The sequence below is a fragment of the Cajanus cajan genome, chromosome 11 (genome assembly GCF_000230855.2).
Source record: "Cajanus cajan strain Asha chromosome 11, NIPB_CcT2T_4, whole genome shotgun sequence".
In the NCBI taxonomy this organism is placed as follows: Eukaryota; Viridiplantae; Streptophyta; class Magnoliopsida; order Fabales; family Fabaceae; genus Cajanus; species Cajanus cajan.
Window position 1 is genome coordinate 38,466,864 of NC_138527.1, and position 72,089 is coordinate 38,538,952.

At 32.0% G+C, this 72,089-nt stretch overlaps 6 protein-coding genes across 7 annotated transcripts; 1 reads left to right on the forward strand and 5 right to left on the reverse strand.

Annotated features, from left to right (window-relative positions):
* Positions 1 to 983: 983 nt before the first annotated feature.
* LOC109801401 (late embryogenesis abundant protein) lies at positions 984 to 1,896 on the forward strand. The gene is made up of 3 exons (XM_020362457.3): positions 984 to 1,291; positions 1,374 to 1,507; positions 1,615 to 1,896. Exons 1-3 carry the CDS (start codon positions 1,134 to 1,136, stop codon positions 1,689 to 1,691), a joined length of 369 nt encoding a protein of 122 aa, XP_020218046.1. The 5' UTR covers positions 984 to 1,133; the 3' UTR covers positions 1,692 to 1,896.
* A 2,354-nt stretch (positions 1,897 to 4,250) lies between these two features.
* LOC109800821 (succinate dehydrogenase [ubiquinone] flavoprotein subunit, mitochondrial) lies at positions 4,251 to 10,774 on the reverse strand. Of its 2 annotated transcripts, none has more exons than XM_020361712.3 (16): positions 10,492 to 10,769; positions 10,215 to 10,382; positions 9,484 to 9,571; positions 9,042 to 9,188; positions 8,817 to 8,957; positions 8,485 to 8,570; positions 8,300 to 8,392; positions 8,146 to 8,209; positions 7,883 to 8,026; positions 7,367 to 7,554; positions 6,546 to 6,720; positions 6,291 to 6,461; positions 6,098 to 6,167; positions 5,887 to 6,007; positions 5,771 to 5,808; positions 4,251 to 4,611 (listed from the first exon to the last, which is right to left on the reverse strand). In XM_020361712.3, exons 1-16 carry the CDS (start codon positions 10,585 to 10,587, stop codon positions 4,509 to 4,511), a joined length of 1,893 nt encoding a protein of 630 aa, XP_020217301.1. In that variant the 5' UTR covers positions 10,588 to 10,769; the 3' UTR covers positions 4,251 to 4,508. The 2 variants fall into 2 exon arrangements, with proteins under 2 accessions (XP_020217301.1, XP_082922329.1); XM_083066203.1 differs by having other exon boundaries at positions 4,544 to 5,676; positions 10,492 to 10,774.
* Positions 10,775 to 19,818: 9,044 nt separating this feature from the next.
* Positions 19,819 to 20,827, reverse strand: LOC145953024 (uncharacterized). The gene is made up of 2 exons (XM_083066372.1): positions 20,386 to 20,827; positions 19,819 to 20,092 (listed from the first exon to the last, which is right to left on the reverse strand). The coding sequence occupies exons 1-2, from the start codon at positions 20,825 to 20,827 to the stop codon at positions 20,055 to 20,057; spliced, it is 480 nt and encodes a 159-aa protein (XP_082922498.1). The 3' UTR covers positions 19,819 to 20,054.
* Positions 20,828 to 21,360: 533 nt separating this feature from the next.
* On the reverse strand, positions 21,361 to 26,092 carry DWF4 (Cytochrome P450 superfamily protein). Its single transcript, XM_020362748.3, has 8 exons — positions 25,508 to 26,092; positions 24,886 to 25,210; positions 24,646 to 24,798; positions 24,312 to 24,563; positions 23,972 to 24,064; positions 23,615 to 23,693; positions 23,394 to 23,500; positions 21,361 to 21,879 (listed from the first exon to the last, which is right to left on the reverse strand). The coding sequence occupies exons 1-8, from the start codon at positions 25,720 to 25,722 to the stop codon at positions 21,601 to 21,603; spliced, it is 1,503 nt and encodes a 500-aa protein (XP_020218337.1). The 5' UTR covers positions 25,723 to 26,092; the 3' UTR covers positions 21,361 to 21,600.
* A 21,563-nt stretch (positions 26,093 to 47,655) lies between these two features.
* LOC109800850 (uncharacterized) lies at positions 47,656 to 53,288 on the reverse strand. Its single transcript, XM_020361752.3, has 3 exons — positions 52,996 to 53,288; positions 49,145 to 49,379; positions 47,656 to 48,063 (listed from the first exon to the last, which is right to left on the reverse strand). The coding sequence occupies exons 1-2, from the start codon at positions 53,103 to 53,105 to the stop codon at positions 49,181 to 49,183; spliced, it is 309 nt and encodes a 102-aa protein (XP_020217341.1). The 5' UTR covers positions 53,106 to 53,288; the 3' UTR covers positions 47,656 to 48,063; positions 49,145 to 49,180.
* Positions 53,289 to 55,117: 1,829 nt separating this feature from the next.
* CHR1 (chromatin remodeling 1) lies at positions 55,118 to 61,389 on the reverse strand. The gene is made up of 16 exons (XM_020360484.3): positions 61,237 to 61,389; positions 61,078 to 61,157; positions 60,465 to 60,725; positions 60,242 to 60,343; positions 59,559 to 59,905; positions 59,264 to 59,453; positions 58,975 to 59,150; positions 58,362 to 58,431; positions 58,087 to 58,276; positions 57,872 to 57,964; positions 57,697 to 57,791; positions 57,493 to 57,612; positions 56,468 to 56,587; positions 56,278 to 56,376; positions 56,051 to 56,161; positions 55,118 to 55,605 (listed from the first exon to the last, which is right to left on the reverse strand). The coding sequence occupies exons 2-16, from the start codon at positions 61,147 to 61,149 to the stop codon at positions 55,369 to 55,371; spliced, it is 2,283 nt and encodes a 760-aa protein (XP_020216073.1). The 5' UTR covers positions 61,150 to 61,157; positions 61,237 to 61,389; the 3' UTR covers positions 55,118 to 55,368.
* Between the last annotated feature and the right edge of the window lie 10,700 nt (positions 61,390 to 72,089).

A 72,089-nucleotide genomic window follows, 5' to 3' on the forward strand; every position in this document is an offset into this window, starting at 1 on the left:
GGTATGAGATAACAATTCGTTTTATAAATTTAAATTATCGTACATTCATTAAAAAATATTATACTTTAATTTTAAATTTAGATAACAAAATATTATGTGATTTTAAAATTTTATAAAAATTCGTAACTTAATTTATTTGACAAGAATCTTTGATTTAATAATTAAATTATTAAAATTTAATATAAATAATAAATTATTAAATGATGTAACTCTATCGAAAATTATTTTTTTTTTTAAAAATTTTTGCTGGTGGCTGTTTCGATCTTAGTGTTGCCTTTATTTTACAAAGTTATATTTTACTCTATATATTTCAGCATAAAACTTATTTTAACATAAATAAATATTTCAGTTTATCACAGTTTTAATTAACCACAACCACTTTCCATATTTTGTTCGAGAACAAAGACTACCTCGGATATACTCTCGTGCATGTCTTCCTGCAGTCACTATCCTACATGCAAAATTGTGCAGAAGAGAATTTGAGCTCTCTACATATACTTTATCTATACTAACAATAGAGAAATTATCTCACTCAGTATGCACTTTTATTTTTCTATTCTTAATAACAAAATATAATTTTAATAACTGCATAAACTATCGAAAAAGATTTATTATCATTTTTGCACTACTGAAGGTAAAAATTGCGCAGTTCAAGACTTCAAATTAATTAGACAACTCACGAATTCTTGATTACCTCACGTCACGGGTGATATAATATAGCCGATTTATTTCATACATACACGTACCTTGCGTACTTCTCTAATAATGCACTAACATATAAAAAATTATCCTGCAGAATATAACAGGTGCTACCTAAGGGGCACGTGGCGTTTACTCAGTTGTTCCACAATGAAAAGTCTTCAAATTAGAGTTGAATTGAAATATATTTTTCCGCATGCAAAAAGATGAACATCCTCGACGTGACACGCAAGGGGTTTATAAGCGTCCAATTCACACCAGATGTCGTGTCTCGAAAACACTTTATTATCATTTTCCCGAACCATGTATTGTATAGAAAGTACACAAGAGAATTAATAGGAATTGCATTGTTGTGGATTCATCACTCGTCGAAATTATAGGACTACCATTCTGGCCTCTGCTATAAGATCTCATAACATAGAAAAGAAAAAAAAATGATTCACTCAATCAAAGCTGTTTTAACCTATCCACCACTTTCATTCCCTCGCTCTCTCTCTTCCAACCTTGGTCGTGAAACTTCCGTGATTAGATTCTGCTCTCAACCTGATAACACTGCTCCTAACATGGACAAGAATGAGAAGCCTAGTGAGGGGTACGTACGTGGCTTCAAATATATCTTATTTTGATTTAATATTAATTACCATGTTTTTAATCGATTATTTGATGCTGTGAAGGGATTTGATGTCTCATTCGTTTGGAGAAGGGTACGCTACGAGGTCTGATGAAGAAGGGTTTGGTGGAATTTATGGTGGAAACCAATCCATTCACAAGACTCAGACGGAGAATTCTGTACATGAAAATCACCCAGGTTTAATTTGCTTATCAAACATGTATATATTTATATATACTTGGTTCTTGTGTTTTCTTTTTCTTTTTCTTTTTTGCTGACTCCTTTTGCGATATATGTGCATGAAGCTTATGACAAGACGCAGGGAAGCGAAGTGAAGGAGAAGGAAAAAGCGAGGCACCAGAAAAGCGCCAACACTAATTAGCTAGGTTATTTATGTGATTAGTGGTTGATATGCATGTAATCCTTGTGGATTATTGTTTTCTACTCTTTTTTTTTGTTTTTAACTTACAAGCGAAAAGAGATTATCTTCTTTATTTCATAACATAATAGCAAATGGACATCTAGTGAGTTTACATATTATGGACAAACATCATCATTTTATAATATATAGTTTTCAATTTGTGATCGACCTTGATTCATATGTGACTGTCATGAGCATAAACGTTGAATAAGATAATTATTGAAGTCTTTAAATCTTGCGTGACATTTAGGAATCATCAAAAGTGACATTTAGGAAGAATTGCCAAATATAGTTTTGACCGCTGTAAAAGCTCCCTCCAAAAGAGAAGACACACCAAAAACCCTCTTCTCCGACAAACAAACTAATGTAAAACAAATCATATTCATAATATTATTAGGCAGTTTACCCGAAAATAACAAAGATAGTAAGATACCTCTCAGCGTTATTAGAAGAGTTAGACAAAACCTTGAAATGGGTGTAATTTTTTTTTAAGGAAGCTAGTTTAAATTCAACTGTAAATTTGAATAATTCGAGAGTGCCCATACGGTATTGATGGAAAAACTTTGTATACCAAAGTTATAAACACTAAACCTGAATTTATTTTATTGAAGCCAAATGAAATTATTTGATTGAAGAAAACAGAAAAGAGGAAAAGTTAATTTTATGGAATGATTATTTTACTTAAAAAATAATAAGTAAAATTATTATTATTAGGACAAAGATTTATTTAATTTTATTATTGAAACGGATAATACATGAAAATATTATCAGTGAGAGTTCGTGTCTCTATTTAACTACCCATATTAATAGAATAATATGACCTTTATTATATATAGCGATTTTCGTAATCTTTCTAATTTCTATTTAACGGTTTTTTATTTTTATTTAAAAATTAAAATTATCTCAAATAAAACATACACTAAAACAGGAAATCCTCTTTCTCTTTATCTATAAGAATATATAATAATTATTTTACTTATTATAAAAAGGGACAGATGATTTATTAATTTTTAACTATATCTGTTTGTATGTGCTGTTGTGGGTTAAAAAAACTATTATGGCCCTATCATCTAGGAGGGATCTCCAATGGTTAGAGTACAATAGCCATCAGTAACAAACAGTTATTCACTTATTTGTGCATGGTGAAACTTAGGTTCTAAATGTCCATGGTTAGTCTTAACAGATGCGCATTCGAATTTATGCAGTCATCATAAGATATTTTGTGCCTATCTTGAACCACTGCAATATGATCTTTGACTAGTGTTGTATATGTGATTGAGCATTTCAGAAGGTTAAAGTTTCACATTGTCTGGTTTGGTTTTATATGTTTTCAAGCTTTTATAAATTATTCTGTTTTAAGTTTTGCAATAGTGTTGGCACGGATACAGTTTAAATCCATCATTTTGTCTCTCGTGTCTCTAACTGTGGCCCTTTCAGATTTGATTTCTACATCGTCTTACATATAAAGGGGGTTTTGAACATGAGTTATTTTCAAATTTATTTAAGTGTTTTTATAAAAAATCGTAATTAACACATCTAGCTATTCAAACGCTCTTCTCTCTTCATTCGAGTTCTTCAATTCGTGGGTTTAATAACTTGCTAAGTTATGTTACTTTAATATAGCCTCAGAATCTCAGATGCTGAAGCTCGAAGTAAAGAACCTCGTGTGATTACATTGCCCAAAAAGACTTGTACGAGTGTAATGCTAGTCTCCCAAATCTTGGAAAGGCACAGAACTAATAAAAGAAAACAACGCAAACCAGGAAAATGAGAAGGATTGTTGCAGATAAAGAAAAAAAACATATTCCTGAAAATACAAAACGTTTTTAAAAACGATTTAAAAGATTTAGGTAATCTACAAGACCAGAAAACAGTCACTTTTAATACGCACGTCCAAACATTGTTAACTAACGATACAATAAGAAACGTTCTTAAACAAACCAAGTCAATTAAACAGTCATGAAAAAATAGGTTTTTCGTATAAACTCATTTCAGAATGTTTTTTTAGATCCTGTACTTTTTTAATTAAAATCTAAAATATTAAATCACATAATCGATGGGAAGACAAATCTATAAATTTGCACTGCAACGTAGCCATGAAAATCAATCTCGTGCATGAGTCCACACCTCGTCACTTTGAAAGCCCTTAGGTGGGACGTCTCAGGCCTTTGAATCATAATTGTGGTTCGGAATCAATTCGTAATTCATGATTTTGGCCTACACTGACGACACGACCAAGTAACCAGGCATATATGATTTAAATATAAAAGATGGCCCTCAAAAACAATATTTCATACTTCATAATTTTCTCATCGTCAAACATCTTGCAGAGAAGCACTTTCTTTAGTTCAAACAGTTGTGCATGACAGCTGCAACAAGTAGGAGACTTCGAAGTCACGTTTGAACAGAGCATCTTATGTTTGGCAAGCCATTTTTGATTTTCCCATCCGGTGCTTTTTTAAGATGAACAAAATTAGAATAACCCATAATTTTAGAAAATAAAAAAACTACAATCGTGCAGATGCACAACTTAGCTTTATAGCAAATACGAAAAGACTTGTCAAATACAGACAGTTATCAGAACTGTGTTGCTATTATTCTCTGCTGCAAATACAGAGTGTTATTTGAGAATGCCAGGAATATCAATCAACATTGATGATGAATGCAACAATTATCATCAAAAATCAAAATTGCGTATCTAGGACGTTTTATTGCATTTTTTTTTTCCTGTCATTTAACATTGAGACGACAAATCAAAGCCATCCATAAGCAAGTATATTAATACACGCGAGCCTTGGGAGGAAATGATTCAACCTCATCATCCAATGTATTCATATGCACTGGCCTGTAATCCAACCTGACCTTCTCGTTCTCCCAGAATCTGCAAATCAATGCACAAAAGCTTAGCTAACTTAAGCAACTTATTGACACAAGTGTTTTGTTCTCAATTGAGTAATTGTAAATAATTCAACTCAATCATAATCATCTTCAACCTATACGTTGATTAATACAACCTACGTAATCTTCTAGAATAGTTGGTTTCTTGATTTTATATGTTGATTAATCAAACCATATACGATCTGTTGTGCACTAGGGGGGTTACCACACATATACACATGTCTCCACATTGGTGAGATATTATTCGTTTTAGGCCTAAGCCCTCACAGTTTTGCTTTTGGACACTACCCAACAGACCTCTTAACCAATGGAGACAATTGTGTGTATATAAACCATGTTCATCCTCTTGTTTGAACGATGTGGGACTTTGCTTGCATCCCAACAATCCTCCCCTCAAACAAAGGACCACAGTTTACCCATCTCCTGCAGCGAAAACTACGAGTATTATCCGATGGTGGTCCCACAGAGCTCACTCACGCTTAGAGTGCTTGTACCGCCGCTAGGAATGGCAAAAATACCCGCATCCGCGAGTATCTGCGGGTAAAATTCACTACGAATAATAAATGTATAGGCTAATTGGGTACCCGCGGATAATGAGAACGGATAATTTTTTACCCGTTTATAAACGGGGCAGGGGCGGATATGATGATATTCATACCCGTGGGTACCTGTTTAATAATATTTCTTAAATATCCTAATTATCCTTGTACCACATAACCCTAAAATTACACTTTCTCATCTTTGTGATATGAGACTTTCACTTACTTGTGAGATTGATGTATTTTAAGTTAATGATTATCTTGCATTTTTATTATTATTTCAACAAAATTAACGTTAAATACAAGTTCAAAATTAACATTGAATTTTTATTTTTAATATTTCAATGACATTAAATATAAAATTATTTGTAATACAACTTTTTTAATTTCTTAAAAATTATAAATATCCATGGATATCTGTGAGTATTCAAGAAATTCATGAATACCCGCACGGATATGGGGTGAGTATGGGGCCAATTTTCATCCAGCGGAGCGGACCAAGGTTCCAACTAGAAATAAGAAACCCAACTTCAATTCTAATACTCAACAGTCTGCTTTTGAAAATAGCAAACTAAATAACTGTAACATTAAAATATGACTTACCCCACAGTGTGTTTCATCCAGTTCTCATCATCTCTAGTCTGCAAAATTCACAACATAATATAGTCAGGTACACTATTCATGTTAATGGTTTCAAGTTTGCATGAGAGAAAACTAACCTTAAAGTCTTCACGGGCATGAGCTCCTCTACTCTCTTTCCTAGCTTCAGCAGAGTGCATTGTGATGCATGCATTTATCAAAAGATTTTCCAACTCAATAGTCTCAATCAAGTCGGAGTTCCTGTGAATACATTGCCAATATACTTTAAAAAGGAACAAGCAGAACCCATGAAATATTAGTAATATTTATCATTCGCTAAAAAATATTTACCATATCAAACTTCGGTCCTCCAACTTGACATCATGGAAGCTCTCCCACGTTTTATCGATTAATTGACAACCTGTAATGCAGCAGATAAGTTCCGATTAAGAAATATATATTTACAGAATCAACATGAATAAAACACACCTTGTTGGAAAAAAAAGGAATTGGTAGGAGGATAAAAAACAAAAAAATGGATTACCTTCTTCTAAGGTCTCTTGTGTACGGAATACAGCAGCATTGCTTTGCATCACTCGCTGCATATTCAACCGAATTTTTGAGGTTGGCAACGAACCATTTGAATTTCTCAATTTGTCCAGCCACGCAATTGTTTTCTGACCAGCATCCTTCTCTAAAGGCTTTTGTTTCTCTCCTGCAAAATGAATGACAGATACAGTTCTGTAAAACTAATTTCAGGCACACAAACCTATTTCAACAACCGGAAAAAAATTCTTGCCTGGTCTACGGACTTCTGCAACTCTATTTGCACAAGCTCTACCAAAAACAACAATATCCAGAAGTGAATTTGCACCAAGCCTATTGGCGCCATGGACTGATGCACAGGCTGTTTCCCCAGCAGCCATCAATCCAGGAACCACTGCATCTGGATTGTCACCTTTAATGGTAACCACCTGCATAACAAAATGACATTAAATCAGTGTTTTATTTTTTCATATAAGTAGTAGAATAATATTAGATAACCACTTTGGGTTACAACTAATATTAATATTTTTGTTGTCAAAACAAACCCAAACAATTATCATTACTAGTGTCACACGTGCTTTTACTCAAATATCGAGTATGAACAAAGCTGAAAAGAAGCAAAAGAATGGAGATTGGAGAAAAGTAAGCATAGAACACTAATTCATCAAGTAATCAATAGAAGTAAACAATGTTGGAATAATGTGTGGTTCATGTATTGCATGTTAAATGAGTATGAGTTCATACAACACATTTTAAATTTAAATGCATTTAGTTTCCATAGGAATTAGTTCTTACAAAGTAGCATGTTGTACTATCAATCTAGGAAAAAGTTTGCCGTTCCTACTTAGTTTATTAAGAGTCTATATAAGATGTTCTTCATAACCAAAGTGCTATAAAATCAATCAATTTTACTTGAGCAATTGCATCCTATCTCCCTCTATTTATCTCTGCCTCCAAATTCAACAATTTTAGTGTGATTAATTATCCCATGTATTTTTTCTCTTCTCATTACTTTTTTATATGTTTGAATCATTCAATTCGAGGTCTCATTTCAAACTACATGTTTAACTATACCTCTCCATGATGGTTTGTGGGAATACCACCCATGTTATAATGTACAGTTGGCAAAACAGGAATAGGTTCCTTTGTAACGTCCACACCAGCAAAAATAGCAGCAGTTTCAGAGATACCAGGAAGTCTCTCCTTGAGCACATCTGGGGGTAAGTGATTCAAGTGGAGGTAGATGTGATCTTTCAGGGGCCCTGCAAATACTTTCCAAAGTTAATAAAATCTAACTTAAAAAATGAAAAACATCAAATTGTCCAACTTAACTGACAAATGAATATGATCCAGTTTCCAATATAGTGAATAAAGAGGACATGAATTTCATCCAAATCAGATGATTCATCCAGTTGTAGATTAAAAAAATATCTCTAGAATTTAACATACAAGTTATACAGCTTTAACATTGATTTTTTTCCTTTAAGTAATGCTGCAACAATTACTTACAATCTAATAGCATTCAAACTTCATATATGTTAATATAAACTTTTTAAAAAGACCTGGCCAAATCAGTATAAGCCAGCTTACCTACACCACGACCTTCCCGAATCTCCATAGTCATTGATCTTGAAACTACATCCCTTGATGCAAGATCCTTTGCAGTAGGGGCATATCGTTCCATAAATCGCTCACCCTCACTATTTCTAAGAATTCCACCTTCACCACGAGAACCTAAAAGGTCCAAAAATCAATATAAGAAAATGAAAAACACTACATTCCAATTTAATTGGACAAGGTGGCTGGTAAAGTGAAACCAAAGGCAAGCACAAGATGTAAATAGAATTACAAACCTTCCGTGATGAGGCAACCTGCTCCATATATACCGGTTGGGTGAAATTGCACAAACTCCAAATCCTACAAAATTTATGACAATCATGTGAATGATGAAAGACTTTGCTAAAGGATGTTTTAATATCAAAAAGCAACCAAAAATGAAAAACAGACCTCGAGAGGAATGCCAGCACGTGCAACCATGGCATTGCCATCTCCAGTACATGTATGTGCTGAGGTTGCAGAAAAGTATGCTCTACCATAACCCTGAAGCAGGATAGAAGATCTTACCCATCCATAATAGGTCAAATACAATAAAAAAAATTCAATGTCAAACATCCACAAGAAAGTTATGTTACCCCTGTGGCCAAAATCGTTGAAGCAGCTTGGAAACGATGGAGCGTTCCATCCTCCATATTCAAGGCAATTACTCCTTGGCAACTTCCTATTTATCCAATATAGAAAGAAATTAGTTAACTTTATCATTAACCAAGTCACAAAATCTTTTCCTACCATTGTATGCTTGTTTGATAAAGCAATTACCATTGAGAATATATAACATAACTACTATATGTAGGCAACGAGTAATGTGAAGCACATGGGAAATTTGCCATGGCCATGAATGCTAAAGACATTGTTAATTAATTGGTTGCAATTAAGTGAAAGCAAGCTGTTTTCTGCAACAACTTACCATCACTATTCATTAAAAGATCCAAAGCAAAATATTCCACAAAAAACTGGGTATTGTGTCTCATAGCTTGGCCATAGAGAGTGTGCAATAAAGCATGCCCAGTTCGATCAGCAGCACATGCACAGCGGTAAGCTTGACCACCTGTATCATAGCAATAAAAGGATGCCAAAATTAAATTTCATCTCAAAAGAAAAGGCCAACAACCTACACAAATTCTTTTTATACCTTTTCCATAGTTTAAGCTTTGACCACCAAATGCACGCTGATATATTTTTCCATCCTCTGTTCGAGAAAATGGTAATCCATAATTCTCTAGCTCAATGACCGCCTTTGGTGCTTCCCTACACATATATTGGATGGCATCCTGATCTCCTGTAGGCCATAGTTCTTACATTAATTCAGAAACAAGAAAGAAAAAAAAAACATACCAGCACAAGCACCTAAAGAGGCCATAGATTTGCAGGAAAATCCCTAAAGCTTCTTTAGATAGAAAATTGCTAAATTTCATCTTCCATTTTAGGTAAACAAAAACAAGGAATTTAAATTTAAGACATTTAAATCTCTACAAGCAAGAAAATCTATAACAACAAACTCTTATAATTTATCAATTTCTTTTGGGATATAAATATACTAGATGTAAAACTTCAAAGATTGGGTGAGTTTATACCTAGCCAATCACTTCCCTTGACAGTATCATACATGTGCCACCTCCAGTCATCTTCCGTCATATTTCCCAAAGCAGCATTTATACCACCCTATACAGAATTTCATTCCATGAATTAGTGTTCCCAGCATATTCAAGACGGAGCAGTGGAATGCTTGACATGATAGTGTCAACTTAATATACTTGGGTGAATCATCCAATACTTTTTACATCATAACCAACAGTAACAAGCAGAAAAGAAGAAGATACTATGGGATAATCTCAAAATGATTTTTTAAAAGCACAGTTGACAGAGGGCTGATTAAATCACCGTTCATTGTGATACACAATATATTATTTTGCCAATTCCAAAGTGTAATGTATCCAAAATAATAACAAAGCGCCAAACAAGAATGAATCACGAAGAGAAGCAGCGATGGTGTCAAAGTCAAAGCGACCCAAAACTGCAGTTAGGGGTTAAATACATAAAAAAAACAACATACTATGAGTTGCATAAAATTTATATCACAACTGAAAGAGGCTACTGTCGCTTTCATCTAGTTGAACTCATCATCCAACGGCCCACATGCAGTCAATCACAAATTCTTTTTCTTGATCTAAAATTACACTTGAATGGAACAGCTTTTACACATGGATACTGCTTACACCAAATACAACAACCAAAAGACCGAATAGAACAAATAGTCATAATAGCAATGCGAGACAAAAAGGTGTCAGCGAAACCTGATTCATACCTGAGCTGCAACAGTGTGCGAACGAGTTGGGAAGAGCTTGGTGATACAAGCAGTATTGAAGCCATGTTCCGAAAGCCCAATAGCAGCCCTCAATCCGGCGCCACCAGCACCCACGACGACGGCGTCGTAAGTATGGTCGACCACGGTGTAGGAAGAGTTCACCCCACTCTGCAGAAGAGAGAAAAAGCGATTCAGTAACAAAGGATACAACAGACAGAAAAGGATGAAATAAAATTGGACATTGAAGCGATTAAAAGGAGAGGGAGAGGGTTTATACAGAGAAGAATCTAGAAAGGTGAGATCGGAGTGGGTGGTTGGGGGTGGATCTGGTGGAGGCAGGTCCACGAAGTCCGCGAGCGATGCAGCGCCACATTTCCGTACGAGGCTCACTCTAGTTGTCTGTGGCGAAGTCGATTTGTCTCCGATTAGAGATTGGAGATTCCGAGTGAGTGCGTCGTGCGTGTGCCTCCCACTCTTCTTGGATTCGCTTTCGCTTCTCACGGCGAACGATGCTTTGATTGCAAACACGTGCTGCACACACACAACACCGGACCTATTTACTATTTAATTTCACCTTCCTCAACTCTTAATTAACTGCTAATTAGATTTACACTGCCACACAACCTACGACAAATGCGAGGAAGACACTTCATTAATTAGGTTCAAATTTATTAAAATGAACTCAAAACTATTTAATCACTTTTTAATTTTCAATAAATAAAAGAGACTTTATTTCCTCTTATTTCATGATAAATGTAAATACTAAAGTGTCCTGGTGAAAAAATAGAAAAATAGTCATTATTATTACTATTTTCACTTTATATGTCTATTTTCTTTGTTAAGTCGTTACATGGTTATCTTTCATAACTGTGGTTAACTTTTTTGACATGGTGTGCTTAATTTGTTATGTTATTTGGGTCAAACCCTCACGTGGTTATTGGGCCCTGATTGGGCTAAATCTTGGTCTATAATAGTTGCCTCCATGAAATAAAATCGGTTCATGATATATGCACCTCCTTTTTTTTATAAGTACACTTCTTTTTAAAAAAAAATTTAAAATTTTAAAATATTCTTAATTTTTTATTTTTTATTTTTAATTTTACATCCACAATATTTAATTTAGTACTTTTTTTTCACATATCTTTCTTCTTTTTTTCAATTTTTACATGCACCCCTTTACCTTTCTTTCACTACACCTATTTTGGTAACATGTGAAAACTAAAAGAGAAAAAAAAAAGTATGTGAAAAAGAAGAAAAAAGTAACAAATTAAAAGTTGGAGGTGTAAAATTAAAAAAATTAAAAAAAGTTTACAATATTTAATAATTTTTTTAAAAAAAATAAAGGAGATGTACTTATAAAAAAAAAAGGAAGTGTATATCATGAGCCAATAAACCGTACAACAAAACATTTTGGGCTGATGATATATACACCTCTAATTTCTTATCATCAGCCAACATTTTGTTTGAACAAGTAATTTGTTTTCTAAAATGTCAGAAGGGGTTTACGAAATTGAATGGGCTGGGCTAGAATTTAATTCGTGATATGAGTTTGGCAGATGATAAACACACCTCCACTCTCGTATAAACATACCCCCTTTTAAAAAAATATATATATATAATGTCTAAATTACCCTTAAAAAAAATAAAATTCCTAAACTTACACCTCCCTTCCCCGTACCCCCGTTCCCCACACCCCTCTTCCCCGCACCCCACACCCCCCTTCCCCGCACCCCCACACCCCACACCCCCTTCCACTTGTGATTTGTGGCAGTTTCTGGCGGTTAAAAACTGCCACAAATTGCATTACCCGCATTTAACCACCGGATCTACGACCGCCAAAAACCATTTGGGATGGACATTTTGTAAATGAAAACCATAGAGTAAATTTCCATTTGGGTGGATCCCCATTTGGGATTGCTTCTTAAGAATTGTTAATGAAAATCATAGAGTAAATTTTCATGTTTATTTAATGAGCGCTACCTGTCATAAGTAAGTCATATTATAGAGTTCTCATGTTCAGGAATTAAAAGTTATCCATGAACCAAATAGGTCATTAAAGGTTGGGATGAAGGCATTTTAGGAGGTGATGGAGTTCCCCCCATGCTTGCAGGTACTTTTTTTATCAGTGGAATTCATTTTTTATGACATGCCCAGGTGAAATTGTTTACTTTTTCCTAACATAGGAGGGAAACGTACACTGAAGATTCCTCCAGAACTTGGATATGGCTCAAGAGGTGCTGGTTGTAGAGGAGGCAAGTACACTTTTCCTTTTGATCTGTGTTGCTAAACAATACTTTTTGTTTGACATTATATTTGTGTGGATCGTAGATCTGGCGGTTAAACGCGGGTAATGCAATTTGTGGCGGTTTTTAACCGCCAGAAACTGCCAAAATAACCGCCACAAATCACAAGTGGAAGGGGGTGTGGGGTGTGGGGGTGCGGGGAAGGGGGCGGGGAACGGGGGGTACGGGGAAGGGAGGTGTAAGTTTAGGAATTTTATTTTTTTAAGGGTAATTTAGACATTTTATATATTTTTTTTAAAAAGAGGGTGTGTTTATACGAGAGTGGAGGTGTGTTTATCATCTACCTATGAGTTTTAAGGGGGTCCAGCCAATAAGTCCAGGTATTTTAACAAAGGCCTGGCCTAGGCCGAGTAGAGAACGGCCTCCCAAGACCCAATTTTCAATGTTTTACTTATTTCCATAAGTTAAGACAAAAAAAAGTGTAAATTGTTATTGAATGATTTAGAAAAACTAGTATTTTACTATGTGTAATGTACATGTTAAATATTTATTATATGTAATTAAAATTTATAATAAATTATATAAATAAATATTATGTTTGAATGTATATATATATATATATATATATTATATTTAAAATTTATATATTTAGATACTTCTAAATATTTAAATTATTTTAAATTTATAATAAATAATTTATATTGAAGTACAAAATATTTTTATTTTTTGATAATTTATTTTTAAATATTAAAATTTAATTTATAAATAATTATAATAAATAAAAATTGAATGAATAAAAAATTAAAAAAATCTTTAAAAATCTTCTCATTGAAAACAATTCTTAAAATTATTTTCACACAAGATAATAATTCGTGTTTAATAAATAAGGAGTTTACATCCAAGTACACCCCATTGGGATGGAGGGAGGGGAGAGATAGGGAGAAAAATTAATAATAAAAAAAGAGATACATGTGTAATGTAATACGTGATATAATAAAAAAATATAGAAAGAAAAAAATGAGATGGAAGTGAATTGTAGAGTAAAATCTGATAAAAATTTAAGGGAGTATATTTAATTGAAATATCATAAGTTTGTTTTAGCACAAAAATGTCTGATAAATTTTTAAAAAACTTTGAAAAATTTAATAACTTTATAAGGATATAATTTTTTTTAAAAGACTTTTCTAATCAAGATTTTGTAATATGAATTTTAATGAATTTGTATTTTAAGATTTGAAAGGATTTTATTAGATTTTAAAGGACAATATGAATTTTTAAAAAATAATACAATTAATAAAGAAAACATAAATGAAAATAATCAAATTTAAATAAAGAAAATAAAGTTAATAAATTTTTTAATCTTTTAATAAATAATTGATTCTAACTTCATATCCTTTAAAATAAAAATTTTCCATATACAAACCTTTATGTATTTATATTTTTTCATTTATATTATTGAATTGGAATAATATATTCAAATTTATTATATTCATTAGTTAGTAGAATTATTAAAATATATTTTTAATATATTTAAAATTTTGATATTTTAATATTAAATTTTATGGAATAATATGCTCAGTATTCATTACTCAATGATTAATAGCGGAGGAATATCATTTTGCAATTTTTTCCCAAAAGAATCATTAAAAACTTTAGACTCAAATAAGTTAATCAAAAAACATTTCTGTTCGGACGAAGTTGAAGCCAAACTAACTTTAAATCAAAAGATATATTATTCAGAGAATTTTTGAAATCATGTCATCATCTCCACAAAAATAATCCATTGTCCATCATTCACTTAATCTTCCGCTTTGGAACATCTACTACTGAACCACATCTAGATTTTGTTTTTGTCATCATATATAGATCTAAAGTGCCCTTAAATCACATTTTGTTGGGGCCAAAAGTCTCTATACACTTGCTGTAAATCCAAGAATTATTGAACCACATAGGAAAGAATATATACCACAATTTCTTAGGTGTCAATTCACAAAACCCTTATGCGGTTATGATGAGTAAGAACAAAAACACCCTATCCCATTATGCCTTACATCATGGACCTTTGTCGTGCCTCACCTTAGCTACTAATAATATCATTGCATTTTGCAACTAAACACACGGAAGCATTGGAATACAAAGTCATAAACCCTTTGAGGCAATGCTAATTAATTATCATTTATATGGCAAATTGCTAACAATCTATGGTGCACCGATACGATACGCGTATCGGATACGACACGTATCCGATACGGCGATACGATTATTTAAAAATATATAAGATACAATATTTATAAGATACGTGTCATCATATATATTAATGTTCATATAATATAATAAATGTGTACTTGTAATTTTGATCAAAATTTGTAAATATTAAATATATAATTGTTATTTTGCAAATCTAAATTAAAAACATACTTATTGTACACTATTAAAAGTAAATAAATTTTAAATCATTTCATCATAAATTTTTTATTATTGTTTACAAATAGAAATAATATTATCAATTTCATTTCTTTCTTAAAATTATCTATATAGAAGATAATTTTCATTTACAGTTCATCAAGAACCAATAATTCTATGTTTCTATATTAAACATGTTTATATATCTTATTTAGCTGTAATGGATATTTTATGATTTTTCAAAAATTTGAACACTTTATTGATATTATCACTAATAAGTATCAGTGAAGTATCTGAAAGTATCAAAATTGAATAAAACTTTTATAATATTTTTAAAGACTAGGATATTTCATTGACACGTATTGGTGAAGTATCCAAGAATATCGTGTCGGATACGTATCGGATACGGATACGTGAAACAAATTGAAAGCCAAAGTGTCCAAAGGCATGCAACTGAAAACAACTAACATGCAACTAACTGATGAAACTATGTAATATGTATAATATAATTGATTATATCCACGAGACCATGGATTTGTCGATGAACACTATTTGTTTTGATTTTGAGCGAAGCAATGGTTGTTTTCTTCCTTGCGTGATTATTGACGATCATCCCCATCCACGTTGTTTTTGTTAGGCTGGATATTTTGTGTACCACGTTAGAAAACAAACAGTGTCGATCTTTTCTAAATTTGATAACTATTTAACCTGAAAGTTGGACGCACGAAACAGCCAATTTTTGGCTTTTTATATATAGTTGAAGAAGACGGTTTATAGTGTCCCTAATTCAAAACCTCTTTTACCCTTTTTTTCCTTCCAAATTAACTTTTTCTGTGACACCGAGAACTACGTATTTATCATCTTTCGAAGAATCCCGTTTGGATCCGTAATAGCGTGCAGCCCCATAGGCCACAGATATTGAAATTAAAGAGAGGACCAAGACATATCAATACGATCAGAAAGCGAAACTTAACCTAACAAAGACGCTACATGGCAAAAGTAACCTGACAAGAACCCTGCCACTATTTACGATTAAGGCATGGAGATACTTGCTAAATAAGTAAATTTTAATATCATTTGTTACTTCAACGTTGACTTTAACCACATTTTTTTTACAGAATTCAGAACATGTACTACATATCCTAGTCACCATCTAGTAGACGCAGTATATGTGTGCCAACTAACATCATTTGTATGAGATTTTTTTTTAGAAAAACGACAATCATGTTCGAATCAGTTAACAATAATTATGAACGAAAAAAACTCTTACTTCGTGTCAAATACTACATAGAGAGAACTATTTAACATCACTTTTACGAGTGACAAAGCTTAATTAAGTGTTTTGAGTTTATTTGTGCAAAATCTGTTTTTCAATGAAAGCAAATTTGTAGATAATACAAATTGGCGAAGACTATCTGTAGCCACCCATTATTTCTATCAACTCTTCTTCACATACAAACACGTTGTTCCGTGTCAAACATTTATACAAATTTATCGGCATGTGGCATTTTCTTGATGAAAATGATGTATAGACTGAATGCCCTGAATATTTTCTTCATTTGATTAACGATAGGTAAAAGACTAATTTTATGGCCTGTCAAGATGTTATACGCCATAAATAAAGAGAACAAGAAAAGGAAAGAAAAAAAAAATCGAGTTTGTTCAATTTGTTCCTGCATCTTTTGAGTTTTTGGTAGTTGATTATCGATCATGACTACTATAATAGTTTCTGTTACACAATAAACTCTTCCTAGTATAAAAATGAAACTGAATATTATAAAGATAAGTACATAACTGGATTCATGAATCCAGCATAGCATGCATGTGAATAATAAATTAAAAAAATATTAAAAAAGAAGAAAAAAAAAAAGGGGTGAGTGCCCGACATTCTGAATGCCGATGAATGGAGGAGCCTCGAGTGGGACCTTCATGAATTCCTCTTTTGCTGTCTACTTAATTAATCACGTTACACCAAAGTCAAAGAGTCCCCTTCGTTACTGAATCTTAACGCCTCATGCAAAAAGTTCACATTGTATTTTGGTTCTAGTTTATGATTCTCCTACCATAGAAATGGTTTCGACTTATATCCAAAATTTTAATCTTGTATACACTTATTCTCATGAAACCCCGTTACAGCATTCATTCATAGCCACTAGCTACCCAACAACAAATTAAACTACCTCCCTAATGGAAGTTGCTGTGAATCTAAAGCCTGACTCTATTATTTATGAAAACAGTCATTATATAGAATGACCGTAACAGAATTACAATTAAATAAAACAAATTCTAACAAATCAATCTTATCAGTAAAATTAACAAACAAACTATTTGTTATCAGATTAACAATATCAAAACAGATGAATCTTATCCTAATACTTCACCTCAAGTTGGAGCATGGAGGGAGGAAATGCCCAACTTGGACAATAAAAATTGAAACTGCTTTCTACCGAGAGCTTTAGTTAGAATATCTGCAAGTTGGGAATCAGTCCGAATGTGTTGTGTGGAAATAGTTTTGGACAACACATGTTTTCGAACAAAATGAAAGTCGAGTTCAATGTGTTTTGTTCTTTCATGAAAAACTGGATTAGAAGCAATATGAATAGCAGATTGACTATCACAATATAGTGTCATTGGCATGGAATGAGAGACACCAAGATCTTGCAGAAAAGCTTTGATCCATAGTAGTTTAGAAGTGGCAGTTGCCATGGAACGATATTCGGCTTCAGCAGAGGAACGAGAAATGGTGCGTTGCTTCTTAGATTTCCATGAAATAGGGGATTGACCGAGTGTGATAAAGTAGCCAGTGATGGATCGTCGAGTAATAGGACAACTTGCCCAATCAGAATCGCAATATGCACGAAGATGAAGATGACAAGTGGAACGGATAAGTAGTCATTGACTTGGATTACCCTTGATATAACGCAGGACTCGCAACACTGCATCATAATGTTCTTGGAGCGGATGTTGAAGAAATTGAGAAAGTGTATGTACAACATAACTCAACTCAGGTCGAGTAATGGTAAGATAAAGAAGGCGACCTACAAGACGTCGATAACGTGTGGGATCATCGTAAGCTGGACCATCTGCAAGGGCCAATTTATGATTCTGATCCATGGGAAAATCAGAGGTTTACACCCAAGTAATCCGCATTCATGCAAGATATCCATAGCAAATTTGCGTTGACTCAAAAATATACTAGAGGAGCTACGAGAAAATTCAATACTGAGAAAATATTTAAGTTTGCCAAGATCCTTGATTTTGAAACAAGAGCTAAGATGAATCTTAACTTGATCACAAGCAGATTTGTTGTTTCCGGCCAAAAGGATATCATCAACATATATAAGAACCGCAACGAAATCCTGATCTCTTGTGAAGGTGAACAACGTGTAATCAGCTTTGGATTGTTGAAATCCGAAATTAAGAAGAGAGTTACGAAGTTTAGCAAACCAATTTCGCAGTGCCTGCTTGAGACCGTAAAGGGAACGTTGTAATTTGCATGCAGAGCCAGGAGAACCAATAGAAAAACCAGGAGGAAAACGCATATACACTTCTTCTTCAAGATCTCTGTGGAGAAAAGCATTATGAACATCCCATCCTTTTGCAACAGCTACAGAAAGAAAAGTGCGTACACTCACCATTTTTGCAACAGGAGCAAAGGTTTCATTATAATCTTCTCCTTCAATTTGGTTATTACCTGCAATAACTAATCTAGCTTTGTATCTTTCTATAGAGCCGTCAGAATGATACTTGATTCAAAAAATCCACTTACAAGAAATTGCTTTCTTTCCTGGAGGGAGAGAAGTGACAACCCAAGTGTGGTTATTCTCAAGAGCCTGAATTTCAAGTTTCATAGCTTGTTGCCAAAGTGGATCCTTCATGGCTTCTTTAAACGAACGTGGCTCAATGGTGTTACTAACAACCGCTAAGAATTTTTGGTGTTGTGAGGAAAAATTATGATTAGTAACAAAGTGCTCAATAGGATAAAGAATACCTGAGGGAATGCTAGATAGAGTGGTAGTAGAAGAGGGTGTAGTAGCATTGCGACAATAATAGTCTTTAAGATGTGCCAGTGGTCGATGAGATCTACTTGTACGTCGAAGAGGCATGGAAGATGGAGATGAAGTATCAACAGAACTCCCCCTTTCAACAGACTCTGGATCAGGTAAAGGTGCAACATCTGAAGAGGAAGTACGAGTATCATGTGGTTCATACAAAATCATAGATGTGGAAGTAGGATGTATGGGAGCTGGAGGAATGTCCGTGGTAGGTGATGCAAATGGAAATTCATCCTCAAAAAATTTAACATCACGAGAGACAAAAATCTCCTTTGTATCTAAATTAAACACCTTCCAACCCTTTTTGTTAGATGGGTAGCCTACAAAAACACATTTTTGCGAGCGTGCAACAAACTTATCAAACGGTTTAGGCAAAATTGTAGCATAACACAAACAACCAAGGACCCTAATATGGTCATAACTGGGTGGAGTATCATGAAGTACTTCATAGGGACATTTTCCATTGAGCAATTTAGTGGGAGTTCGGTTAATCAAATGAGCAGCTGAGAGAATACATTCACCCCACAAGTCAATAGGAAGATGTCCATCAAATCGCAAGGCACGAGCCACATTAAGAATATGACGATGACGTCGTTCGACTCTACCATTCTGTTGTGGCGTATATGTACATGATAATTGTTGAATAATGCCACGGTTTTCAAAGAAAGAACGCAGATGGGTAGAAACAAATTCAGTCCCATTATCAGTTTGAACCCTTTTAACCATGGAATTAAATTGAGTTTGCATCATTGTAATAAATTTTATTAACGTAGAACATGCCTCATGCTTGTCACGTAAAAGATAAACCCATACATGACGACTGAAATCATCCAAAAATAGTTAGAAAGTAATGAGCACCAGATGCAGAAACAGTTCTATATGGTCCCCATAAATCACAATGGATTAAATCAAAGAAGTGCAAACTATGCGTTTTATTGATAGGGAATGAATAGCGTGTTTGTTTGGCTCTACAACACACATCGCAGGAAACTATTTTATTTGAACCAGAAACAAATGGCAGCAAATCCAAATAATGTTGAGAAGGATGTCCCAAGCATCGATGCCACAAATTGAAAGAAGAGGAACCATGAGTCACATTTACAGAAATTGATTGGCAAAGTACATACACCCCTTCATGCTCAACACCCTGTCCAATCGTCCTCCTCGTCTGTTGGTCCTGTAAAAAACAATTAGAATTATTAAATACATCCATGCAGTCATTGGAGTGTAGCATTTGAGAGATAGAAATCAGGTTGCACGTAAGAGACGACACGTAAAGAACATTGGTAAGTAGCAACAAAGATGTAAGTCTAACATCCCCGCATTGAATTGCAAGAGTACGATCACCATTGGGTAAGCCTATTGAACAAGGAGGGATGGTGCGTATGTTAGAGAGAAGAGAGACAGTCCCAGTCATATGTTGGGAAGCCCCACTGTCAAGAAGCCAAGAGTGTTTGGAAGATACTGTACCACATAATTTTTCAGTGGGCGTTTTGGAGGAAACAGCGATTGACATCAACCGTTGAAGCATTTCAGGAGTAAAATCAATAATTGATAAAGGTTTGGAGGGGCCACTATCATCGGAAGATGCACCAGATTGAGTGGCATGAGCAGAAGCGGAAGCAGAGCGTCCTGTCGAAGTGCGACCACATCCACGGCCGCGACCAACAGGAGGGCGATCGGGGTAGCCATGGAGTTTGTAACAACGAGAAACATCATGATTAAGACGTCTACAATGAGTACAGGTAATGTGTAGCTTAGATGTATTTGTGGGTATATTAGTGGTGGCGGCACAACCTAACGCGTCTACAGGGTTCTCGGAAGAATGAACAATAGCTTTATGTGATTCCTCTTGAGTAACCATAGCAAAAATGCGATTAACTGTAGGAAGTGGATGTGTTGTAGAAGACATAACGAAAAAATAATTTTAGGATCGTCAAGCTCTTGATACCATAATAGAAGTTGCTGTGAATCTGCAGCTTGACTTTATTATTTATGAAAACAGTCATTATATAGAATGATCGTAACAGAATTACAATCAAATAAAACAAATTCTAACAAATCAATCTTATCAGTAAAATTAACTAACAAACTATTTATTATCAGATTAACAATATCAAAACAGCAAATGAATCTTATCCTAATACTCCCACATTGCAAAACCTCCCCTTCCAACGGATAAACTAAACAAGAATAAAGTACGACATATTTAGTCTTGATAAATAATTTTGAAACACCAATTTGCTAGGCGTGTGTACAAACAGTGATAAACAATGTTGGATTCAAACATGAACAACATTCCATAATTGTGTCTTGCACGGGTTGCACATTGGTTACAATATTGCATACGCATGCAGTGATGTTGGGGACGTACGTACGAAATGATCTGTTGGCGTAAGCAGTGAAGGAAAGCAACAGAACATATATATATACGTAAAAGATAAATTTTTATGCACAAAAGATAATTGGATTATTAATTATATATCGAAGATTACATAGTGGGATAATAAAAAAGAATAAACATTTAATATTGAGCGATCGTGGTGGGAATATATAAATGTACAATGAGGGTGGGGTAAAAATCTAGAGAGGGAGAAGGGAAGTGGTCCTAATAATGGGTGTGTTTGTACAATTGTACTTAATATTTGTCTTCCCTTTAATTTGATTGATTTGTATGCAAGGGTGTTATAGGGTAGGGTGAAGTGAAGTGAAGTAATTTGGAAGCAAAGAGTGGGGTTGGACTCTGATGGGTAGGCCTTTGGGGAAATCGACAAAAGGGTATGCAAAAGGTTGATCGGTATCAGCCAATTCCCAATGGTAGTTAAGGATGAGATGGTGGATGAAAACTGCCATTTCAAGCTTTGCTAACTCTGATCCTGCACATAGTCGTGGTCCTCCCCCGAACGGAAGAAAGTTATTGTTCGTTGTGCTCTTGCTGGGGCAACTTCCACGACTACCATTGTTCTGCACCACAACCATTTATTTCATTAATGCAACTGTCTATTTCCAATCATATAATGCAATATATAATATATAATATGCTTCTCTACAAAATATATCATGATAAATAATTTTAGATGGATGATTAATTTGTGGTGATGTTACTTGTCACCATCATATTGTTATCCTCATCCCCACTTGGCTATGTACATGTTCTATACCAATTTTACTTTTAAAACTTTTAATAAATAAATAGATGTGGGAGAAGAGAGGACCAGGTTTGAGAAAAAGAAAAGCACATATGCACGTGCACGTGTGAGGCCCACTTCCACATGGGCTTTAATGATCTGGAACCTCAGGACCTGCCCACACGTTCACAAAAGAGCCATGCTCATCATCATCGCATCCACTGGGTCCCACATCCGTACTGTTCACAACATCCCCTTCTCTGATCATGACACTTCATCATCTCAACTAACCACATCTCTTCTTATTCTTAATGCTAACGTCCATAACAATACACTAATTCCTTTTCACTAATAATAGAGATATAAGATAAAGTTTAAGAAATTTAATTATCTATTAATTGTGTTCAACTTTTTAAGTTAACACACCCTCTACTTATTTGTAGATGCTTCACACTACCCTCAACCAAGAAGGTGCTCATTCTCCACTGTTATAGATGCATGGGAAGGACCCACTTGATCCTCCTTTGTGCATGTAGGCCACAACCTTTGATTATTCGCCATTCCGGACAATCATTTCTTACCCATTAACCATCACGAAATCGAGATAAAAATAACTTTCACGGTGCCATTTAATGCGTACCCCAAAAACTAGCATATCTACATCTATATCTAGCATGTCCTACGTTTTTCTTTAAAAAAAAAAAAGTTAATAATTGAAAAGAAATGTAAACACCAATCATTCCTTGAACAACGACTATAGTTAAGGGGATACGTTAATTAATTAATTAATTAGTTAATCAATCATCTGAATCTTAACCTTTGGCTGAATACTTTAGTTAGGGGGGCTAGCATTAGCATAGGTTAGAACTTTAGAAGCATGTGCGCGCTTTGGTGATGAATAAGGCTACGTTTGGGACATGCTTAGGAGGAAGAGTCAACTACTATGATCAAGGGATGACAACATGTCGAACCGTACGAGGTGTGTACGTTATGTTGGGTCTGAATCAGAAGCGAACGTAAAAACCTGCTTGTGTTTGTGCTGAGGAAAGGAAGATATAAGTGACGAAGCTAAGTGAGCTAGGACTAGGAACTATTATGGAGTGACATTTTGGGCAAAATCCGAACCCCGAAATTGAACTAAATTTTGTTGACACCACACCTTGAAGGAAAGGAAGCCAGTGCATGTGGGGATCCACCACCACAAGGACCAATTCAAGTGCTTGGGGACCTCTGCTTATTATTCTTTTTCCCTTTTCCTAATATATTTTATATTAAGAAATAAAATAAAAAAAAGAAGGATGCACAATAATTATACAACGCGTGCTGTCTATAGTTATAAGTAGAACTGACCTGCCATCTCCATGGATTGAAGTGTTGAGGCTGGTCAAAAAGTGAAGGATCCAGATGCACGGCTGCAATCACCGGAAGGACTTTCCACCCACATGGAATGTCATAACCTTTCAACACATAAACAACATTTTCAATTCCATTTCCCTTTACTATAACACCTAATCTATGCTTTTCTTCTTCTTTTTCCTCAAAAGATTTTTTCATACTAATCCTACATGTACCTTTGTAGTTAACATCTTTCACAGCTTTCCTGTGCAGAAACCTCACAACATTTCCCAACCTTAGCGTCTCGTTCACAACCTTCACAAAAGGACCAAATAATTCACACTTACAATACTTTATAATATATTACTTACACACATAATCATAAATGTTATACTTTTCTTATTCCTTATGATCTTGTGTTATCAAATTTGACCCATAATGCTGTTCTGTTGTGAACAACACTTTAAAGGGCATCGCATCATCATCATCATGTATATAATATTACTAACTGCTAACTTATTCGTCAAATAATAATTAGTATACTGAAGGGACAGGTAGACCGCCATAATTCATCTACTTATCACGTCACTTACACAATGAGTAAATTCCATTCTTTTGTAGTCTTCCCAAGTCAGTTCAACTTCCCCTGCTTGCTTCTTGGCTCTGGCAATTTCTCTGTGTTCTTCCTATTATTTTTTCACAAAATAAGAAAACTAAGTATCACCAGTAAAAATTCGAATGACAAAAAGGTGAGAAAAATGTTAGAACGTGTTCAGATAAAAGTTCAGAAAAACTTCTTAGAGTTTCTAAATTAAAAAAAAAAAAAACCTTTTTGTAATAAAAAACTCTTAAAAGTACTTATAATTTATATCAAAACATGCTCTTAATAAATAAGATTACACGTAGCATCATGGTTGTATTGTATTTGCTTACCCTTAACTGTTGTATAGCTTGAGGACAACCAGGCAAGAAATAAATAGCTAGAGCTATGGCCACCGACGAAGTTTCATGGCCAGCGAAGAGCAAACTGAGAATCAAGTCAAGAATTTGCTCTGTGGAAAGGTTTGAATGCTTCAAAACCCAGTTTAGAAGATCATCTTCCTCCAAATTTTCATTCCCCTCTTGAATTCTCTTAACTCTGTCTTCCATTTTCCCCTCTATAAACTTCAGTATGGTGGACCGAGACTGTAAAACATGGGAAAAAACATAAAAGAGTTTAGTTTTTTAAAATATTAAAATTAATAATTTACTACCGTTATTATGTTACCTTCAATGCCTTTCGATATGCAGTTCCAGGAAAATTCAATGGCGCGGATACCACCCCTTTCATGAAAGTGACGTACTCTTTCTTCAGTTGCTCTGTCTCAATATCCCCAGGATCCATGCTCATGATATGCCTAGCCATCAAATTGAAGGTGAACTGCGATTCACACAAGCCAATTGAAAGTGACATATGTGTGGAATTTCAGTTACAAGAGTTTATTAAAAACATGAAATAAAAGGGTACCTTCTTAGCTTCATCTTGGGCTGAGAAAGTGGAATTTTGGTTCCAAGAGTTGAGAACAAGGAGGGTGTGCTTCTCCACCTCTTTCAAGAGGTGTGTTCTGAGCCTGGCGTGGCTTAGAAAGTTGAGTGATATAACCCGCATGTCTCTGTGCATGTCACCCACTAAGACCAACATGGACCATTTCCCTAGTATTCCACCAATGCTTCTGGGATAGCTGCACTCGAACAATTTCCCTTCGTTCTGTAGAATGAACCTGTTCAGTCCTGCATCTGCTGACACTATTGCTGGCTCCCCAAACAGTTTCGACTTGTAAATTGTACCATACCTGCAAACATTCCACATGTTAGTCGAAGTCCCCCTCTAGATTTTGTTCAACTTAAGATCTCATGCAAACTTGTCCTAGAGATCTCCAACACCCTTTACACCAAGAGCAAAATATCTCATAGTAAAGTTTGCAAAACTAAACCTAAGAATGTGAAGTTTGTAGAATTGAAGCACATAGTTTGCAGAACTGAACATTTGAGTGTAAAGTCTGTAGAAGTGGAGATTTAAGTTGAAGTTTGCAGAAGTAGACATGTGTTATATGGGGTTTAGATTAATGGATATGGTGGTGGTTGTTTACCTTGCTATGTGTTGCTCCATGAATTCCCCTATTGTGGTGGCAGAATAAGGGCTCAAATAGGCAATGGTTTCCCCAAGAAAAGGCCAGCCCATGTTACCAGGGGGAAGGTTGAGCCTGGGCTTGGCTTGCTTTCTTTTGATGAGAATGAAGATGAAGAGTGGGAGAAGAGCAAGGATGGATGAAAGAGAATAGAAAGTTAGGAGTGAGTCAGACATGGAGCTAGCCTGTCTGATCTCTCTATCTCTCTCTCCCCTGTGTGTGAGTTTTAAGCCAAAAAAAAATGTCACTTGTGTTATGTGAGAAAAGAAAACTAGAAAAGGTTTTAAATCTGGTGAAAAGGAGTATCCATTTTATGGCTTAATAAAAAGAGCAAAGCAGGTGGTTTCAATGAAAGCGTGAAGCCAATAGGGTGCTTTTATAAGCTTCTCTTCTTTCTGACTTTAACCGAAAACAGCGGAAAGTAGCAACCAGCAAATTGGCTTTACACTTTGTAAAACAGTGACCTTTACGAATTTAATTTTGTTTATGCTTTAATTATATTTCATTAACTCATCATTCTTCTTCTTTTCTTTAAAAAATCTATGTGCTACCTTTCTTCTCTGCCATTATACTTTAGGCTAAACCAACCCTACTAACTACTAACTACTAAGCACTCTTTCTTTTCTCTTGTTTTTTCCTTATTCTGATTTTCGGAGAGCTTCCAGGCATGCAGGGATTAATCAATACTTTGTCTTTTCCTTCTGCTTCCTTGTTACTTCATCTTTCATTTTCTTTTTAGAGACAAATAATCAATGCATTTATTGTGGATCAACCACAAACAAATACAAAATAATCCAGTGGAGTCATCATCCAAGCTGAAGCGTATATACTATATAGTACTGTATTAATGTGTCACGCTTTTTATTTTTTATTTTTTAAATAAATATTATTTAATGAATGTTTAGTTAAAATAAGAGTTAATTGCATTTTATACTTCCAAAATTTGAAAATATTACAAATTATGTTCGTCCATCAAATTACTAACATAACATTATGTTTAATTATATTTTGTATCATCAAACTATCTCTTTGACAAAAATTTTGTCCCTGAATAATATTTTGGCAAGTTTTATATCCCAAATTGTGATAATATTGTCACCGATAACTCTTTATCAAATTATACTTAATATAATTATAAACATCTATTTTTTAATTTGTATTAATATTCATAAAAGATAACTCATACAGTAAAGAGAGAGAGAAAATAATTACTATTTTTATGAGTAGTTATTTATGTTAGAGTTTTAAGATTAAAAAAAAAAAAAAAAGAAAGAAAAGAGAGTTGCAGAATTATACATAAGGACAAAACTGTTCATGTAAAAGTAAAAATAAAAACAGTTATCAAAATAAATATCATCATTATACAATGGTATAAATTTATATCATATTTATATCAGATGTAATAGTGTATTTATATGTTGTGTATATATCAATATATGTAATATACTTCATTATCTAATATCTTCGAGTTATTTCACATGAATATTAATATAAATTAAAAATTGTCGTTTACAATATGTTAAATACATTCTGATAGTTTACAATATGTTAAGTACAGTTTGATAGAAAATAATTCCTAATATTTTCAAATTTTGGGAGTAAAATTTGCAAATAAATTATTTGAGGGCAAAATTTTGATTCAAAAAATTTGGAGGCTCTAAATGCATTAAGATTTTTTTTTTATCCCTAATGCATTTAAGTTAGCATTTTATTTATTTTACAACGGAATATTGATAGAGAGACATAATTAACAACTTCTTCAAAACTTGTAGACAAAATTTGCGGAAAAAAAATTGGAGGAAAAATTTACACCGATACAAAAGTTTGAGAATATAAAATGTAATTAAGCCCAAAAATAATATTTTTTAATTTTTAAAAATTAAAAGAATAATTTATATAAATTAAAATAAAAAGTTCATTCATTTTATATAAACTTAAAAATGATGACCACAAAATTTAGATGATAAAAAAATATTTATAAAAATTAAAATTAAATCTCGTTCATTTATAATGATTAAAAATATATTTAAATTTAATTTTATAAAATGATAAAAATGAAAAAAGACATATAACTCAATTTATCAACCAAATCATATCTAATAGAATTTATATAAATAAAAACTTCGTATTCAAATTTTAATACAAAAAGCTACTCCTTTCATTATATGTTGAAACACTTATGGTAATAATTTTTAATTTAATATTAAAAGTTTTTTTTTTCTTCCAATTTTTATTACTTGTGATAGATTAAGTATATTAGTAATCAATTGTCGGGGTTAGCTTGAGTGGGAAGGGGTTGGGGTCCTTAAATAAGGACCTAGTTTAAATCTTTATTGTGATTATCTTTGTAATTTTTCCTATCCTTATATAAAAAAAGTATATTAGTAAATAATTGTTAGGGTTAGTCCAGTGATTGGAGTAGTTAGAAGCATGAAGACCTAGGTTCAATCTTCATTGTAATCATTTTTGTAATCTTTCTTATCCTTACCAAAAAAAAGTATATGTGTAAACACAGGGTGATCGAGAGGTGTGGTCATCTTGAGATCATGATCGAGAGAGATTAAATTTTTTTGGATGAAATATAATATATTTGTATTTTAATCTATATGATATACATGTATGTTTATTACATATATTAAAATTTATAATTTTTTATAAATAAATATTATGTTTAAAATAAAGATTATATTTAAAATTTATATAAATACATATTTTTAAATATATAAAATTATATTTTATATTTATGATAAATAATTTAAATTGTAGCAGTTTTTATTGATAATTTATATTAAAATATTAGTATTTAATTCATAAATAATTAAAATAAATAAAAAAATCAAATTAGATAAGAAGTTAAAAAATTTCTACAAACTTTTTTTATTGAAAAAAAGATTCTTAAAAATACTTTAATACAAGATAGTGGTTCGTGTTTAATTTATGGAGAGTTAATTTTTTTAGATTTATTAACATTATATTATTTATTTAATATAATAAAACATGTTATTTTTAATTAAAATATATATTATTTTTATGTATAAATATTTATATATTTTAAAATATTCATATACTGACAAGTCTTTTATTTAAATAATATTAGTCTTGATGTTCTTGGATAAAGTATTAATATAGTAAGTCAAACTTTTTGATTAAAATTAAATATAAACTAAGCCAATCGTAACAATAGCATGATTATTAAAAAAATAAATAAGAATTCATATTTAGTAATTCGCCTAAACCCAAAAGAATTAAAGACACCACTGACTCTACACGTTCCTATCTAAATATTCATAGCTCATTGATTAGAACTTAAATTTTTCTTGAGTATTTAATTATGATTTAATAACAAAGATTTTCTTTATATAATTCAAGGATTATAATTGCAGAACCCGTCTCTAATAATAACACATTTATCTAACAGGAATTAAAATATTAGTACACACACAAGGAGCTATTGGTCCATTCCAAATTATGAATTATACTAATGTAATGATGTAACATATTACTATTTGACGTATTGCAATATGTTGAATTTCTTGATGGATAATTTTCTTTTTAATATATATGTGCAATATTTAATTTAATAATTTAATTCAATATATATATATATACTAACGGGGATCAATTGAATAGTAGTAATAGTATAGAATATTTGATTGTAGTGTATAAAATATACATATCTAAAATATAGAGAGTTGGTTTGTGTAGGTGGTCCAACCAAAGTGCAGAAAATGGATGGTGTAAACAGGATGAGTCACGGGCTTAATCATATGTCGGCGTGAATGAATATTGATCTACATGTAACATATAAATTGGAACCTACACAAAATAATTCAGTTGGGCATGGATGATGGACCCAATCAAGTTTCTCAAATCTCATTAACTTACTCTTTCATTCTCATTGCAGTGTCAAACAACTTTAACTGCTACTTTCCCTAAATCTTTCTCTTATTTCTATCAAGTCGATAATACCCAGGAATTCAGTATTATGTCATTAATCTTGATTCGTTCCAACTAAATTGTTTCTAGAGGAATATATGCAATTTATAGAAGAAGAAAAAATTATATCTTTATATAGCGTATTTAATCAAATTATATGGTTATTTTTTTTTCGTAAAGATTTAGTTCTTGAAAAGTGAATGCGAGTAAAATAACTTTAATTATCGACGAGAGAAATAATATATGATATTTTAGTATATCGATGATTTATTATATGCATTAAAAATATTACGTATATGATATAACTTTTAAATTGTTTCTAAAAAAAGTTATTAAAAAAAGTAATATATTCATGAATTATAAAGTTGCTTGGTATCACATATGTGATTTAAAGTTATTGAAAATTAAAAAAAAATTGTTGATATTATAACATTGTATGTTTTTATTAATAATTATTGATTTTATTAATTTAAATGTGATTGTGATTACTTTATTAATTATTGTGAAGCTCTAAAAAATTAAAATTTTTAATGAGATTTTGTTATTTAAGAGATCATTCTTAGCATAAGTCAGATTGACTAGTCCTAGATAAGTATATAAGATATTTTTTTAGAAGTGAATTTTATTAGTTCAATTCTTAAGAAAATTTAGAAAGAAGTTAAAGAAAGCAATTATGGAGCCTGAAATCCTTCTTTCTTCTTCTTAGCCTTCTAGTGAGTGTAAAAACCCTTCTCAAAGTGATTGTCGTAACTGTAGTTGAGATTCAAATATTTGGAGTTGAGAATTGGAGACCTTAGGGTGGCTTTGTATGGAGTTCTTGGCAAGAGTCTTGACCATCTTTCTTCTCCTTCCTTTCTCTTGGATTTAGAGGTAAAGGGATCTTGAAACTTGTTGATTTTGTGTTGTTCTAGTTGAGTTCAACTTGAATTATTATTGAATTGCTGAATTATGTTGTTGAAATTAGTTGAGTTTTGGATTTTATTGTTCTTAAAGCATATGGAGGTGTAATTGATTATTCTAGTCAATTGTTGGTTGCATGTTGTGTCCCTGATCATAATTGAAGTGATTATGAAATATATAGTTGTTTTCATGAGATGCATGTTGGAAATGTTTTGAATTTCAGGTGTATTGAGAAAATTTGTGGTTCTTCTAAGTGCAAAATTCATCATCGCGTTGGATACAATTTTAAGGCGTTGGGCGTGATACAGGTCAAAGACTCTTTACCTAACTAAAGTCAAATGCAAGATTAGTAGTATTAGGCGTGAGTTAGAGGAAAATTTTTTGACTTAGTCATGTTGGACGTGGATTGAATGGCATTGGACGCAAATGCCCTTCAAACTTTCTGACTTGGTAACACTAGGGCCCAATTGAGTGGGTGTAGGCTTGATAAAGATAAAAAGCTATTTGCTTATATGACAATGTTGTGATGTCGGTCGTGAGTTAAACAAAGACTCTCTACTTTAAATGGGTAGGGCGTAGATTTTGCTACACCATACGTTATTAACACAAGGGCTCTCTTCCTTAATCACGTTTGGTGCAGGTAATTTGACATCGGATGTGTGTGAGTTTGAGGCTCTCTACCTCAATGACACTAGTGGAAGGAAAGTGGTGTTGGACGTGAGATGTTAAATGAAAAACTTATTGTTTTATTGACTAAGTGTTGAACATGTGTTAATAGATTAAATTGCTCAGATGATATAAGTTGTTATATGATTCTAGTATTTTATACATTGATCTATGATGATGTATACTAATGCTTATGTTGTTGAAAGTTGTAAATGGTTAAATGTTGAAATATAGTAGAGTTGCATGTTTTGTAATGTTGAAGTGACTATGTTGAGAATGCTTAAAGCATGCAATTTGGTTGTGTTAATTGACTTAGAATTAGGGGAGATGGTTGTTTCAAAAGTTGAATATCTCATTATGAGGATACAATGTTGTAGTGCTCTATGAGTCCAATTATTGAAAACTCATCTTAAGAAACTGGCTCTTGAAATGAAATATTGAGTCTCCTCTAAAATCTTAGTTGATATCATATGGGGTTAGGTTGAGACATACATGTATAAAACGACCAATATAAAATAGTATAAGGGTCAGATCGAGCTATACTAATTATAAAGCAACCAATGTAGATTCATATGGGGTCAAGGTTGAGTCATACTTGTACAAAGTGGCCAAATTGAGTAAGGTACAAGGTTGATGGCCTAAATCCCTATCTAAATATTGGAATGAGTGTAGTGTTTGGAGGATAATTGACAAATTAATTTCATAACAGGCTTAGTTATGCATGCTAAAGCCGTAGATTGCTTACAACCAAATTGTCCCACCCTAACGAAAATATTAAACTCTCGTACTTTAAGTGGTTAATGTTGATCTAGCAAGCCACAAAGATTGCGTTGTTAATTAGTTGGTTTGGTAGGGTCAATCCACTTAGGCTGTCACATGTGTTGTAAGATATCTTTTAATTAAATGTATGATGATGCATATAGTTGTTGTATTGTTCATATGCCATGTTGAGATGTTAATGAGTTGCATAATTGTGTTGGAAGTTGAGAAGTTGCAATGTGGTTGATTTGTTGTGTTGTTGAATGAGATATCATGCTTATTATATGTTGGCTGAGTAGTGGTATGGTGAATGAAATTGGTTGCTAAGTTGTATGTTGGAGTGGTAGTATAGTTAGTTAATACTTCTATACTATCTGAATTATTTTAAATTTCAAGCTTACCTTTTGCATGTTTTCTTGTGGTTATTGAATTGTGATAATCATACTTGTTATGAGAGTAGGATATGAATAGGCTAGAGGAGTTCGCATAATTGAGAGCCATGTTGGAGGATGACGGAGTCATTTTGGAGCTACCCTGGTGTAGTTAGTTTGTAGTTGTTGCTGACCTGCAACTTGGATTTTGTACTTTTAGTTGAATTTAGTTGTAGTTATGTATATATGTACAAGATCTATATTGTAGTTCCGTTGAAGAATATTTGTGATTTCGATTGATTAGTTCCTTATAGACACACATATATTATTGTATGTATATCCAAGATCTGCTTGCATGCTAATCTTAGGAAGTTAGTTTTATGTTTTCCACTACTAGTAGTAATTGACTTGTAAGTGTAGGAACATATCAAATCATTACACATACAAACAAACATTTCTTGTAGATTTCTTAACAATTAATTGTGTAAGTATATGTATGAGAGAATATGAGATATTGAAGAAAGAGAAAATATATTTGTGAGCAATTTTTTTTATATATAAAAACTTGCATTGGAGTAAAAATTAAGTTAATAACTTAATATTGATATGACATGAATGAACTCACTTAAAAAAAAACTAATTACCTATTTGAACATCAAAATATCTTAAATAAGAAAAAAATTAAAAGTCGTCTTTATCTAACTTAGTTAGAACTTGTTGTTTCAATTAATTCCTTTTTTTTATAATTAATTTAAGTATCAAAATAATGTTTTCAACAACTATTAAAAGACCTTTTATTTCAAACGAGTAATGTATAGGTTAGATTGTAGATATATAAGTATCTATGAAAAATTACCAAGTATGATAATATGTTTAAGTGTTTTTTTTTTAAATCATTTGATTATTGAAGTAAACCGTAAAATGATTTTGTTGATAACTAGTTTTTCTCAGAAAATTTAACTCAATATAACAAGTATATGTGTACTTCTATAAGTATAATAGTTCTATATTTGGTATAGTTTTTTGTTTTTTTTTTTTTAAAGAAGTATAGTTTTTTTAAGAATAGAATTTAGATATAATATTATTCTTTAACTAAAACTAACATTTCATCTGAATAACTATTGTTTTCATTTTAATAACTGAAATTAATAATGACTATTAAGATTAACTATTAATATTAATATTAATTGAAAGCAAACCAATAATACTTGTAATAACATATTTAAAATGATTATTGTTAAAACAGAAGTATGGAAACAAATACTCTAAAAAATATAAATACTATTCATTGTGATGCATGCTTATTTCAGACCGCGTGATTGCATGATTATGGTTCATGTGCAATTGCGCATTCTCAATCACAGTCACATCTGCCAACTTGCGTTCCCAATCTTTATAAAACGCACATGCATCTGTGATACGAGAGTTAAGCATTAGGGATTGCATTTCAAGTTCGAAGTATTGTCTCTATAATCGGTTAATTGTTTCATTTTTACAAGTGTAGAATTCAATTTATAACTCACTTTATTAAAATTACCGAAATATATTAATCATTAAGTATAATTTTTTTTTATCTCTTATATATTAGAATTCTATACGAATTTGATGAATAGATTGTGTCCCTCTTTTGGGGGGAAAATTGTGAGCCCACTTGAGAGTATTTTCATCTCAAGTAGAAATTATAAAAAAAAAATGGTAGTATTTTACAAGAGATCATTCATTACATGCATTGTTCGAAGAAGAATGGGTTATTAAACTTATTGACCTTTTTCTCAAGAGATAGTGGTTTGGGAGTTTCTTTGGGAGACACTTAACTTATTCAGTTTTCTTGAGGTTATCACTTATCTCATCTTGCATGGCACATTCTCTACATTCATTTCTCTTTTTTGGAATGGTAGAAAAACATAATTTGATCCTAACTCGTGGGCTTTGATAGGAGGACTATTTATCTCATTACCTTTTCGTATTGTGTATAGAGATGTTAGATTACAAGAAGTTCGTGAGAAAAGAAGACATCCCATGCAAGTGGCAAGAAATGAACTTGAGATATCATACTTATTTTTTCCGAACGATGTTCTACTATTTGTTAGTGCTAAGCTCTCCTAGACACGTATTATATTTCTAATCTTTTAGAATCCTCTTGTTCATTTTTAGGATAAAAGATGAACTTGGTTCAATCCATGTGTTATGTTTCTCGTGGTATAACAACATTAAAAAGAGTGGTTGAAAAATATCATCCAAATCCAATTTACAGATAATATTGAGAAATTAATTTTTGGATTCAAAATGGTGCAACGAAGAACTCAAAGATCGAACTTTAATCATATTATGGACATGTGAATTCAAAGTTAACTTATTGGAAAGGGTACTTGTTGAACAAACCAACAACACTTACTCTTGCGAATGTACTTCTTTCAACTAGATTACCAAAGTACGAATTAGTGAGAATTTTTTTATTGTTATCAGAAATAAAAATTACAGATATAAGTTATTAAACCATACTTGAGAGGTCCAAAACAAAAATAAATCTATAAAACTTTTTTAAGTGATCATAATATAAGACCATTAACTTGATTAATCTCGATCATTCATATAACTATACTGAGAACTAGCTACTTGCCTGATTCTTCCAAATTGGGTGGGTTATATGTAAAGATAGAGAGAGATTATTAAATATAAATATTTAAAGTTATTATGATATTACTCTTTTTCTTCTGTAAAAGATGTAGGATCAACCAACATATTATTATATTTAAAACAAATTTTAAAGTGATTTTTTTAATTAATAATAATATCTTTGATAAAAAATAAAAATAATTTAAAAATAAACCTTAAAAAATAATTATATTTACACATCTTTTAAAAAAGATCTTTTAAAGAGAGTTTATAAGAATGTAAAAAGTAAATTTTAAGTTATAAAACCTTAAAAAAAATTATATAAATATTAATATAAAATATTTTTTAACAAAAAGTTAAAGTAAGAATTTTATTGACCTAAGACCTGAGTCAGTCATGAAAAAATGTTATCTTAATTAATGAATAATGTTAATAATAACTTAATCTTTGAGAAAGGTTACATATACATTGATTATAAATTTATAATATAACCTTGGGGAAAAATAAAAAAGATAATGTTGTTATCTTTGTATATCTTTTTTTTTTATAATTTTTTTTATTAACCTTTACTTATTTGTGTTGGCTGGCTGAAAAGCATTTGACCGCATGTTGAACAATGATAACCAATCAATAATGGTTGAGTAGTTAGTCATGTTTATCTATATAATAAATGGGATATAAGATGTGCATTTGTTTTTTATGTTTATTTTTTAATGGATTATCATATTTCTCAAATTCAAATGTGAAGAAAGAAAAAAAAAATCTTATATTCTCTCCCAAAAATGAGCAATTTCAATTATTTATATTTTATTTTATTTTTAATCGTTTAAAAGTTAAGAGATACATAATGTCTATTTTTTCCACTAACTTTTATTCATGGAGTATGACCCAAATTTATAATTCTTATTTTTTTTATAGTAACCTAAAAATCTAACCATTTGTTATGGACATATTTTATTTTTCAAATTATAAGGATAGAAAATAGTGTTAAATCGAAGAATAATCCTTACTTAATATTTCTTTATCTCATCTTTATTACCTCGTTTAAATAATAAAAAAAGTAAACAGTGATTAAAAAATGTCTATTAATTAAGAGTATACTTGAAAAAATATTAATTAAACTTTAAAATTTTAAAAACCAATTATTTGAAGGATAAACACTTACTTTGTTATATGAAAAGTACTAATAATACCATGTTTTACATAGTAGTTTAAAATAATAGTTTAAACACACTTTTTCTAATTTGATTAATATTTATTGAAAATATAAAAATTTATAGATATCACATCTTATTTAATAATTTTTTTTAAAATTTTTAATAAATTTTAACCGATGAAAATTAACCCTTTTTTCATTTAATTATTTCTCATCTCGGAAAGAGAATAATGTCAAACTTTAAGAATGTAAAAAGATCTCTATCCACAAGTATCCATTGATAAAATCTACTACAAGTAAAAAATGAGTATTGCAAATAGGTACGCATAAGTAACGGATACATGTATTTTTTATACTCGTATGTTAACAAGACGAATATGGATATCTTAATATCTGAATTCGTGAGTATCTATCAATATTCAATTATATAATTATAAATTAAATAAATTATATATAATATTTAAATAAATTAATTTATGAATTTTAAATCATGAATGATTAGAATAAATAGAAATGAATGTTTTAAAAAAAGTGAAAAGAATGTTATAGTTATGGCACTCCTCTTGTTCGGCTGTGGACACGGGTATAAGTGTGACTAGAAATGGACAAACAGCCTTTACTCTCAGTATCAATGGCCACCAACTCCAATAAATTATCGTTTATCAAATCCATCCAATAAATTATGGAGAACCTCCACTGCCTTGGCCTTTTCAACTATCACTGCACAAATCCCAAATCACACCATGACACCATTCTTCCATATTTTCAGAACTAAAACCAGAATATAATAATAACCATAACTCTTACAAATTTTTAAATACAGAATTGCATTCAAATTCAGAGAATTAACCCCTCTAACCCCAAGAGAGTTAGTGGATAAGATTTCACAGCCAGATGTTGTCGTAGATTCGAGACAAAAAATGTTTTATTTGGTTTTATGTACAACAAACGCATCATGAAGTACGAGACAAATTACAAAAAGAGTTGGAAGACAGTAAAAAAATTCGATTAATAATTGATGATTCTATATATAAAACATATTTTTTATTGTGGGCTTATTTGGAAAAAAGTGAAATGTTAGAAAATGGTGAAAGAATGGTGAAAGAATAAATGAGAAAGAAAAAAAAATTAATAAAAAGATCGACATGGAACGTGTTGTGATTGGCATTTTTTTAGTTAGAAAATGTCCAATATTTCTTGACTATACACCAACCTTTATTTTTATATATAAGAAATAAATGAGAATCTTATTTTATTTCTAATTATAAGAAACATTAATTTATTTTTAAATATATTAATTGGTAATTATTTTTTGTATTTTTAATTTATTGTGAAATTTTTTTATTTTTATTTACGAAAGTATTGTATTTATGGAGTAATTAACATTATAATTTATAATCATTAATTACAAATATTATTTAATTTTATATTATCTAATTTTATGAATATTTTTATCATAAAAATTTAAATTATATTATTATTAATTATAAGTACCTAAATGTTTTTATATATCATTGAAATGGAGGTTGTCACATTTTAGAATTTTAAAATCGTCAAAAATGTGTATCATTCACCGTATCAACAAAATTTTTTTGATTGTTCACACCTTTTTCATATTTTTCTCTACTCAAATCAAACACAACTAGAATTTACCATATTTCTCATTTATTTTATTTTATTTATTTCTCTCTTCCCGTTTTTATCTATTTTATTTCTATCTTACCTTATAAAAAATTGAACAAGAGCAATTCAAAGGAACCAAAGATCTTTGGGTCTGTTAAGTTGAGTATAGGGACAATTAAAATAGATAAATTCGAATTGGACAAAAAGTTTAGAAGAAAAAAAAATTGACATTTTTTGAAATATATTTTCTCTTTCTTAATCTTTTTCCTCTTATTTTTTCTCTAATTAAACACAAAAATATTATTACTCGTATTTTTTTTCTCCTAAACCGAATATAATTAAATTAAGTGTACTTTTGATAACATGATCAGTTTTCCTTACCATAATCTTCTAAAACAGCAAATAATTATTTCTGTATCACTATTAAAAAATTTATTTTATAATAGCACATATCCTATAATAATGTAATATTGTCACTAAAATCTATTTTTATATATTATAAACATAATATATATCGATATATTATTAAAAATATATAAATATTAAAAGTATAAATATAAATTATTATAACACAAAACATGTAGTCGAATTTTATTTAAAATTAATATTAAAATTTTATATAAATATATATTAAATGAATTTATATTTATGTATATTATATCTATAATAAAAAGTTTTATATGTAATTATATATAATATTTCTTGTAATGTATGTTGATTTTGACATGATCTTCTATTTATATAAATGAGAATAAATATATTGAATGAGAGTTTTTAAGAAATTATTCTTTAATGATTGAGTTTTTAAGAATTTTCATTCATCAGGTGCAATTTTTGAAATTTTCTCCACCCTCTTGTCTTTTTTCAGTTAATTATTATTTTGGATTTGTTTTGAACTTTTTTATGTTTTTAAGAAGTAATTATCAAAATAAAACTAATTTTACATCATAATATAAATTATTTTTTTTATTATATTTTAATACATATATGTCTACATAAATAAGAATAATGATAAAGTTTTAATTTTTTTTAACCTTTTATACGTTTTAGTGTATCATTTTGGATATATAAAGTCTAAAATGAATTTCATTATTTTTAAGAAAATAAATATCTAAAATTAATATTGTATATATAGTTTATCATAAATGTAAAATATATCTGTAAGAAAAAGTAACCTAAAATATAAATTATATAATTTTTTTTATGATAATATAATTTAAAATATTTATTTATCATAAATTATAATTATATAAAAATAAAAAAAACATTAGACACGTTAACATACTAATTTTGACATTGGAGAGAAATTGGTAGAAGGAAATAAAAAGGAAAATGAAGGGGATATTAATAAAGAAGGCACTCGTGCGGGTGGGCAACATGGCCAATGATTGCTATGATGAAAGATCCACGTGGTTGGGGCGCACGTGTGAATGACAAGACGTTTACGAATCAAAATTCGCCAACTGTCACTTTAATTTAGAGAGCCTTGTCTTTACAGCACGATCTGATTTGATTAGACTCTGGATTTTGCTGCCAAACCTTCGCAAAAGCCAAACACATTATTCATTATTCATGATTTCACTTCCATTTATTAATATTCAAATGTTTCATTCCTATCTCAGATCAGATCCTTCCCTAACTATTTTAATTAAAGAAACATGTTGCTGTGGAAGGCCTAACATAAACATTACGAGTATATACATCACTTTCACAAATACACTCTTTCTTCACGTAACAACGTTAATTAATGCTATTACTACCTTAATGAGTATTAGAAAAAGTTATGTTAAAACCACATTAAATGTCTGTTTACCGAAATTTCATATGTTATCAAATTTCTCCCACGTGTTTCATTCTGTTGATTTTGTTGAAGAGCACAACTTATTTAAATTAAAGTGGAACCAATAACACGCATAATCTTTCAACTATTTGTTTAATGGGGCAGTCAACTAACCAGTGTTTCGACAAACAATCAAACAAGAAACATGCATAAACGATTATTAAATCACTTTGTTTATTTCTTTCTAATATTTTAAAGCAAAATAACTTTCTTGATCCAACAACTAAAGAAATATTATTTATACCCAAATTGAGATGTTTAGAGAGAAAATTCTTAAAACTTTATATATTATTTTTTAAATAATGCAACATTATAGTAATATTTATATTTATGACAACGTGTCTAACTACCTAAACTGGTGTAAAAAAAACTGCCTAAACTATAGTATTTGTTTATAGTGTTGTCTCAATCATTATTAAAATATATCCCTTTGTTACATTTTACGTAAATAAAGTATGAATTACAATACACTTTAAGTATTTTTTTCTCTCTCAAAATAATCAGTATAAAATTAATAATTGCAATAATATATGACAATTTATGAATAATTGACGATATAAAACATTATTGATAGAATAATTGTTAGTTTATATAATATTTTTCTCATATAAATAGCAGTGTAAGATTAAATTTGGTCCTGATTAAAGAAAGAAAGATCCAAATTGTGTGTCTTGGGTACATAGAATAGAGCGCATAATTAGGCACAATACATATATAGTAATAGTATCTATCATGATAGCTCTAGACTTTAGAGATTAGGGAGACATGCAATGTTTTTTATGATTAATGGTTTTATAGAACAAAAGTTTAGATGGAGAAGTTGAATTGAAGGTCAAACAAAAGCAAATAATGATAAGAGATAAGCACGTGTGCCTCTGCCTCACTACTAAACAAATATTTGCTGTCACATTTTTATTCCTTTTGCTCAGAAAGGACAAACGCGCGTGCCATAACCATTCATACTTTCATACGGTACGGACTGTAACTACACTTCAACAACAACAACCTCCATTCTCCAATATTTCACACCATCTGCAACCATTCTCAATTTCTATTCCACTTATCTTTAACTAGTAGGGAAAGAGGACTCTTCAAGGGCCAAATGCATGTCAACTATATATTTAAAAAAACATATGACAAAATTTACAATATTTGGAGCTTGAGATGGAGCAATGATAATAAATATGAATATGGTCCACACACACAGAACAAATTATAATGCACAGCTAGCAATGGTAATGGCAATGGCAATGGCAATGGCAATGGCAACCTTGAAAGTGTTTGACACAAACGAGGTGTAGGTACACGTACAGTGTGACAGAGTGAATTGAAAGAACTAAACAAAAACAAACAAATTAAGCTTCAAAAGTTGAAAGTTGAAAGTTGAAACTTCCCTTCATCATTGCATTGAGCAAACCAAGGAACCCTTCAATCATTGCTCACGCGCGGCTCTGCACACACTTTGTCAGCCATATAATCATACCCCTCATGCATACCCTTTGACCACTCTACTCAACTTCACCATTCAATACTCTTCTTAATTTTTTAATCAACATTTCTTTTTCTATTTAAGATAACACACATTTAATCAAGATAATCATATAAATGCTTAGTCGTGTTTAGAATTGGAGTTTCTAAAACTCAAATCAACATGCCCCTTTTTTCCACTAAGTGGCCAATGCTGCCTTGGCAAAGGAAAACATCTTTAAACACTCGGAAATCATTAATTACGTGCACTGATTGTATTTAAGATTCATTCAAAAGATAACAAAAAGAAAGGGAAACTAAATAGTTAAAAAGACTTTGAACACTTTCTTTTGAATCGTGTGATGCATGCTTTCATTGTTTCATACTACTTCGTCGAGACACCATGATATATATTTGCAGACAAAGTTTCCATCATTGAAAAGAAAAGTGCGCATTATTGTTTACAACTACAGAAAGAATGTTTAATCCGATCCTATAATTAATGATTAATGGTACTGCCAGAGCCATTGACTACACTGTCAAATGCTAAACAACTAAGCATTGAAATTTTATGCTCCATATATATAACTTAATTTGCTGTTTGATTTTACCTCGAAACGAACAAACAGCAATTTGAACAAACAACTTTGGGACACCTCTACTGTCGTTGATGCTTAGAGAGATAAATAAAAACATGAAAGAAAAATGTAGTAGATAATATTTTTTTTGGGTAAATATATAGTAGATAATATAATATGACGTGATAAAAAAATAAGGAAAAAAAAGTGAGTATGAATAAGAACATGTTTGAACTTTGGAACGATGAAGTTTTCACATATCACTTTTACAATAATTTAGAATAACATGTTGTCAATGATAAAATAAAATATCAAAAGCTTTTAATTTTATGATATGTATAGTAAATAAATAATGTCTGATTGCCAAAGTAAGACATTTTTTTTTTCTGAAGCAAAGTAAAGCATTTTTAAAAACTATTTATTAAATGGGCCGGTCTGCTTTTAAATATATATTGAAGTGAGAATTTGAGATACAATGGAGGACTCTTTTCTGAGACAGTAGCTTTTTTTTTTTTTTCTTTTTTTTTTTTCTGTTCTGGTTATTTCTTTCTTTAGCTCTTGTAAAAAAAATGAGATTGTTTTGATCGTTGACTGGGTCAAACACTAATCAAATCAACATTTCTTTTATGACATTTGAAATTTTCATTTATGTATTTCTAAAATATTAAACTGAAAAAAAAAAAATTTAAAAATATTAAATTATTCAAATATTGTACATAATTTTATTAATGAAGATTATTCAATTTATAAATTAAATGAAATTATTAAAGTACTTTATTTACTTAAGTTTAAATAAATTTATTAAATAAAATAATTTAATTTCACAAATTCAAAGTAAAAGTTAAGAAATTATAATATTTCAATATCACAAGTCTACATAAAAGAAATTTAAATAATATCATATTTTCATCTAATATATAATATATATTTAACAAAAAATTGAAATAATCTTATTGTAACAGATATATGTGCGACGAGTATCTTAGTATATATCCATATTCGTTTTCATTTATTAATATCCTCTTAGGTATTCATTTATTATCTATTATGAATTTTATCTGCGGATACATGCGTTTGAATTTATTTTTCCATTCCTATACAGCCTCTTAAAAAAAATGTAATATGTGTCATACGTGCAACTTATACTACTCAATTAATTCTTTTCAATATTTTTGATTCAATAACTTTTTATCTCTTCAGTCAGTTATTACAAGCTAATTTTTTTAATTAAATTATATTTTATTTTTTAGATTTATTTTTTAAATATTTATTTTGATTTTTTTTTAAAAAAATTAGATTTATTTTTTTAAAATAATGATTATTTTCAATTTTAAGATATGATGTTGAAATTTTTTTGTTTAATTTAATATTTAAAACTTGTCTTATTAGATTAATTTGTATGAAAATTATTAAACATAATTAAAGTTCATATAAAAAAAAATATTATAAACACAACGAAAATCACACAAAAATAAATTTAAAAAGTATTCTAAAAATAAAAATAAAAATTAATTTTTATTATTTTTTAGTTTCTTGTTTGATATATTTTTTACACAATTTTTATTATGTTTATAATTTTTGAATTCAAACATCAATTAAATTTTATAATTTATATATAGGTGAAAATTTCATATCAGTAAAAATGTGATTCAAAATTGTGTTACAAAATTAAAAATAATCATTATTTTTAAAAAAGATCGGTTTGATTCAAATATAATAAATAATAAATATTTTAATAGATAAAAATTGAAATAAATTAAAAAAAATAAAATAAAAAGACTAATGATATGATTTAGCCTAACTTTTTCCTAACATATATACATATGAAAATAGGTTTTGTCATGCATATGAGACAAAATTAAAAGAGAAATTCATGCACTTATAGATTTTGATTTACACAATATACAAATGATTCCCAGTTAATTTTGCAGATCCTAGTGATTTTGTTGTGAGACCCGTGACATTAATGAGCCAAATATTTCTTCGTATAGGGAAAGCAAGAATATTCGTCTTGGGTAGCAAAAGCAATGATACATTACTGAGTAATAATTAAGATTCAAAGAGAGCATCAGAGTCCAATGCACTCACTATCCAATTGTCCACCCTAAGCACTAAGCACCAATTCCAAATTAACTTTGTAGGAGATAAATAATTTAAAGCCCCTCCTTACGGCGAATATTATTCATAAACAATAACATTTCTAAATGCAGATTAAAAATACCTAATATTTTTAAAACTATAAACATATTTAATATTTTTAATTCCTTAATATAAAGTTTAGTAGACATTATTAGCATAAAATTTAGGGAGAAAATATAAAGTTTAATAGACATTATTAGCATAAAATTTATTATACCACCAACTCATTAGAAATATTTATTAATATAATTTATAATTACTTGATAATGTAAAAAGTACATGTATCATCAATAGAGTATTTTTATTTATATTTTTAAACTTTAAGTTTCAATTAATTTTAATATTTTTAAAATTTATCAACGATTAAAATGATATTATATCACAATATAATATATGCATCGTATATCTAAAATATAATCTATAAATTTAAAAACATTTTTTTATCATATTTTGATAGTAATATAATTTATATATTTAAAAATACTTATTTATCATAAATTGTTTATATAAAACAAATATTTATTTTATGCATTTTTTTATATATTAAAATACTAATTATTTGTTCAAAATTATATGTAAATGCATGTGAATCACGTGATGGAATTAAATATTCCAGTATTTTTTTTATGCATAATAACGAGTTAAAATATTAGTGACATTCTTTTGAAGACATCATCTATTATTAATTGAAATTGAAATTAAAACTTGTTAAAAAAAGTAAAATAAGTCTATCTCAATTTTATAAATTCGATTTGTAAGTCTCCATTACATAGATTAGTATGGTCATATCAATTGATATGAAATTTTAAAAAATAATAATTTTTTTGTGGGTCAACTTTTTATATAAATGTTTGAGGAGTATATTGCCATCCTCATCACATCCTAAACTCCTTACTAGTAAGTAATCCAACAAAGAAATTATTAGTTATGGTAAGGAAGGATTGGTATAATATGAACACTTAAGTTTAATCTCGACATTGAAAGCTAATAGAGCAATAAGTCAAAAAGGAAACCCTAGTGGAGGGAACTTTAATACCCAGGCCAGCAGCATTTCAGCCTCAGTGGTTCAAATTGGAAACCAAAACAAGTATATTGAAATCTCCAATTACTTAGATTTAAACAAAAATAAAATAAAATTAAGAGGAACGTGTAATGAAAAACAAATTAGGGTTGCGGAGTGATGCACTTTTGCTTTCGGCCACATCTCATCAAATACAGTCCCCACTGACGAGTTCATGCATATAAATATAATGAGGGACAAATACACGATTCATTGAATCAATTCCAAATATAGAGCTTCAGACACAAGTTTGTGCAGTGGATAATTAAGGCAAATACAACCCGAAGACTAATAATACTGAATTTGTTTAAACTTTAAACTATAGTTGGCCAGGAATTTCTCCTTTTAATTACTGTTCCATCACCCATCAACAAGCATATATAATGAATGCTGAATGGGAAGTTAGTATCCCATGCATGAGTGATGAGTACGACAACTAAACCTAGCTATACATAGGTTAAGGATTTGCTTTGTGCCTTATAGATCCTTTTATTATATATTCATGGGGTAGATCGCCAATCACTATCTTTCAAAATTAAAAAATAAAACCTACTTGATTTCTTACTCGAACCCACCAACCAGCAAGAGCAAGTTTCTGTTTATAGTAAACGAATTTTGGGAGCATAGCATGCCATGAATCGAAAAGCACCACTTAGTATAACATATTCAAATGTTTCATTCGCCACAATCATCATCCACGCTCCTTAACCCCGACGCCTAATTGTAAGAATTCAAATCTAAATCCATGTTATTCAATGTATTTTGTTACTATTAATTGTTTGTTGAATAATACTTTCAAATCATTTATGCAGTTAACCCATGATGACATCAACAACTCGATTAAAAATCGATAAAAATCGGCTTCTTGGCCAAATCGGCTTGTTTTTAAAGAACTGCAACACGCCTCTCAAAGTGCATTCTGCAACGAGCCACCTGCCAATGATTGAATGTGTTATGTATATTATATATTTTCTTTATATACTTATTTTAAATTTAAATTATATATTTAATACATAAATGAGGTGAATGTATATATTTAACACTTCAATGATCACTAGAGAACTTACTAAATTATCATTTAATTAACCTAAATAATTTATATAATGTTTTAATTTTAAATTATATATTTAATTTACATTAATTAATGTGGTTCAATGAGTATAATTTGATTGTTTTGTCTGTATTATAATTTTTTTTGAACTTTTTAAAGATATTATATAATTTTTTTATAAGTATAAATATATATGGCATGAATAATTTTTTAAAAAAAATTTAATAACAATCAAGTCATACGATTCAATAAGTGACTTACTAATTCGTCTTTTGATCTATTAATTCTATACCTCGATTAATTTAATGATCGATTTAATTTTCAAAACATTGTAAATGATTATATGATACAAATTTATAGTTCTCACGTGTGGGACAAAAAAAAAATTGTATATAAAAAATCATGGGAAATAGTTTTCCTTGTATAAAACACTATATTAACTAGAAAATGGGTAATATATAATCTTGGTAGCTACTTATAGGTATTTTTTCTTTTACTTGAATGTGTTTTTATTCTTTGTCAAATGAGTGAGTTTAATTTGATTTTAGTCATATAAGAATTTCTTAGATTTTTATTTCTCAAAAAACTGAAAACAATATTTTTAATCCTTATTATTACGTGAAGTTTGTGGTAATGAATTGAACTAATTAAAAAATAATTTAAAACTTGATTTGATAGTTAATTCGTTGAACTTGATTCATAAATCAAATGAGTTAAACTTGAGTTAAAGTTTGATTTTAATAAATAAATGAATTGAATTTGAATTTTTGTATGATTTAACCTGTTAATTTCATGAATCGACTTGACATATAAATATATAATTTATAAATTAACTTCTTATTTAATTTTATTAATTAAAAATTGAAATAACCTTCAAAATTAAATTATAAGTTTATTATAATAATAATGATGATAATAATAATAATAACAATAATAATTAAAGAAATGAACACTTTAAAATTTCATTGTTATGAATTAAATTTTTCATTATTTTACGTCAGGTGAAATAATTTTTATTTATACAAATTTCGATTATAATTATGTTTTTTTAGTTATACCATGTAACCTTGTAAAGCTAATAAAATAAGTTATATTCTATCTTTAAAAAGAACAAACTATTATTTTATCTAAAATTTATTGCTAAATTAAAATTTTGAAATATATAAAAATTAAAAAAATATTAACTCTTCATTCATGTGATTTGAGCTAATGGGCAGCTAATAAGCTTGAACATAATTTTGAGTTGGAAAAAAATATTTATGTTAAACTCAAATGGAATTGCAAGTTGAATAAAGTATTATTGAGTTGAGTTGATATCAACTCAAGTCTAATTATGAACTAAGTTAAATATTATTGAGTTGAACTGAGTTAAATTAATTTTAACTTAACTAAACTCATTTCCAATCGTATGTGATACTTGTTAATTGCTTTTATGGTTAACAAAAGTCAAATTATTATTTCAAGTGACAGTAATTAATATCTATTATCTTTTTATTCTCAATCCCCATCATATAATGTGAACACGCAATACTTCTAAAAAGTAGATCTCCAAAAACAATAGATTTATTTATCTTAAAATGAATATTATGGATTAAAAATAAATATATTAAATTTTAGAAAAATAAAAATTTTAAAAAAATATTTTATAAAGAGCTAAACTAAATTGCAATCATTTATTAAAAAAATAAATTATTTCAAATCTTAGAGAGATAAAAACAAAAAATTAAGATCGAAATCAGAATTCATTTATTTTATAAAGATTAAAAAGATATTTAAGTTTTTATAAAAAAATCAAAATATGTTTATTATATCAGATGGGGTCACAGAAGATTAAAATGAAGTATATATATGCAATGGACTTCCAATGGATTAGCTTTAAATTATTATAAGTGATGAAATAATCCTCTCTAGTCCCTTCTCCCAATGGCATATATAGGTTGTAGTTAGTTGGGTTTCATCTTATCTAATTAATACTCAATAAAACCAAAGTTGTGAAGCGGAAAGAAAAGAATGAGAGTATTGCTGCAATAATTGTTGAGCATCGTTCATACTCAACCATTATCCAAAAGAAGAACCAAAACACATTCGAAAGATCTGATGGAGGGCCAGCCACACTCATTATTTTAGAGCAATCATGTCACTTGTGAGCCACCTAATGAAACCATATGTGATTATATTTTCTCCTCTCTTGCTCATGATATTCGATACCTAGAGCAATGTCTAAAGGTGTCACAAGGGGACCATGACAGCACTTAAGCCACTTACAAACTGTGAAAAATAGTCAACCCATTCGTTTTGGATTTCGCTACGTTTGTTTGCCAACATCTGCTTCATGACAGCACTTAAGACATGTTTCTGTCACAGAAAAAACATAGGAGATGTAAAATTAGCAATGTGACAATCAGAGATTGACTAAAGATGATATAATTATGTTTTTTGTTCAAACATGCAATCACGCTTCCAACCTTTTATAAAGTAAACAAAATTATCAGCATGACCTTATAAATATAATTTTTATTTTGGTTCATTAAAAAGCCTTGTTTATTTTATTCATTAATTTTGTGTTTTCAAAATCATCTCTATTATCATTTGGTAAGTGGTTATAATGTGTCTCGCATCACATTAGATCAGCAATCCCTCCAACTAAGCAGGGGATGTGATATATTTGGATACATACCACACTTTTAAAATTTACAAGAACCGAAATAATATATATATATATATATGTGTGTGTGTGTGTGTGTGTGTGTGTGTGTGTGTGTGTGTGTGTGTGTGTGTGTGTGTGTGTGTGTGTGTGAGAAGACATCCACCGCAACTGTAAATTCCATTTTATTGTTAATCGTCATTCATCATTCGATGATAAGGTGCATACTTATATTTCCTGGTCAAACTTTTGGAATTTTCAGGCTACGCATGCTAAAATTACTCTCTCCACCAAAAATGTCTTAGTCGAATTCCTATAATGATATAAAGGAATTAAATAAAAGCAAAGCCTCGAAGCAGGGACTGGACACATTTTTCTTGGATAGTTAGCCTGCAATTTCCAGAGATGGATTTTTCTTTTATTTCTTCATCAACTATAACCATTTACAATTGCAAGTTATACAACTCTACACAGTCAAAGCTGCAGACAATGTATAAAATAACACTGCAGATAATCCTGGCCCGAATTCCTTGAATGTTGAAAATCTACAAGCTAATTAAGAAACATAACGAGAAATTATATGCCTCTTGACCGAGCTCAGTTATATGAGCATTACATGAGAAACGAGTGTACCACAAATTCACTTGGGTTGTGAATAGAGGTTGGCAGATGAATACTGTATCTATCTCAGAGGCAAGGAAAAAAGTTGTATCCAAGACGAGTTCTTGGAGCACCAAGAGTAACCATGGCAGACCAAATTAATTAAAAGCCAAGAAACAAGCCCTTGCCTACCAGTGTATAAGTGAGATACCGCCAGAATGAATTCTCTCATATGGACAATGGCAGTCTTCTTTCCCTGTTCCTCGCCAACGTTTGCCTTGTCATTTTTAACCGGGCAGGAAGAAATATATTGAAGCATATGACAACCCCAAAAAGCCAAAAGTGCCTCAAATAAAGGGTCATGAGAGAGGACACAACAAGCATGAAAAACAGTAAAGCAAAACCAATTGCCACTGCAATATCAACCCTGCAAGAAGGCAAGAAAAATGTCAGGCATAGATGTATCAATAAATGACATGCCATGATTTTTATGTGCATTTTAGAAGTTAACATGGCTGATAAAGGCCCTATTAGATAAAATTTTCCAAAAACACTTATGGAAAAAAATATATGAAGGAAAAATGAAAAAAAAAAAAAATCTTTACAAGCTAGAATTAATTTATGCCTAAAGAAAGTTGTAGAAGCTTTCTCATATAGCTTCTTAAAAAATATATTAACTTATACATAAACTAGTTTTAACTTTTGGAGAAACTTATTTCATTTTTTTTTCTGTTTTTTTTTTCCCTATAAGTACTTTTAAAAAGTTTTATCCAAATAGACTCAAAAAAAGGATACCAAGACCTAGGTCCAAATATCTAAAGTTAACAAGGATGACAAATTCCAGATTTGTCTACTAGAGCACATCTAAAGATATTAGTTTATAATTGTTTTCTTTAGTACAATACAAATTAATAGACCGACCCTTTTCAAAAAGTGCAACAAAATCTCATACAATGGAACTCAGTACTTTAAGTGAAATCCTAGAATAAAAGAGAGAAACGCAGAAGTGTTTTAATAGTTGTGGAATAAAATAAATTAGTATCTTCATGATATCTGAAAAACATCATTTTAAAATGCAACAAGGAAAACTTATTCCTATAATAATGCTGAAAATTTGCGCCTATAATTAGGCTGAAAATTTATTCCAATTATTAGGTTGATTTGCATTTCTTAACATAAGGCAAATTTGATTTGTATAATTTTAATTCTCTTATGAATATGTTTGACTAGAGCACCTGGAAACTTTATCAGGTTGTTGACAGATATTTATTAGTTTGGCTCTTTCAAAATATACACTTGTTTGTTAGGCTACTTCCTCAGTTTCTATTAGATGTGTGATAAGTGTCCATTATACTTAGAAATTATAACATTTTTGACACTTATCAGACTAGGTTTAAAAGAAATTTATGTTTTAACCCCCCTACAATATTATAAGAATCAAAAGGATGTGTAAATATGTTAGTTTATGAAGAGTTGATGGATTTTTTACTTATGAGCCCTTGTTTCTCATGCGGATTAGATCAAGTTCCGAGATCTCAAAATTTCACAAATTTGCTCAGCTGATCTGCATCTGCTCAACGGATAGATAGAGAGCAAGGATCTGCTACAGAAAAAATCCACTCAACTGTTTGAAAATGACTAAGCAGATTTGGTCCAAAGAGGAAAAAAAAAATTGATCCAGAAGAGCTCAACAGATAAAAAAAATCTCAACTGATGGAGTTTTCTTCATTCTGAAGAATTCAAAAATCTGCTTAGCCGTTTGGAAAGGACTAAGTGGATTGGTCACTAAAAAGCCTACTTTGTTTTATTTCTTGGACCTATATAAGGGATGAATTGAGAGAAAATGAGAATTAGATAAAACAGGATAGAGGAATGAATGCAGAGTTGAAGGAAGGAAAGCTTCAAGAGACATCTGAGGATAGGGATCTTGGGTTCATCATTTCCTTCTATACTTTCTTTGAACATGGAGATGACTCTCATCACCATGAGTAGCTAATCTTCTCCTTTATTGGGATTGAATGTAATCTATCAAAGTCCTATGTAATCCTTTTGATTTATATACACATACACACACACACACACACATATATATACGAGGAGGAATCCATTTACTCCAAAAGTAAATCTAATACCATGCCAAAGACCAACTCCCAGATACTTAAGACATGGGTACAATATGACATTGGTGCAAGAATACAAGAAGTCCAAGATATGATACAGCCTAGATACATTAACATGAATTATAAATAAAAAAGTAAAAAATACATATTAAATTAGTGAATGATTATCATTAATAAAAAATACTTATGATCAAAACAAAAAAACCATAATTACATAACTTTCCCTTGCTCATGTCACCAAAATTACAAATTCTTTCCCAAGCCACGTCAGAACATCACAAAAGCATTAGTTATATTTAAAGATGTCAAGGTTCAATACAATTACACAACTGATTTACTATAGCTTCAAGAATACAGAGGAAAAGATAGAGCTATATAATTTTAGTCCTATTCAAAGTCAATGCAATTAAATAAAAAGAAAAATGGAGGATACTCCCAATATAGGTAGCTAGGTGTTTCATATGTGTATCGGTATCGAATATGAGCATCACATCAATACCTTTCCATTTTAAGAGTATTTGGGACCCAAACATGCTTTAGAAAGGTTTCATATCTAACAGTTAGCATTGAAAAAAAATATATCAATGATTTTCAGCACATATTGAAAGAGGGCCATAAGAGAACAGCAACATCAAATATATGATATCAATAATTTCCAATTTTCAATGCTACCATAGTGCTAGGTTGTCATATAAGCACCATTGTCTTTAACTTTGCCCCCACCAGGTTAATCTTTATCATACTATTTTTTCTCATCTAGAATAAGAGAAATTGTCTTGCACCCCCCCCCCCCCCCCTCCCCCCTCCCCGCCCAGCCCAAATTTTCTACATCAATCACTCAGAGGGCTTGCCATCATTGACATCACATAGTTATATACAGGCTAGATCCCCACATCACACAATACTGCAAGCTCTTTACAAACACCGTGGCTAAGTTGGTGATCAGATAGGAAAACCTAGCATTCCAAGATATTCTCATCCAACCAATCAAAGGAATCTATTTGACCATAATCCATCTGGTCCATCCATGTAAAATCCAATCCAATCCATCAAGTAGTTAAAATAAAAAAGACTTGGATAGAATTGGATGAATCAAATAATTAAATAGATGGATAATCATTCCTCCTCTCTTATTTTCAAAATAAATAGACCATCTAATTAACACTTTAGGAATGAGTATTTTTATTGGTTCGGGTAACAAGTCTAGCCAAATTCAACCTATACTAACTCACAAATATTTTTTGTGGATTGATGAGAGGGAGTATTTTGAAATAATCATAAAAAAAATTAAAAACCATTTAATGATTAAAAATAAATTTATGAATGGATTGGATATCCATCGAAAAAATGTTAAATAGGAATTAGATGGTTTAAATTAAATGCATTAGATGGATCACGGACTGATTGACTTTTTAAACGACTTTTTATTAATCCATCTATTATAATCTGAATTAAATTTATCCAATCCACCCATCCATTTGACAGATATCTATGATCATATCTGACCTCATAACATGGCAATTGATACCCAGACCTGAACCGGCTTTAAGTGCACATCTTCTATCTCTCGTGTTAACCCATCAATGTTATATCCTTCAGTATATCTATGCAAAAGAGAATTCCAGAATCCCAAATACATGGTACCCAATTCAAACTCTTTTTATTTTCTTTATTTTTTTATGCAATTTCACAACATAGATTGCACAGCCATGTAAATACCAACAATAAAAAAAGCTCCTAATTAACTTTTCTGTTTGGGCAATATAACTTTCATTGTCAATAAAAGCTGACAAGTGAATGAACATAATGCTATTCTGCTACACGAGGAGCTGCTCAACAAATACGTATCTAGTATATAGCTAAACGAGGGCATAAAATGTAATTTACGAAGTTTAAAGAAAAAGGGTTAAAAATGATACCTACCGAGTTTGGATTTGGGGTTTGGGCGAGAAGAAAGTAAGAGCAGAATACTTGCGCTTGTATCGAATCTGGTAATCTCGGAGCTGCTCCGCAAATTTAGACTGGGTTATCATCTCCACGACTACAACCAAAATTTCAAGACCAAATTCGAAATTGGAACCGACCCAAGCTACCTTATGTTCGCATTGGTGAATTTTCGGTCATCACAAATCGGAGTGGCGTACTTCCAGTTTTTAGGTTTAGGTTTAGCAAGCGAACCCTGCAAGTGCAAAGTGCAGGGTTAAGAGTAAGAACCAAGTAATTGTTTTATTCTATTAAGGGGGTACCTTTCAAATAAAATAACAATAAAATATATTTTAATAGCTTAAATATATATTTTTTAAATCTCTATAAAATTATAAATTTTGATTTTAGTTCTTTTAAAAAATTTCTTTTATTTTTCGTTTCTATAAAATTTAAATTATTATTTATAGTCTCAATTTTTATACGATTATTTTTTAAGACTTAAATATGTTTTTAGTTCATTAAATTTAAGATAAATTTATTTTTAATCTCTCAAATTTAAAATTGTTATTTTTAATTTCTGTAATTTTCAAAAATCTTGTTTTAGTCCCTATCAAACATTATTCTATAAAATTTACCTATTAGTATTCTTAATAGTGAAAATATCACATTAAATCCGGTTAATATTGCATAATTGTCTTAATTAGTCACTTTCAAATATGTTATTAGTAACCTAAGGGACTAAAATAAGATTTTTTAAAATAACAATTTTAAATTTGAAGGACTAAAAACATATTTACCCTAAATTTGAGGGACTAAAAACATATTTAAGCCATTTTTTAATTATATTTTATTTATTAAAAAATTAAATATTGAGATCATATTAATATTTAATATTTCTAAAAAAATATATAAATTCTTAAAATAAATGTTATTTATCTACCTTAAAATAATCATTAGAGATTAAAAATAATTGATTTAGATTTAAGACGAATGAAAATAAATATATACATATATAATATAAAAATAAAAATAAAAATTTAATTATTTTACAATGATTAAAAATAATATTTCATTAATTTTATAGGGATTAAAAATATATTAAAAATTATTTTAATTGCTTATTTGAAAAAGTTAAGAATTAAATGTACATTTTTTATTACCAAAAATGTATATCTTTAAGCATTTTTTTTTCAACTTATTTTTCTAGAATTTTTAATCGCAATATTGTAACTTTTCATGAAGAATAAATAATGTAACACATACCTAAGTGTAAGACCTTATATTTATTTAGCTCATCAATCTTAATTAAGTTTGGTTCACCAACGTAACATGGAAAAGCTTAAAAATAATTTTAAGATTAAAACAATATTTTTTAATACAAAAATCTTGTTTCTAAATTGAGAATTAACACTCTTATAGTAGAACCATTTCTACGAAGTGAAATTGAATTATAATTTATAAGAGAGGAAATCACCTTTTTAATGTAAAAATCATCGCGAGAATTCATTTTCTTGTTTCTTGTGAAATAATCGATTCTCATGCGGAGAAATTAATTCGTCCTAAAAAGGTTAATTCCCTTAAACAAAAACTTATCTTAAAAACAAACATTATATTAGTCGCTTTGTACTATGATGAGTTTTACAAAATCCTCAAACGTCAAATAGATGTTAGACCCTTATGAGATGTTATTTGAGCAATCATCCACTAACGTGAATGTGATGTTTAAAAAGAAAAAGGAAAATCCTTGAGTTATACTCATGACTCTAAAGATAAAATGTAATAATAATTATTAATTAAAAATTAAAAATTGATATTATAATTAATTTTATATTTTATTTAATAAAAATTAATCTTAGCATAATTTTTAACCGTTAACTTTTTATCAACAATTATATGACTAAACTTTGTCAACTAAACTAAAATAAAGTCTTGAATCAAATCATATCTCAATGGTCTTAATAATCAACAGACAAGTAAAGAGATGATCAACAATTTATTAGGCAACTGAGAACCTCGATCATAAACTGAGTTCAAATAAGTGAATAACAGTGGAGACGATATATTTTGCATAAATTGATTTTGCAAATATCTTGAATTAATCTGATAGTGAAAAAAAAAATTGTTAAGGTTTATCGTAACCAAACCAATTCATTTCATTGAACATGAAATTTCGCCACTCAATATATTAAGTGTGTAATTCCAAGTCGCAAAAAGCATGGCCAGAGTAGCTTCAGTTCTAAACATAGTTACCTTAAAAGCATATACAAAAATGAATGCCCTGCAGGACAATACCTCCGTGACATGAGACCGTCTCAAAAAGCCATTCCATCTCATATCATACTACAAAAAGCCATTAGTAGTGACGAGAAGCTAGCTGTTAAGAGTAGAGAGCATTCCCCCAGTGGCAGTTGGAATCACCACCTCCCACCCTCTCCCTTTAAGAGGAAAGGAACTGCTTGGAGCTTTACAGTTATCATCGTTCGAGTTATTGATCACAAGATCACTGCGATCCAAGAGCTTCTCCAGGTCTTCATCACTAATATCTGTTTGTATCATTTTATCTTCGGCTGTTTCGTCTTCTCGAAGCAATGCCAATACATCCTCTTCCTAAAATTATATCATTCACAAATAACAAATTAAAACATGGTAAAGCCAACTATCAGATTCAAACAAGTGCATCCCAATAATAAAGACGACGCGAGTGCCACAGTCCCCATCAATTCATATTTCTAGTAAATTTTATATTAGGCTGATCCATTACCCTACAAATTGGGACACAACACAATCTAGTGACAACAAATCCCCATAAAGTCTTGGTAATTTGTAACCTGGAGGTGTACAAGTTCTAATACACGAGACTAATCATTTACGATCTGCATGATCATCTAATCCGACCAATTCAAAACTTAATTTTTGGCCATGTTATAAAGTTATGAGTTGACGACCAAAATCATTCAACACCAAAGGCATGCTAATCCTTTTCTACTTTTATCAAAACATGGATAAAAGCAAAAATAAGAAATCATTGGAAAGCAACTGCTAAAATACAAACCTCCATTTCATCCGTACTGACAGGTTTTGAACGTTCGTGATGAAACTGTCCTTTCTCAATCACTAAATGCTCCAGCTTCAATTTGCTGAAAGCTCTTTTCAACATGCGACCCTGTAAATAGACTTTGTCATATCCATCTAAATATAAAAAATAAAAAAATAAAAAAAAATAAAAAAAAAAACTAGTCACACTACAGATTCAGCCCAATGTGCAATATTGCCAAATACCTCCACGGATTGAGCTGTCGAGAGCCTGTAAACATGCACAGGCTTTGTTTGGCCTATTCTATGACATCTATCCATGGCCTGTAAATCCATCTGAGGATTCTGGCATTCAACAAGATACATGGAGATTATAAACTAAACATTGTAAACCATATAGATATAATGTTGAACTTGGAAAATGTCAAAAAAGTACCCAGTCACTGTCATAAAGAATGCAAGTATCAGCTGCAGTGAGGTTAATTCCCAATCCACCAGCCCTTGTAGAAAGAAGAAAAATTCTGCAATTGCTATTTGCATCATTGAATTCCTGGATCTGGTCATGGGCAGAAGAAGTGTTACCAATGAACTATTACTTAAATTCAGCCACTTAAATGCATAATCAGTGATTACATTTACAAATGGAACATCAGATGATAACAAAATTATATTGCAACAAAAATACGTGCAAAACAAATATTTCCTAAATCAAATCTTACCTACAAGTATTTTGCTAACTAACATGGGAATGGCCAATAATGCTTATTTAAAGGAAATAAAAATAAAAAATAAAAAAGTGCTCGTAGCACTATTTCTAACGATCTCTACTAGTTAAAACTTATAGAAAATTACATAATCAACATCACGTGAAAGACATTAAATAGTAAGACCCACAAACATTTGCAATATCCAATATGTTTCAGCTGATAATAAAAAATGTGCAGAAGAGAATATTGTTAACACTTCTTTAATAATAATAATTAACATATAATAAGCTTTAAAGAAGAGAGTAAAATCCTGCCTTTCATAAATGTGAGATATCATGATCTCCAGAAAACTACAAAAATCTGCTGGTTATCTAAGCTGCATATGTAAGATTGAAAAAAAAATGATTTTATGATATAGCATTTTGTGCATAAACTACTTTCTAGCTTTTACAAAAAAAAAAACACCTTTATTCAGGATTATCTATTCATTATAAAAATAAAAATCTTATCTGCCATAAAAGTTTAAACCTTTTTCAATAAGAAAAACACTTCATAAAAACACAGCCTAACAGACCTGTAAATTGAAATAAACCATATAAAAAAGTACATATTGTAGATTACAAAGGGGGCAAGGGCTAAGCAATATCAAATGTTCAAAGCCTAAAATAAAATGCAATAATCAAAAAATGAAAAAATAAATAAACAAAAATCAGCTTGAATTATCTGATTATGTCATCCATGCATTGGTACATACCTGTCGCTTCCTTTCATCCAGTTTCACACTACCATCAATCCTGCAAACTTCATAGCCCTTCTCACTAAAATAATAATCCATTATATCTAACACTTTACTCCACTGACTGAAGATAAGAACCTGGTAGCAATTAGCAAATGCATATAAGTAGCAGCCTAGTAACAAAAGGAAAAGGAAATACAGAAACAACATTGTAAAACATACCTTGTGATTCCTTGCAAATAAAAGTTGCAGCAATCGATCAAGCAAATTGAACTTCCCACATTGTTCAACTATCTCGTTTACAGGAGGATATAAACCTATAAGAAAGAAAAACATAGTTTAGCTAAGAATAATAGATTTTGAAATCAGCAAAGCCGCTCAACTGGATGTTACTTACATGAACCATCAAAGGGTGAAGCTATGAGGTCAGGATGGTTGCACACCTTCCGAAGTTGAATAACCAAATTATGAATCTTACGTACAGCATGTCCTACAGTAAAGCAGTACAATATAGATAATGTATTAATACAATGAGGGTAAAGATATACCAGTTTCAAGAACACTATCTGCATTGTGCATAACAAAGTCAAAAACAGTAAGCAAATCTTTTACCATTTAATGATTTTTCCTGTAAATAGTTCTCCAACGTTTTATTAATTAAATGATCCTGCAAATTCTTTTGATGCTCAGTCATGTTTGCATAGATAATAATTTCCTTTTTCCGTGGCAACATAATCTCAACATCAGACTTCATCCTACGCAAAAGAAAGGGTCGAAGAATTGCATGAAGCTTTGCTACTACCTACAAGTGATAGATAAGGTCATAGTTAGCCTTCCGGCTCAAATTAGAATTGACAAGTAATACAAAAGCAAGAGAGAGTGCATACTTGAGCTCTTCGCTTGTCTTCCAGTTCTTCCTTGGTTGTCCCATTATTGCATTTTCCAGACAGATTAAACCTACAAGGAATTGTATTTTATAAAAGTTAGTAAAACAAAAGCAGTGTTTTCAATTGCATTAAACCAAAATCAATATTGCCAAATGCCTTAGAGGCAAAAATTGTTCATATAGAGAAGAGCAACATAACAGAGTTGAAAGCAACAAGGTTTGAAGAAAAACAGACTTTGCCTGTGTAAATTTAATACAAGTGAGCAGAGATGGGGGTAGGGGCAGAACACAACAAATTCAAGCGAAAAGCACATTAAAATCGGAGAATTACCTAATAATGATTGAAACAAATTCATTAAATCATTAACTTCATAACAATATCAAACAGGTCAAAATTTATTGAAATATAGTGGAATTGGCCCAAATAGTTTCCCTTCAATATGCTAAAGAATCACTATAAAATCTCTCAATTGCTCACTATAAAACCCACCAAACATTTTAGGGAATTAGATTTTCAACAATCTCAATTCAGAGTTGGCACATCATCAGATGAAGACTGGAGGAAAGAATAAAAGCATGATCTCATAAATAGCTGATAACTAAAGGATACCAACCATGACTCAAATTCTTCAAGGGATGCAAAAATATCAGGCAAAATGAAGTTCAACAGAGACCATAGTTCTGCCAAATTATTCTGAAGAGGAGTTCCCGTTAGAAGAATCTTGTTTTCAACATTTATGTATTTCAATTCCTTCACTAATTTGCATTGTGAGTTTTTGAGTCTGTGTCCCTTCAAAAGACAAACATCTAGTTAGAACAGAAGCATACAGACTTTTAGAGTATTGCTGAGTCAATACATTGAATTACACAGCAACTTTTGCACCTTCAAGTGAATTTATTTACCTCATCAACAACAAGATATTTCCAATTGTATGGCCTGAAATATTTCCTTGCATCATTTAAAGCAATCTCATAAGATGTTATGACTATAGGAAATTTTGGGCCAATGGCTCTAGGCATATGCTTCCTTCGGATCTCATCTCTCTGTTTCTTGTCACCATGGTAGATAATGGCAGGGAGTGATGGGGCAAATCTATTTACATGTATTAAAAAAAAATAATGATCAAAATGTAAAAGCATGCATAATTATATATAATTAATTATCCAATAATCTTCAACAAGTCATTTTCTCATCTACCTAGAAATCTCATTCATCCAGTTTGAGAGGGTTGACAGAGGAGCAATTATCATGTATGGCCCATCCAGACCTTTTGCTTTAAGATGCGAGAGAAATCCAATTGTTTGGATTGTCTTCCCAAGACCCATTTGATCAGCAAGAATCCCATTCAATCCATTTTGCCACAAGGAAATCAGCCACTTTACACCCTTGAGTTGATAAGGCTTCAATTTCCCACCTGTCAGTAAAGGCATGAGCTCTTTCTGCTCTTTCTCAACTTTTTCTTCCTCACTCATGTTCGTATCTTCAGTCTCCTCACTTTCTTTAGATCTGGTCAGCATGGCAGCAACTGCCTGTTTGGCCTTCCTCTAAAGGAATTTCAAACACAATAACGCACATGATTAAAATAACTCATAGTAAATGCAGAATTACAAATGAATGGTGAATAATGAAACAAAAATGTCCATGCTTAAAACCTTGCTCAGAAAGCAAAGGGAGAGAAATGATGGTGTTTCATGAACTCAAGTCAAAACCAATGGTCAAACTACATCAGACCAACTTGCTTTTCACCACATGGATACAAATATCATGTCTCAAACTAAGCATCTCACTAACAGTCAAAATAAATTATGCTGGATTATAATGTCATCACTTTTGCAACTCCTATATACATGTAACCTGATACCAGAGCACAATGTACTTACAGTATTGTACTGTGAAGCAGCTTTTCTTTTTGATCCACGGCCCTTCTTCTTTGCAGAAGGATTGGCCTCTTGCTCTTCCTCATTCTCTTGTTCACCCACGGTCTAGCAACAAATACTCACAGAATAAGAACATCGCAACAAGAACCACAAATCAACACAGATAAAAAGTTACCACAGAAAAAAAAAAAAAAAAAAAAAAAAGCACAAGAGTGAAAGAAAATACAAGTGTGATGTCATCCATTTTCTCCATCAGAAACTCAGAGTACAGCTTGGTTTGAGTTAAAAGCTCATCCAATTTGTTAAACTGAGTGTCATTTAGGTCCAGCGCCTCCTCACACTGCACCTCCTCTTCCTTCATCCTGGCTTCGAGTAACTTCTCTTCCTCCTCCGCCATTGTTTTCGATATAAGCGAGGATCCATCGTCTTTAACATCAGCAATCACCTCTTCTTCAGACTTAACTTCCTCTTTCGTGGCACAGACATCCTTTCCATTTGAAAAAACCAGGAACAACACACATTAAAACCAAATTTACTCCAAAAAAAAAAAAAACCAAATAAGCCTTCATGAGAAGCAGAACAGGAACAAAAACGACATAAGTTTCAACACTCCTTTGCAGCACCAGACACCGTTCCGTAAAATAACCGTTCAAATAAAACTTGCAATAATACTTCACGCTCGATACAGTTAATCCAAACGAAGCATAAATAACAAGAGCACGTTGTATGAGAGTGACGATTTGCAAGATGCAACTACATTTTCCAATGCACAGTCATCGATTTAGTTCGATACGAAAACGGTTATCGCGTGGAGAAAAAAGATGAGCAAGAGAACAAACCTCGTCTTCAAGGACAGAAGTTGGAGACTCCACTGCGGTATCCTCTTCCTTCACTTTATCCTTCGCCTCCATTTCAAACCCTAAGCGCAGAGCAAAACCACCGAAAAAATAAATAAATAAATAAATAAAAACAAGTGCGTTAGGGTTGCGGTATAATACCTGGCAGAGGAGACGGTGAAGAAAAGACGATGCGAGAGCGAGATGGAAGAGTTGAAGTTGGGAAGATGAAAGGACCGCGAAAAATAATGAGAGTGGTGAGTAAATGGAGCAACCACTAATTAAAAAGGAGAGAGAGAGAGAGAGAGAGAGGGGAATTAATTGTTTTAATAATAATTTTCTGAATGGGGCTTGGGATTGGGCGGGAAAGTGGAATTGAATTATTGGCCCGGGTTTTGGCGATATTTACTGTCAAAAACCTCTGTTGACTCAACCTTTGACTCAGGAAAGTGTTTCCGTTTTCTGTGGCAAGTGCTAACCAGCGCTCTGTTGCTACCCAAATTCCGTGAAAAGAAATGACGCGTCTTCTGCTTGCCCACGTTTTGGTTCCTCACGTCCCTTCCCACTTTTTCAAACTTGCATTTTCCAAAACTAGGAAAATCATCAAGGGACTATAAACAGTTTCATCTTAAGAAACACAAGAAAGAATTAATAGCGGATTCAAAAAAATAAATACAAAAATAATCGTGCTTGAATTTGATTTAAAATTATGTACATTTCACCTCTGTCTCTGCTGCTAGTATTATAAATGTTATAATATTATATCGTACTTGTATAACATGTACGTTATATAAAGAGGAGATATGTATTATTTAAATTTCCTTTTTTTTTTTTTTTTTTGAAGCAAATGAACTTAACTCATTTCATTAATGATAAGAGATGCAATACATGGAAGAATAAAATCGAAAAAGTGGTGACTAGTGGAAGATCTAGCCACCCTTGCTAAAGTGTGGGCGACCCGATTGGCTTATCTCCTAATAAACCTAACCTGAAGGTTTTGATGGGAACGTAACAGGGATCTACATTGATTTATAATGATCCCATATTCTGAGTGAAGAACCTGCGTGTTGTTGAGATGATCCGCTACTTGCTTGTAATTCGTTTCCACACAGACATTATCGTATGGAGAATGGATGAGATATTGGATTGCTTCCAACATAGCTGCTGCTTCTGCCTCATGGGGTGGTGGTAGGCCATGCTTCCATCCGGATATGGCAGTCTGGAATAATCCTCTTGTATCGCGGACACAAATACCGAACCCAAAGGTAGAGGAATCGTTGAAGAGCACCGCATCAACGTTGCACGTGAAAGTGTCGGCTGGAGGTTTGGTCCATCTGTGGTTCACTACGGGGGAGGCAGTTTGCGCCAAGTTCCTGTGTGCAGATCGCATGCATGGAAATGTTGTTACGTTAGCTGGATTGAGGTTTTTGGGGGAGGGGCACCCTCCTTCCATACTTTGTCGTTTCTCCGCCGCCAGATACACCAAAGCATGAGGGTGAACGATGTTAAGTCAGAACCTGTTAAGTGACCCAGCAGTTTCCACGTGGTGTCGATGAAGCTGATGCCTTGCTCTACTATATGGGCGATCTGCGGCCAACATCCTGAGCCTATCCATATGGATAAGGCGGCTGGGCAGCTATAGAAGAGGTGCCATTCGTTCTCTTGGTTTGCAGAACAATGGGGGCAAGAAGACGTGCATGGGACGCCTTTCTGTTGTAGGTTCAGGCGCGTGGGAATGCAACCTCTCAATAGTCGCCAGAGGAAAATCTGTGTTGAGTGAGGGATCTTCAAGCTCCAAAGTTTCATCCAGTCACCCTGCACTCTCAATGTATTGTTGGAGATGACATGTTCCATGAGATGGTGATATGTTGTGCGTACCGAGTAGGAGCCATTGGTGGTGAGCCTCCAAGTTAAAGAATCTGGGCGTGAGGGGTTCAACAGTGGTATAGATAGGATGGATTGAGCATCTTGATGATTGAAGAGAGTTTGAACTCGATGTGAATCCCACTTGTGAAGAGTGCGGTCAATGAGGTCGTGGACAGTGAGAGATTCGTATCCTTGAGGGGCTGTTGAGGTAACATACGAGCTATGTGAGTTGCGGAGCCATGGATCCTTCCAAATGTTAATAGAAGATCCGTTCCCTATACACCACCTGGCACCTTGTCTGACTAGAACCTGTGAAGCGTGGATGCTTCTCCAAATAAAACTTGGGTTGTGGCCCAGGCGGGCACTGTTAAGTCTCAAATTTACCTCTTTTTGGATGAGACTTATTAAACGAATTCCACTCATCCTCTGAACCATTGCAATATAATTGTTATCTTTTTAGTTCTTTTTGTGTGCAGATATAACTAACCCAAATTTAGCTAACAATACCTTAATACACCTCATTTTTTGTGCAGGTATTGAGCTAGGGACTCGAGGATTGAAGACTCTTAGGATTGGAAACCTAAGAAGCTAAGGAGCAGAGAAGAGGTTCTGCGCCGGGCTCAATATAACCCGCGCTGGGCGTGACAAAAACAGAGTATTTCATCTCTGCCAGTTATATTGCGCCGGGCGCAAAAGGAATTAAGCCGGGCGCAAAAGGAATTGCGTCGGGCTTGTGTTGAGACAGAGAGTGCTTGACTTCTCTGGAAGAACTTGCGCCGGGCGCGAAGAATTGTGCGCCGGGCGCGGAACCCTAATCTGATCTCACAGGCTCGTATTTGAAGCCATTTTCGGGGATCTTTCTCTCCATTCTCACATTGGGCGCCTCCAGGAGCTGCGGAAGGGATTCCCAGGGCTTGGGATCGTCCGTGTGTGGATCTTTCCTTCGGTTCTTCATCCTCCTTTCATCTCTATTTTGTAATTGCCCTCTTTGTTGAGTGGTTTCACCCATTTTGTGGGGTTAGATGTAACCAACGTACTCTATTGTAATCTTTACGATTTTAATGATATATATACATGTTGTTTTATTCTTTGTTGTGTTTGTTTCTATTCTTAATGCTTGCTTTGGATTGATCACCCTTTGCATGATTTAAGGTTCCATGGGTATTGGAAAATAACCTTTGAAACTAGTTCTGAAACATATGCCTAGTGGTGATTGTATCTAGGGATAGAGCTTGACCCATTAGTAGTCTTAAACTCTAGCCCGTAATGCGGGTGTAGATATTGGGTACTCAAGGGATTGATATTCAATATCCGCACCTAGGCTCTTTCTCTAAGGGATTAGGTTTGAGTAAACTTATGGGTTGACTAAGCAATGAATTCAACAAGAGATTAAGGATACATTAGTGTTACGTTTGGTGAAATCTGACCCCCACAACCTCACAATACCACAATACCATTCCTTACCTTTTCCACTCACAAAACAATATTTATTTACAGCTTTCATTCCAATAGTCACAACTTTGAATTCACTGCACAAACTATGAAATTGGAATTATTCTTTAGTTACGAATAGTCAATAAATGCTTATATTACCTTCTAATCCCTGTGGATACGATATTTTTACTACTTGAACGGCCGGTATACTTGCCGTGTTTGAGACCGTTGATAGAATTACACTGATTTACAATTATAACAAAAGTACTTCAACGGAAATCTCAATAAGTTTTTGGCGCCGTTGCCGGGGATTAGAATGGCGATTTAGTATTTATAGCTATTTGTGATTTAATCCTTTATTGTTTTTGTTATTTTTTGTTAGCAATGAAGTGTTGGAACTAACTTGTGTACTCTAGTCTTCAGCTTTCTCTTGTATGCAAGGTACTGTGAACTAAATTGACCAATCCTTCTGAGCCGTTGTTGAGCAATCATGAGGTTGAACACAGGGCAAAGGGGAACAAGAGCAACAGGAGGAGAAGGAGAATCAGAGCACTTCAAGTTGGTCACCGTCAGGCTCGGGACAGTAAACAAGCGCTTCCTGGGAGGCAACCCAGAGATCTGAACTGTGTTTTAGATTTTTGTTGCATGTTGTTCTGTGTTATAAGTGTTGTTTTGTATTATGTGTTGTGTTTTGTGTTATATGTTTTGTGGTATATGTTGTTTGTGTTATGTGTTAGTTGTTAGAATCATGTTTGAATGGGTAAATATAGGGTACATTTTGTTTGGAATGTGAGGAATGAGACAATTCTGTGTCTAGGTGGAAATAAGGCCTGATCCTAATTTAAAACCTGGGCAAATTGACCTTTTAAAGTGACTACGCGCCGGGCGTGACTCTTTTGCGCCCGGCCTAGTACTCAATTTTTGGTCTCTGGAACCACCACGCCAGGCGCGTTTAACGCATGCCCGGCGCGATATCAGATTTTGGACCTCGTTGAGTTTTACTGATATGAAGCCCGGCGCATCTGTTTTGAGCCCGGCGCAAAACATTCCTGATACCTTGTATTTAACTATTTTTCATTCATGTTTCTTTGTGTTCTGTTTGTGTTGCATTGTCTTAGTCTATTTCCGTGTACATGCATTTTGTGCTTAATTTTGGTCTAAGGATATTCTCCATTGTGTTATAGTTGCTTGGTCATCACTATGTATACATTTTTGTGCTCACCATTCTTTTTCATGCTTATACTCCGCGACCACTCTTGGTTTCTAGGACTTTCAGGCATATACTGTTTGGCCTGGGGACCAGGCTCCTAAGTTTGGGGGAGTGGAGCTGCTGATGCAGACGGAGCCGTTGATGGTGGAGCAGCCCCTAAAGATGATGATGACCAGACCCCATAGAGGGAAGTATAGGGAGCCTACCTTAGTTTACCTTTGTCTATTGCAAATTATTTTTTGTCTTTTAATTTCAGTATTTTAACTGTTTTTATATTTAGTTCTTTTTTGGTGATTACTTTGTTGGTTCTTTTGTGAATAGTCTGCCTTAACATGGTTTTTAATCTTGTTGATACTTGTTCTGCTTGTGATCGATTCTGGATTATAGTTTGCTTGATGTTTATGGTGTGTGTACCTTAGACTTTTTCAAGTCACATTAGATCTTTAGTTCATGACTAGTTGCATACGGGTTTCAATGTTGATCATAGAACTGAGCTGAGTTTGATAATTTGTGGATGCATAGCCGGGTGAGGTTTGAGCCTAAAACACTTATGAGTGAACTACGCTTAAGTTGCATGATAGACTTTGCTTGAGTTTCCCTGGTGGTTTGCTTATGTTGTGCACTTATATGATCAAGGCATTCATACTACTATATTTTGTAACCATCTAAGCCAAAAAGCCATCTCCACTCTTCACTTGACCCATACCTTTCTAAGCCTAAACACCACACCTTCCACTTGTCCCAAACCATGAAAAATTAACCATAACTCTTGCTTTGGTTAAGAGAGCAAACTGATGACATCAAATAAGTTTGGGGGAGTTGAAGAATGGGGAATTTTGGGAAGAAAAAAGTATGTGGTCAGCCATTACAAAACAAAATAAAAAAGAAAGAAAAACAAAGCAAAACTAAAACAAAAATATTAAGATGCAAAAATGTAAATATGCATCTCATAAAGGCTAATGGCTTGGATCAGGTAAAGGGCATGTGCCAAATTGTTGTAATGGGGTATGGAGAGGGACATCATTGTAAAATCTTATTTGCTCTCTTAAGCTATAGCACCTTCAATCCTTGAAAAACCATAAAACTGCTACCGCTTGACCCTGCTTGACCCAGATTTCCCTAATAAAGACCTTGTGATAAGTGTCTGCATTTGTTTTACCACTGGTTTCATTTGGAAACGAAGAGCAAAGTTGAATTATGTGGCGTGAGTAGTAGACTAGAGAGAAACACTCACCCTGATACACTAGTGTGCATAGAGAAACATTTTCCTAGTGAGGATGCATACACAGATAGTCTTTACTCTTCTCAGCTCTTTGATCTCTTTTGAAACCTTTGTTTGCACCTTGTCATGTTCTATTGCAATAATTGTGATTGGAAATTCATCTGAGGTTCATGCTTGCGAAAAGAAGATACAAGTGAACTAGGATGTAGAAATTGACTCACTTGCATTGCTTGTTATCTGCTAGATTAATTACCTTTTGCTTGAGGACAAGCAAGGTTCTAAGTTTGGGGGAGTTGTTAAGTCTCAATTTTACCTCTTTTTGGATGAGACTTATTGAACGAATTCCACTCATCCTCTGAACCATTGCAATATAATTGTTCTCTTTTTGGTTCTTTTTGTGTGCAGATATAACTAACCCAAATTTAGCTAACAATACCTTAATACACCTCATTTTTTGTGCAGGTATTGAGCTAGGGACTCGAGGATTGAAGACTCTTAGGATTGGAAACCTAAGAAGCTAAGGAGCAGAGAAGAGGTTCTGCGCCGGGCTCAATATAACCCGCGCTGGGCGTGACAAAAACAGAGTATTTCATCTCTGCCAGTTATATTGCGCCGGGCGCAAAAGGAATTGCGCCGGGCTTGTGTTGAGATAGAGAGTGCTTGACTTCTCTGGAAGAACTTGCGCCGGGCGCGAAGAATTGTGCGCCGGGCGCGGAACCCTAATCTGATCTCCCAGGCTCGTATTTGAAGCCATTTTCGGGGATCTTTCTCTCCATTCTCACATTGGGCGCCTCCAGGAGCTGCGGAAGGGATTCCCAGGGCTTGGGATCGTCCGTGTGCGGATCTTTCCTTCGGTTCTTCATCCTCCTTTCATCTCTATTTTGTAATTGCCCTCTTTGTTGAGTGGTTTCACCCATTTTGTGGGGTTAGATGTAACCAACGTACTCTATTGTAATCTTTACGATTTTAATGATATATATACATGTTGTTTTATTCTTTGTTGTGTTTGTTTCTATTCTTAATACTTGCTTTGGATTGATCACCCTTTGCATGATTTAAGGTTCCATGGGTATTAGAAAATAACCTTTGAAACTAGTTCTGAAACATATGCCTAGTGGTGATTGTATCTAGGGATAGAGCTTGACCCATTAGTAGTCTTAAACTCTAGCCCGTAATGCGGGTGTAGATATTGGGTACTCAAGGGATTGATATTCAATATCCGCACCTAGGCTCTTTCTCTAAGAGATTAGGTTTGAGTAAACTTATGGGTTGACTAAGCAATGAATTCAACAAGAGATTAAGGATACATTAGTGTTACGTTTGGTGAAATCTGACCCCCACAACCTCACAATACCACAATACCATTCCTTACCTTTTCCACTCACAAAATAATATTTATTTACAGCTTTCATTCCAATAGTCACAACTTTGAATTCACTGCACAAACTATGAAATTGGAATTATTCTTTAGGCACGAATAGTCAATAAATGTTTATATTACCTTCTAATCCCTGTGGATACGATATTTTTACTACTTGAACGACCGGTATACTTGCCGTGTTTGAGACCGTTGATAGAATTACACTGATTTACAATTATAACAAAAGTACTTCAACGGAAATCTCAACAGGCACCCAAGAAGTCCCCTTGAGGGAAGTATCTAGCTTTGAAGATCCGTGTAAATAGAGCATCTGGGTTGGACTGTAGATTCCACCCTTGCTTCCCAAGCATAGCCAAGTTAAAACCATGGAGGTGACGGAAACCCATACCGCCATACTCTTTCCGCATAATGAGTTTATCCCAGCTTAACCATTTGATTCCTCGCCCTGTATGGTGGTTGGAGCCCCACCAGAAGGAGTTCAGCATTCTTTGAATTTCATCCTCGAGGCTGGTTGGTAAAAGGAAGGTACTCATACAATAGCTGGGGATTGCTTGTGCCACTGCCTTGATAAGGGTCTCGCGGCCAGCCTTGGAGAGATGTTTGCCTGTCCAGTGGTTGATCTTCTTCCATATGCGATCTTTGACGTAGGAGAACACTGCCCTTTTGTTTCTGCCCACCATGGATGGGAGTCCTAAGTATTTTCCAGTGCCAATGCATTCGTGAACCCCCAGAATAGCGTTGATGGACGTGCGCGTTCGTGTAGTGGTATTTTTGTTGTAGTAAATCTCTGATTTTTGCAAGTTGATGTCTTGTCCGGATGCACTCTCGTATTGTTGAAGAATGGTGCGAAGAGTGGTGCACTCGCGTTCAGTGGCTTTGCAGAAAAGGAAACAGTCATCCGCGAACAGCAAATGTGAGACTTGTGGTGCGCCTCGACATATTTTAGCCCCGTGGAGATCCCCTCTAGCTTCTGCTGTTCGTAATAAGGAAGAGAGTCATTCAGCACATAAAATAAAAAGATAGGGTGAGAGGGGGTCACCTTGGCGTAGTCCTCGCTCCGGTGAGATAGGTCCAACTCCTTCACCATTAACCATGACATGGAACGTGGGGGAGGCATAACACATACGCATCCAAAGAGCCCATTGGGCGTGAAATCCCAGCTTCAAGAGTAGAGCATGTATGTAGGACCAACTGACTCTGTCAAAGGCTTTACTGATGTCAATCTTTAGAGCAACCGTACCTGTTTGGCCTTGATGTTTGCACTTCATATAGTGGATTATCTCGGATGCTACCATTACGTTGTCAAGGATGGAGCGTCCTTCAACAAATGCAGATTGGGTTGGGGAGATGCATTGGTGTAGCACATCTTTGAGTCGATTTGCAAGAACTTTTGAGACTATCTTGTAAATGACGTTGCAAAGTGATATGGGGCGCAGGTCCTTCATAGATGATGGTGCTTTAGTTTTTGGTATGAGGACAATGTTGGTTTGATTTAAAGGTTCTGGGAAGAAGCCTTGTTCCAACCATTGTTTCCCGGCATGGTAAATTTCTGGCCCCAACAGTTCCCAGAAATGCTTATAAAAACCTGGGTTGAGCCCATCAGGTCCTGGCGCTTTGTCTGCATGCATTGAAAAGAGGGCAGATCGAAACTCGCTGATGCAGAATGGTCTTAAGAGGTGCTCATTATCTGCAGTAACTTTTATGTAACTTTTATTTTTGTTGATTTTAATATGAAATGGTTGATAAATAGTAATTGTTCAAAAAATAATTATTATTTTCTCTTTTTTAGTGCTGACTTGGAGAAATTTCTTTTTATTTGCTAGCGGCTGATAATAAAAGTGTTATGTAGGGATACATGTACCCGCAGGTAATACCCGAACTCGTTCCGACTTTGACGAAAAATATCCGGTTTAACCGGGTACGGGTAAAATCCGATATATTAAATCCAGTACGGATACGGGTATGGGTATGAACTTACATGCCCTGTACCCGTATCCGTCTCCGTTCCTATTTTTAATTTAATACCCACTTTTAATTTAATTATATTAAAGAATTTTAATATTTTTTTTATGTGATTATTTATTATAATATGAGACAGAGAAATAACCTAATTATAATTATAATAAATAAAAAATAATTTAAAAATATTATATTTAAAAATAAAAAATAAAAAATAAATTTTTTGACAGGTATCGAGTATACCCGCACAGGTACAGATATACACGATACCCGACAGGAATGGGGATGAAGATGAAAATCACATATCCAAGAAGTACGGATATGAGGACGAAGATGGATTTGACTCGCAAGAACGGGGACGGATTTCATGAAACCCGTACCTGTCCCGCCCGTTGACATCCCTAGTACTATGGCATGCATGGATGGTGCTGACATTATTATCGACGTGTGTTTTTTTATCACATTGTATAGTAACTTTAAGCTTATCGTGCTGGAGGTTACGATGGTGGATATTATCACGTCCATCGTAATTTTTATTATGAAAAAATATATACATTGATAAGTAAAGGGATTCACACATATTAGTTGCTGTCGAAGATGGCTTTTAAACATGTTAGGTTAGGTCAAAAAAAGCATGTGATAAGTAAATGGATCACACATAGGCTTAATAATTTTGATATAAGTTAGACTAAATTCTAATAATTTTGAAGTAAGTTAAACTTGATGATAAAGACTCTTATAAGGATTAAGAATTCAACATCTCACTTGATTTTTAGGACAATCTTTTTAAGAAAATAAATAAATCAAATAAAAAAATGGATAGAGGTGAAAAAATATAAATTAACATCATAATCTCTGAGATGAGAATTGATAAGTTGAAAAAAATTTATCATTTGTTAAAATTTTAAAGAATAAAAATTAACCGTAATTCTTAAGAATATAGAGAGAAATTTCTCTCACAAAATTTCAAAAATTCATTCCAAATGAATAAAAAGTGATTATAATATGACCATTTGTCCTAATATATTATAGGTCAAGAGGCTATCAAGGTTCAAGCATAAGTTAAATAAAAGTCACACAAACAAGTCTACCAATGACGTCCCTGCCACTAATAAGTTCAATAAAGGTTCGACAAACTATTTAGAACAATAACTCATAAAGATTGTTTATGGTTGTGACCATGACACGTATATTAAAAAAATCAAGAGGGGCTAAAGATTGATGTGGTCTAAAAAGTTTGATGAAAAAAAATATTTAACTAACTATTAGAGACATGTTAAATATCATAATTCAGAAACCAGAGTACATAAGGAGGATTCATTTAAAGTTCTATCAAACTTGGTTTTTGAACAAACTCATTCCTACTCAAACATCTTGTCATTATTTTAAAAGTTTGTCAAATTAGAATATGTTGACAAATCTTACAATTTGAAGATTGTGTAACTCATGTTTTTTTAATAGTGCTAAACATTGGAATAAATATTTTTAAGAGAAAAAAACTGGAGACAGATTGGGACAAAGAGTATGTAGAGTGACTAATAATTGTTAGAGACAGAGTATGTAACTCATGTTTTTTTAATATGCGAGTGTATATAAGATGATTTTTTTTAAAGATAGTTTATCTCATATTTAAGATTAAAATTCAAATTTTAAATAATTTAATAAAATCATATAAGTTGCCACCATTTATATAAATCAATATTAATAACGTATGCGTGTTTTGTTTGCACATATAAACATAACAAGATTTTATAACGAGGGAAGGACTCCATTAATAAAATGATAACTTTTATTGAATAGTTTATTTTTTTTAACAATTTGTTTGCACTTGTGTTTTGTTTTGTTTTTTTTTTTTCTTATAAGGATTGATTTTTTTGGTTCGTCCCTGGAGTATCCATCGCCGACAGCAATGACTAATCTCTTCGCTACGTTGGAGGCACCTC

Bases quoted from the DNA above. Each gene is read 5' to 3' on its own strand.
- LOC109801401 (XM_020362457.3), top strand. From the start codon at position 1,134: ATGATTCACTCAATCAAAGCTGTTTTAACCTATCCACCACTTTCATTC. The intron at 1,292-1,373 runs GTACGTACGTGG...GATGCTGTGAAG, and splicing joins AATGAGAAGCCTAGTGAGGG to GGATTTGATGTCTCATTCGT. The intron at 1,508-1,614 runs GTTTAATTTGCT...ATGTGCATGAAG, and splicing joins TGTACATGAAAATCACCCAG to CTTATGACAAGACGCAGGGA.
- LOC109800821 (XM_020361712.3), bottom strand. From the start codon at position 10,587: ATGTGGCGCTGCATCGCTCGCGGACTTCGTGGACCTGCCTCCACCAGA. The intron at 8,393-8,484 runs GTAACATAACTT...ATCCTGCTTCAG, and splicing joins CAACGATTTTGGCCACAGGG to GGTTATGGTAGAGCATACTT. The intron at 7,555-7,882 runs GTAAGCTGGCTT...AAGTATTTGCAG, and splicing joins TCGGGAAGGTCGTGGTGTAG to GGCCCCTGAAAGATCACATC.
- LOC145953024 (XM_083066372.1), bottom strand. From the start codon at position 20,827: ATGTCTTCTACAACACATCCACTTCCTACAGTTAATCGCATTTTTGCT. The intron at 20,093-20,385 runs GTACAGTATCTT...TGTTTTTTACAG, and splicing joins GCCCACTGAAAAATTATGTG to GACCAACAGACGAGGAGGAC.
- DWF4 (XM_020362748.3), bottom strand. From the start codon at position 25,722: ATGTCTGACTCACTCCTAACTTTCTATTCTCTTTCATCCATCCTTGCT. The intron at 24,799-24,885 runs GTACCCTTTTAT...TGTGAATCGCAG, and splicing joins CCCAAGATGAAGCTAAGAAG to TTCACCTTCAATTTGATGGC. The intron at 21,880-23,393 runs GTCAGTTCTACT...GTTGTGGTGCAG, and splicing joins TCAATCCATGGAGATGGCAG to AACAATGGTAGTCGTGGAAG.
- LOC109800850 (XM_020361752.3), bottom strand. From the start codon at position 53,105: ATGATAACCCAGTCTAAATTTGCGGAGCAGCTCCGAGATTACCAGATT. The intron at 49,380-52,995 runs GTAGGTATCATT...GCCTTCTTGCAG, and splicing joins AAACCCCAAATCCAAACTCG to GGTTGATATTGCAGTGGCAA.
- CHR1 (XM_020360484.3), bottom strand. From the start codon at position 61,149: ATGGAGGCGAAGGATAAAGTGAAGGAAGAGGATACCGCAGTGGAGTCT. The intron at 59,454-59,558 runs GTAGATGAGAAA...ACATGTAAATAG, and splicing joins TGGATGAATGAGATTTCTAG to ATTTGCCCCATCACTCCCTG. The intron at 58,277-58,361 runs GTATGCACTCTC...TATCACTTGTAG, and splicing joins AAGACAAGCGAAGAGCTCAA to GTAGTAGCAAAGCTTCATGC.